The sequence below is a fragment of the Spermophilus citellus genome, assembly GCF_964194105.1.
Source record: "Spermophilus citellus genome assembly, chromosome: 2".
Taxonomy (NCBI): Eukaryota; Metazoa; Chordata; class Mammalia; order Rodentia; family Sciuridae; genus Spermophilus; species Spermophilus citellus.
This window is the reverse complement of record NC_138183.1, coordinates 129,596,369-129,657,316: the sequence shown is the minus strand read 5'-3', so window position 1 is coordinate 129,657,316 and position 60,948 is coordinate 129,596,369. Positions and strand designations below refer to the sequence as shown.

At 42.6% G+C, this 60,948-nt stretch overlaps 1 protein-coding gene across 1 annotated transcript; it reads left to right on the top strand.

Annotated features, from left to right (window-relative positions):
* Positions 1-3,229: 3,229 nt before the first annotated feature.
* Positions 3,230-15,177, top strand: KCNJ5 (potassium inwardly rectifying channel subfamily J member 5; the record flags this gene model as incomplete). The annotated part of the gene is made up of 2 exons (XM_081279709.1): positions 3,230-4,166; positions 14,855-15,177. 2 exons carry the CDS (start codon positions 3,230-3,232, stop codon positions 15,175-15,177), a joined length of 1,260 nt encoding a protein of 419 aa, XP_081135835.1.
* Positions 15,178-60,948: the final 45,771 nt, after the last annotated feature.

The following is a 60,948-nucleotide window of genomic DNA, read 5'->3' as shown; positions in this document are numbered from 1 at the left end:
GCAGTGCATGACTAAATGTACATTTATACTTATATTTATGTCTGTATCATATATTCTTGCCACAGATCCCTGCAATGGCTCCCAGGGTTGGAGGGCAAAGAGTATGATTCAAGATTTTGAGCAAAGAAATTGAGACAAAGAAAGTTAGGATTATTTTTCTATGGACCACAGAACAAGTTTGTTGGACATTGAGCTAGAATGTAGATCTCACCCTGGGTCAAATCAGGAATAACTTATGATTCCAGTGCATACGGAGAAGGTATACTGATCTTAAATCAGAAGTAAGCCTCCTTTTTCTGTCTGTCAGACATGAAAAGTTTTCAGACGTAGGCTGAGGTGTCCTAGAAAACATCTTTCTGTTTCTAGTACAGCATGCAAGAACAAATGAGAATATGTTTAAAAATAAAGAAGGAAACAGTGCAGAAAATCAGCAAAAAGCTGTTCTCCCCCAAGAGCTGAAGGCAGGAGAATATGCTTTCCCAAGTGTCCTGGCCCATGATTCACTCTTGTGGCATTGTGCCTGCCCCACCCAACAGCAGCGGCTGGGGCAGTCCACAACAACACTCCTATCAGAACTCTGTCTGGATTTCAGGAGCTAGAGTTTCCAGGAGCACACGGAGTTAACAGTGTATCTCATCATCTCTGGGCATCTCCCATCAGGTTTTCAGTACAAGACCTGTACCTACAGCTAGAGCAAAATCCTGCTTGGAATTCTGCAAAGAAGCTCCAAGCATTTCCCTCTGTGTTTCATTTATCTTTCTAACTGCCATGTGAGGGAGCAGGTGGCTCTGTGCAGAATGGCCGATGGATGTCTGAGATAAATAGCCCTTTGAATGACTCTCCAATAGGGTATTTTTTGAGGTTACCTTGAAATTGCTGCAATCACCCAAAGGAAGAGGTCTGTCAGGGTCATCTGACCTCCCAGGGTGTGTGAAATTGCCTTGGTTGGTCAATAAGTTGGCTCAGTGGCTTATAGAACATACATACACAAGGTTTTTCAGGGCACAGTTCTGTCCAGCCAGACCCCTGGAATAGCCTCAAAAGTGGTGGAGTTCCCACACGGGACTGCCCCCAAACCATCCCAAGATGGGGCTGGTTGGGATTTCAAAGAAATAAGCACTGATCAGGGTGATCAGTCCAATGCATCTCTTAGGGGAATTTATAGAGGAATGAATAGCAAGAAAAGGAATATTCTATCTAAGGATGTCCTCAGCACAGGTCAGGGTGCGAAATCTAATGGGCTTTTAAGGAATTTGGCTCAAGGCTAAGGGTAGTTTCTGCATGTTTAGCAATATGTTAGAATTCTTGGTGTTTCAAGCAACAACCTTAACAGTTCATCAAGAGTGCCTGGGAATGTTCAAGGCTTGGGTTTAGCCTGCAAGAGAAAAAAAAAAAATATGACTTGTCAGATCACAGAGGGGTCAAGGCACACTGTAGTTCTCAATCAGGACAAAGAAAGAAATTAGGGGGAACTGGCAAGTCCTACTCCTGGGAAGGAGTATACCTATGAAACCCAGGAAAACTTGGTTACAATGATGAAGAAGTGTTAAATTATAGTACGGCCTACGGTGACTTTCCAAGGATCAGTGCTTGTAGAACTTTCTGGAGGGAGAGTTCATCAGTTGAGGTCTAAGCCATAGAACACTGAGGGCTGTGGTTAAGTCCTTGGGCTAGAGCCAGATAAACCTAGATCCAAAACCTGACTTGGCCACATGCTACTCAAGCTTCATTTTCTTCTTCTAAAAACTGAACAGATAATAACTATTTATCTAATAGCTTTATGGTAGGATTACATGAGCTAACGGATATAAATTTCTTAGGGCAATGCCTGGCTCATGATGCTCAGAAATTTAAGCTCTTCTTATTAATTGCAGAGATATTCACAGTCTTGCCTAATTTCATCAGAGTCTTAAAGCATTTTAAATGGGTTTGAGCAGAATATCAGAAAAATAGTCAGTTGTATATTGCAGGTGTCTGATGTCTCTTTGAAGTACGGCACATCCTCCAACAAACAGTCCTTTTGAAGACCTTGGCGTGTGAATATTCTGTCTCAACTTTGTAGGGAATAAATGGATCACATTTTTAAAGAGTGTATCTCCACAGCAATTTTTAAAAATTTGTTCTTTTTAGATATCTCCACAGCAATTCATCATTTTAGTAAGTGCTCAGACAGTCACAGACTCCATAGTGGGAGGAGTGACCACTTGGCAAACAGACACACACTGCCTTTTCCTCTCTGTCTGTGGCTAAAATCTCCTAGATGAAAGGAAGGGAGACAATGAGGTCTAAAGGAAAGAACACAGACTTTGGGCTAGGTAAATAGCATACCAAATATTGGCTTTACCACTTTCTTATTTGGTGACTTGAGTGTCACCCACCCTTAATGGGACTTTGCATTCTTATTTTTCTTATTTAGTCATCAATTTTATTCACTACCTTCCTTTGTGTAGATGGTACATACCAGGCTATTCTCTAGGTGCTTGCAAAATGTAAGGGAACAAAGTGAACTCAAAATTATGCCCCTTTGGAGCTTTCATGCTAATGGAGGGAGAGAGGCTCTTAGAAATCAACATGATGACAAGGTTGGGGCATGGAGTTCAGCAGTAGAGCACTTGTGTAGCATGTGTGAGACCCTGGATTCAATCCCCAGGAAAGAAAGAAAGAGAGAGAGAGAGAGAGAGAGAGAGAGAGAGAGAAAGAAAGAAAGGGAAAGAAGGAAGGAAGGAAGGAAGGAAGGAAGGGAGGGAGGGAAGGAAGGAAGAGAGAGGGAGAAATCACTGTGATATATAAGCACACAGTATATAATGTGCATTACAACCTCTAACTCCAGCAAGTTCTTGTGGTAATGAGTGACAATCCATATATCTTGAAAGGAATATAGGAGGCATTTAAATATATTGTTGCAATCATTGTTTGTAAAATTGCTCCCAGATTTACTTAAATCCTTTAAATACTTTGCTTACAGTGGACACTAGGCACTGTTTGTTTATTCATTCCACAAACTCTTGAGCATCTAGTGTATGCTAGAATCTGTAATAAGCCCCAGAGAGGCAAAGGAATCCTATAAGAATAAGTGGTCCCTGCCCTTGAGAATTTTACAGTTTCAGCTACTGTTCCTTAGGGAGAGGCCCAGAGAGCCCCCAGGTGAGAGTCCCTCCAGTCTTGTGTCTGGGAATCAGCGTAGTCCACTTCACTTATGATGTCTTTGTTAACTCCACATAACCCAGTTATGGCTGGTGACTCTAGGAATGCTATGAACCAGGACATGGAGATTGGAGTCACCCCCTGGGACCCCAAGAAGATTCCCAAACAGGCCCGTGATTATATCCCCATTGCCACAGACCGCACCCGTCTGCTGGCAGAAGGCAAGAAGCCCCGGCAGCGCTATATGGAGAAGAGCGGCAAGTGCAATGTGCACCACGGCAACGTCCAGGAAACCTACCGGTACCTGAGCGACCTCTTTACCACCCTGGTGGACCTCAAATGGCGCTTCAATCTGCTCGTCTTCACCATGGTCTACACCATCACATGGCTGTTCTTTGGTTTCATCTGGTGGCTCATTGCTTATATCCGGGGTGATCTGGACCATGTAGGTGACCAGGAGTGGATCCCTTGTGTTGAAAACCTCAGCGGTTTTGTGTCTGCTTTCCTGTTCTCCATTGAGACTGAAACGACCATCGGGTACGGCTTCCGAGTCATCACCGAGAAGTGTCCAGAGGGGATCATACTCCTCCTGGTGCAGGCCATCCTGGGCTCCATCGTCAATGCCTTCATGGTGGGCTGCATGTTTGTCAAGATCAGCCAGCCAAAGAAGAGAGCCGAGACCCTCATGTTTTCCAACAACGCAGTCATCTCCATGAGGGATGAGAAGCTGTGCCTCATGTTCCGAGTGGGGGACCTCCGCAACTCCCACATTGTCGAGGCCTCCATCCGCGCCAAGCTCATCAAGTCCCGCCAGACCAAAGAGGGGGAGTTCATCCCCCTGAACCAGACTGACATCAACGTGGGCTTCGACACTGGCGATGACCGTCTCTTCCTGGTGTCTCCACTCATCATCTCACATGAGATCAATGAGAAGAGCCCTTTCTGGGAGATGTCTCGGGCTCAGCTGGATCAGGAAGAGTTTGAAGTCGTGGTCATTCTAGAAGGGATGGTGGAAGCAACAGGTAAGACATTTCTTCCTCCTTGGCCACATAATCCTCTTACCTCCCCTGGAGCTTAGACCACTGTGACTCCAGAAGATGAAAGTGTGTATGTGAGAATCCTGAGCTTGCACAATCAGTGTGTCCAGCTCCTAATGACCTGAGGGGCATTGTTACTCAAGATGGAATACTAACAATAGCTGGTGTTGATCAATCCCTCCCAACTTCCAGGCACAATTCTAGACTCTGAACAAATATTATATTATTCGGTGCCCTCCCATACTCCTGTTAGGTAGTTTTCATTAAGGTACAGGTATAGAAACAGAGGCACAGACACAGCAAGCACTACCAAATCATAGAGCCAGGACACACCTCAAGCCAGAGAACCCCAGAACTGGCAGTTGTTTCCAACAAGCAAAAGTGATATTGACACCAAGGCAAGCTGGGTTTTCTAGAGTGCCTTTTCATGCCTTACCATGGGTACATACTGTTGTAAGGGCAAATGAGGCAAGGCATCGAAATTAGCAGGAAACAGTTTTATTTGGCTGCAGCCAGGTTCAGAGGGCACAGCTTTTGCTGTAATCAATCAATCCCTGAATCCTGAGTTCAGGTAGTTTCAGAATTTTATACCCAGCATGCAAGGGGAGGGGCTCAGAAGTTCACAGTCTGAAGAAGTTCACATAAAAACAGCTTTTTCTTTCACTGTTTTGGGCAAGTTAACCCTTCAAGGACAACACCTGAGAAGAGGAGAGCTTCTTTTCCCCCTTTTTTTCCCTCCCCCTGCCAATTGTTACCATGGAACCCAGTTGGTAACTTATCTAAAAAATATAGACATCTCTATGAAGCCCAGATCAAGGCCAGAGGCCTTGTTTGCACATTTCTACAAACTACTATACTGGATATGTTTGTGAAAAACTAGTAAGGGGGTGTCCAGCACCTGGAGTATTGGTATCTTTTCAGCCAGTGGCCAAGTAAAACAGGGCGACACGAAAATAGGAAGTTTATCTACATTGAACTCTTTTGCAGAGACTCTTTTGCTGACAGTCCTAAAATCAGCCATGGGAAAGATTTCTGGAGAAGCCCAGTTAAGATTTTTCTGTGGAGAAAGGGGGTGTCACTTCAATACTGTGAGTCACATCACCAGGAGAGGATAGTATGCAGCATCTCCTAAGCTGAAGCAGATTTACTTTTCTTTAGAGATACTTATGCCCCAGACCTGGGGGAGCCCCTCTCTGAATCAGTGCCTCTCAGCTTTCCTCCAGGAGGTTGGTTCTGTGGACCCCAAAGCATGCAGGGCTCCTTCCATGCAGAACATAGCACATCTATGCTGAGGCATCAACATTCACATAGGTCCAAGAAGATGCCCTCTATGGCCAGCGTGGCATCCCCTGCTTGGCTACCAACTCTCAGAGCTGACAGCGGAGAGCCTCCATATTCCTTAGCCATGCAGCTATGGTAGGTCTCTTAGAGGTGGCTCCAGAGAGCCCAGTGTCTAAGGGAGCCTGAGCTCTGGCTAAGAACCACAGACCCCAGTCCTCCCCACACTAGGGAACAGAATTCCCAGGGAGGGGAGCCCCCAGAAAAATCCTGCACCTTGCTTCTTATTTCCATTTCTTCCTTTTTTTTTCCACCAACCAGACTGAGCAGCAGCCCAGACCCTAATGATGACATAGAAAACTCTTTCATGATCAAAATGATCACATGGGATTTTTCCCCCACCCCAATTCTTATAAACAATAGTGTAGGGCTAGCTTCCACCCCATTTTACAGATGTGGTTGCTTAAGCTTAAAAGGATCATGCAGACAATAAATGTTCCTGCTTAGGCATTTCACTTATAAATCTAGAGCTTTTTCTATCACACCACACTGGTCTCCTAAAATGTTCAGGGCCTGTCACAAGGGAAGCTGAATGCTGGGTGGGGGACTCAAACAGGGCCTCCCTAAGCCTTCCATTTCCAGGCAGGAGGGTGCTAACAGGCCCTAGGTACTGGTGCCAAAGGGGGCTTCTTGGCTATCTGCTGGGGGGTCAGAACCTGGCCAGGCAGCATATGGTGACAGCCACAGAAGCCCCTGGAGCAGCGATGCAGAGAGCCTTTGGTGATAGGGTCAGGATCAGAACACAGGCTTGGTTTCTGGGGCAAGAGCTCCTCTCCAAAGTCACAAAAGAGGGATCAGGTGAGAGGCCTTGGGGAAGACAAGAAAACCATGCTTTACCAGTATCTGCCGCTGCCTTCACCACTGTATCAGGGAGGGCACAAGGACCACTGTCAGCAGAGCGGGTACAGGCCCTGCCCAGCTGCCTCCTCCCCTCACTTTGCCCTCAAAACCAGTGGCCCACATTGACTTGCCCTAACTCTTTGACCTTCTCCCATAATGTGGGCTACGCTTGCTCTATTGGGGCTGTAGGGGAGACCCAGGGAGCTCAGAGAAGGGGACCCCACACTCGTTTCTGTTCTGATCTGAAGACAACTCAGATGGTTTGCCACACTCATGGAGCATGGATTCAGCTCTGCCATAGCCCTTTTGTGAGAGTTTGGGAAAGTTGTTTGACTTGTCAACAAAATGAGGACAATTAATCTCACTGAATCCTTGGGAGGATTAAATGACTACATGGAGCACCACAGGTAAAGCACAGTGCCAGACACTGAGGGTCCTTTTAAATACATTGAAAGGTGACAGAACCACATAATCTAGGGGACACAGGCAGCATCTCTAACTTCAGGGCAGCCAATGCCACATCCCTAGAGGAGAGACAGTAGGAGGGCAGGAAAAGCCCAAGGGGCCTGTCCCATGAGCTACTGTGGAGGTCTTGTCACACTGTCATTCCCAAGGCCCTAGGAGCCTGCAATATCTAGCCTGGGACTAGGCTAGTCAGTGCCCAGTTGGGTATCTACACCTCTGCTGAAACCAAGTTGTGGGCAACAAGAGATGTGGACTGAATGGAGAGACCCGGCCCAGGCTGCCCCCACTGAGGGCAGAGAGTAGGCTAAAACCTAGCCATATATGGGGGCTCCCCAGGGGATCCAGGCAGAGTACATTTGGGTGGGATGAAGCCTTTGGCCCTGGGTCTGGTTTGCATGACACCCTCACAGTGAAGGCCCAAAGTGGGGAACTGGAGAAGGCTTCTCCTTCAGTGCCCAAAGAGCACAAGCTAGTGCCTTCCTGGGCCAGAAGATAGAAACGAAAGCTGCTTTCCTATGCCCCTAAGCACAGAGGCTTGTCATCCACAAACAAAGCTGCCCTCCTCCTCTGGAGAGAAAGCAACACCTAAAAGTAACAGAGGCTTGGCAAGGGCTGCATAGAAGGTGCAAAGAAGGGGCATTGGAGCATCCTCAGATCAAGAAGCCAAGCCCTGAGTGCATGTGTGTCTCTGCCCTTCCTGTATGTGTATGTGTGCTCATGCGTGTCTGTGTGTAGTGTGCTCGTGTGTGTGTGTGTGTGTGTGTGTGTATGTGTGTGTGTGCACATGCGGTTGTGCCTGTGTGCATGAGTGTGTAGGCTTCTATTCATATGTGTCTATGTGAAGTAATCTCCATATGTTCTAAATGTCTGTCACTTTCTCTGTGTTCCCTCATTCTGGATTCATCTTTTTTTTTAATTTAATTTTTTTTATTGGTTGTTCACAACATTACAAAGCTCTTGACATATCATATTTCATACATTAGATTCAAGTGGGTTATGAACTCCCAATTTTTACCCCAAATGCAGATTGCAGAATCACATCAATTACACATCCACAATTTTACATAATGCCCTATTAGTGACTGTTGTATTCTGCTACCTTTCCTATCCCCTACTATCCCCCCTCCCCTCCTCTCCCTTCCCCTCCCATCTTCTCTCTCTACCCCATCTACTGTAATTCATTTCTCTCCTTGTTTATTTTCCCATTCCCCTCACAACCTCTTATATGTAATTTTGTATAGCAATGAGGGTCTCCCTTCATTTCCATGCAATTTCCCTTTTCTCTCCCTTTCCCTCCCATCTCATGTCTCTGTTTAATGTTAATCTTTTCTTCCTGCTCTTCCTCCCTGCTCTGTTCTTAGTTGCTCTCATTATATCAAAGAAGACATTTGGTATTTGTTTTTTAGGGATTGGCTAGCTTCACTAAGCATAATCTGCTCTAGTGCCATCCATTTCCCTGCAAATTCCATGATTTTGTCATTTTTTAGTGCTGCGTAATACTCCATGGTGTATAAATGCCACATTTTTTTATCCATTCATCTATTGAAGGGCATCTGGGTTGGTTCCACAGTCTAGCTATTGTGAATTGTGCTGCTATGAACATCGATGTGGCAGTATCCCTGTAGCATGCTCTTTTAAGGTCTTCAGGGAATAGTCCGAGAAGGGCAATAGCAGGGTCAAATGGTGGTTCCATTCCCAGCTTTCCCAGGAATCTCCATACTGCTTTCCAAATTGGCCGCACCAGTTTGCAGTCCCACCAGCAGTGTACAAGAGTACCCTTTTCCCCACATCCTTGCCAGCACTTGTTGTTGTTTGACTTCATAATGGCTGCCAATCTTACTGGAGTGAGATGGTATCTTAGGGTGGTTTTGATTTGCATTTCTCTGACTGCTAGAGATGGTGAGCATTTTTTCATGTACTTGTTGATTGATTGTATGTCCTCCTCTGAGAAGTGTCTGTTCAGGTCCTTGGCCCATTTGTTTATTGGGTTATTTGTTATCTTATTGTCTAATTTTTTGAGTTCTTTGTATACTCTGGATATTAGGGCACTATCTGAAGTGTGAGGAGTAAAGATTTGTTCCCAGGATGTAGGCTCCCTATCTACCTCTCATTGTTTCTCTTGCTGAGAAAAAAACTTTTTAGTTTAAGTAAGTCCCATTTGTTGATTCTTGTTATTAACTCTTGAGCTATGGGTGTCCTATTAAGGAATTTGGAGCCCGACCCCACAATATGTAGATCAGAGCCAACTTTTTCTTCTATCAGACGCAGAGTCTCTGATTTGATATCAAGCTCCTTGATCCATTTTGAGTTAACTTTTGTGCATGGCGAGAGAAAGGGATTCAGTTTCATTTTGTTGCATATGGATTTCCAGTTTTCCCAACACCATTTGTTGATGATGCTATCCTTCCTCCATTGCATGCTTTTAGCCCCTTTATCAAATATAAGATAGTTGTAACTTTGTGGATTAGTCTCTGTGTCCTCTATTCTATACCATTGGTCCACCCGCCTGTTTTGGTACCAGTACCATGCTGTTTTTGTCACTATTGCTCTGTAATATAGTTTGAAATCTGGTATCGCTATACTGCCTGATTCACACTTCCTGCTTAGAATTGCTTTTGCTATTCTGGGTCTTTTATTTTTCCATATGAATTTCATGATTGCTTTATCTATTTCTACAAGAAATGCTGTTGGGATTTTGATTGGCATTGCATTAAACCTATAGAGAACTTTTGGTAATATCGCCATTTTGATGATGTTAGTTCTGCCTATCCATGAACAGGGTATATTTTTCCATCTTCTAAGATCTTCTTCTACTTCTCTCTTTAGGGTTCTGTAGTTTTCATTGTATAAATCTTTCACGTCTTTTGTTAGGTTGATTCCCAAATATTTTTTTTTTGAGGATATTGTGAATGGAGTGTTTTTCCTCATTTCCATTTCAGAAGTTTTGTCGCTGATATACAGAAATGCCTTTGATTTATGCATGTTGATTTTATATCCTGCCACTTTGCTGAATTCATTTATTAGTTCTAGTAGTTTTTTTGTAGACCCTTTTGGGTCTTCTAGGTATAGAATCATGTCTTCCGCAAATAGTGATAATTTAAGTTCTTCTTTTCCTATTTTTATGCCTTTAATTTCTTTCGTCTGTCTAATTGCTCTGGCCAGTGTTTCGAGAACTATATTGAATAGAAGTGGTGATAGAGGGCATCCCTGTCTTGTTCCAGATTTTAGAGGGAATGCCTTCAATTTTTCTCCATTCAGAATGATGCTAGCCTGAGGCTTAGCATAGATAGCTTTTACAATGTCGAGGTAAGTTCCTGTTATCCCTAGTTTTTCTAATGTCTTGAACATAAAGGGATGCTGTACTTTGTCGAATGCTTTTTTCTGCGTCTATCGAGATGATCATATGGTTCTTATCTTTGAGTCTATTGATGTGGTGAATAACATTTATTGATTTCCGTATATTGAACCATCCTTGCATCCCAGGGATGAATCCCACTTGATCATGGTGCACAATGTTTTTGATGTGCCTTTGTATCCGATTCGCCAGAATTTTATTGAGGATTTTTGCATCTAGGTTCATCAGAGATATTGGTCTGTAGTTTTCTTTCTTTGAGGTGTCTTTGTCTGGTTTCAGAATCAGGGTGATGTCGGCCTCATAGAATGAATTTGGAAGTTCTCCCTCTTTTTCTATTTCCTGAAATAACTTGAAAAGTATTGGTATTAATTCTTCTTTAAAGGTTTTGTAAAACTCCGCTGTATCCAGTCCTGGGCTTTTCTTGGTTGGTAGTCTTTTGATTGCTTCTTCTATTTCATCCATTGATATTGGTCTGTTCAAATTGTGTGTATCCTCCTGACTCAGTCTGGGCAAATCATATGACTTAAGAAATTTATTGATGTCTTCACTATCTTCTATTTTATTGGAATATAGGTTTTCAAAATAATTTCTAATTGTCTTCTGTATTTCTGTAGCATCTGTTGTGATATTGCCTTTTTCATCCCGTATGTTAGTAATTTGAGTTCTCTCTCTTCTTCTCTTCATTAGCGTGGCTAAGGGTCTGTCAATCTTATTTATTTTTTCGAAGAACCAACTTTTAGTTTTGTTAATTTTTTCAATAGTTTCTTTTGTTTCAATTTTGTTGATTTCCGCTCTGATTTTAATTATTTCTTGCCTTCTGCTACATTTGCTGTTGTTTTGCTCTTCCTTTTCTAGGGCTTTGAGATGAAGTGTGAGCTCATTTATTTGTTGGTTTTTCCTTTTATTGAGGAATGACCTCCAGGCGATGAATTTCCCTCTTAAAACTGCTTTCATTGTGTCCCATAGATTCTGATATGTTGTGTCTGTATTTTCATTTATCTCTAAGAATTTTTTGATTTCCTCCTTTATGTCTTCTGTAACCCATTGATCATTCAGTAACATATTGTTCATTTTCCATGTGATGTAGGATTTTTCCTTCCTTCTTTTATCATTAATTTCCAGTCTCATTCCATTATGATCAGATAAAATGCATGGTATTATCTCCACCCCTTTATATTTACTGAGGGTTGCCCTATGGCATAATATATGGTCTATTTTTGAGAAGGATCCATGTGCTGCTGAGAAAAAAGTATATCCACTTGATGATGGTTGATATATTCTATATATGTCAGTTAAGTCTAGGTTATTGATTGTGATATTGAGTTCTATAGTTTCTTTATTCAACTTTTGTTTGGAGGATCTGTCCAAGGGTGAGAGAGGTGTGCTGAAGTCACCCATAATTATTGTGTTGTGGTCTATTTGATTCTTGAACTTGAGGAGAATTTGTTTTATGAACGTCGCAGCACCATTATTTGGTGCATAAATATTGATAATTGTTATGTCTTGTTGGTGAATGGTTCCTTTTAACAGTATATAATGTCCTTCCTTATCCCTTTTGATTAACTTAGTCTTGAAGTCGATTTTATTCGATATGAGGATGGCCACCCCTGCTTGCTTACGAGGACCATGTGCGTGGTATATTTTTTCCCAACCTTTCACCTTCAGCCTGTGTATGTCTTTTCCAATCAGATGTGTCTCCTGGAGGCAGCATATTGTTGGATTTGTTTTTTTAATCCATGTTACCAGCCTATGTCGTTTTATTGGAGAGTTTAAGCCATTAACGTTTAGAGTTACTATTGATATATGGTTTGTACTTCCTGCCATGTTTGATTATTTATCTTTTTTTTTTCTAATTTAGTTTGTTTCTCCATGATTAGCTTTCCCCCCATCCTCTGTCTTTACCGAGGCACTTCCCACTGATGGTTTTGGTTATTGTTTTTCATTTCTTCCTAGTGTAGTGTTTTGCTCAAGACGCTTTGCAATGCTGGTTTTCTGGCTGCAAATTCTTTTAGTTTTTGTTTATCATGAAAGATTTTTATTTTGTTGTCGTACCTGAAGCTTAATTTTGCTGGATACAGAATTCTTGGTTGGCATCCATTGTCTTTCAGTGTTTGAAATACGTTGTTCCAGGATCTTCTTGCTTTCAGCGTCTTTGATAAAAAATCCGTTGTTAACCTTATTGGTTTACCCCTGAATGTAATCTGCCTCCTTTCTCTTGTAGCTTTTAATATTTTCTCTTTGTTTTGTATATTGGATATCTTCATAACAGTGTGTCTTGGCGTTGGTCTACTGTGATTTTGTGTGCTCGGTGTCCTGTATGCATCTACAATATGTATATTCATTTCCTTTTTTATTTCTGGAAAGATTTCTGTAATTATTTCATTCAGCAGGTTACTCATTCCCTTGGTTTGAATCTCTGTGCCTTCCTCTATCCCAATGACTCTTAAATTTGTTTTTTTTATGTTATCCCATATTTCTTGGATGTTTTTCTCGTGATTTTTTTAACCAGCCTTTCTGAGTTGGCTAGACTCTTTTCAAGATGATATATTTTGTCTTCATTATTTGACATTCTGGCTTCTACTTGCTCCACTCTGTTAGTGATATTCTCATTTGAGTTTTTAATTTGGTTTATAGTTTCTTTCATTTCTAGAATTATTGTTTGATTTTTTTAATAATCTCTATCTCCTGATAAAGATGCTTAACTTCTTCTTTTATCTGTTTATGTAATTCATTTTCAATGTATTCTTTCACTGTTTGAATTTGCTGTCTCGTATCTTCTTTAAGGTTCCATTCCATCTGTCTAAGGTGTTCCTTGAGTTCCTTATATGACCATTTTTCTGATGGCTCTAGGTCCTCCTGAATATTTAGGTTGTCCTGCATTGTTTGTACTCCTTTTCTTCCTTGATTTTTCATGCTACTCATGTTACTTCTTGTTCTGTTTGACTGCTGAGTTACTGTTTACTCCTATAAATTTATTTGATGCTTGGGAGAAAAGGTATTAGAAGGGAAGGGATGAAGTCACTAAAGAGAATGAGAGTAAGCAGATAGAATTCAAGGAAGGGGGAATAAGAGAATTGAAAAGAAATGAAAAGACAAATAATAATTTAAAAAATGAAAATTAAAATTTAAAAAAAATAAAATAATAAAAATATTTTAAAAATTTTAAAAAATTAAAAAAATATTTACAAAACAACAAAAAATGAAAATGAAAAAAAACCCAAATTAAAAAAAAATTAATAAATGGAGTCTTAGAGTTTTATTAACTTCTCTTCCAGTAGTTGGAGCTGTGCCCACTGGGCCAAGCTTCTCCTCTCAATAGGCGGGAACCAATCACTGTGCAGCAGCTCTTCCTCCCAGACTGGGCAGGGGAATCCTGGGTGCCTAGGGCCTTCTCTTATGTCTAGACACTTCCCCTCTTTTCCTCAAGCCAGGCCCCGCTCACTGGTGACGCTCACCACAATATTGGCTGCATGCCAGGTCTGCTGCTCCTGGGAGCTCTGTTTTCATGAACGCTTGGGCACACTCTCCCTGTTTGCCATTCCCTCGGACCCTAAGTTTGTAGAGCTTGGGGCTGAGAACCCCCAGCAAATTTGCTTGCCCTCCGGTAGCCATGCCCCCGGTAGCTGGTGCAAGGGACCTCAGTTGTCAGCACTGGTGGGAGCGGTAGCCAGGAGTTCCGTGCCGCGAGTCCCACACCACTCCTGATTCCCTTGGTCTGGCTATCGCGCTCACGGGAGAGCTGGGAGGGGGGAGGGGCCCTTAAGGTTTCCCCGCTGTGTGGAGAGGAAAGACTAGGGTATTACACACCTGTTGCCGTTTGTTTCAATGAATTTATCTCCTCCGCCGCATTTTGGTGACGTCAGTTCTCTGTCATGGTGGTATCCCATGCAAATGGTGACAGTTCGTTCCCTTTGCTGGGTGACCAATGCAACGGGTGGGTCCTGACTGTCTCTCCCAAGCCCCGTTTCAATCCTGTGGCCACTGCCTATGAAGGCTCGGTTGGCATTTACTTCCGTAGGATCAGAAGGGCCAACCAGTTGTTTTGGCGGGATCGTTAGTGCTGAGTCATAGCTGTTTGGCTGCGAGAAGCAGGCGAACGAGAGCTTGAATGCAGCCGATCCTGGCTCGGTGTGTGTTCTGAGAGGCCCGGACTGTTCGCCCCAGATCCACGTCAGCTCTGCATTGCCTAGTGATCCTGAGCAAACAGCATTTAGACAGTTTACAACTCCCTATGCCCGCGCAGCTGAAGAGGTCAGAGATTTGATCTCTCCGCGCCCGCCGCCATGTTGGATCTCTGGATTTATCTTTATTCAATCCTTTTTTTTTTTCTGCCTCTTTTCTTGTCTCAATCTTCTAGACCTGAATGCTGTTATCAGAAGCCATGTTGTTGCCTCCAATTATACAAAAAAAATTATTCAGTCTTGTGTCTGGGAATGTGCTCCAGAGTTTTGCATGTTTATTTCTAATGTTTTGTCCCCACCATATCTTGATTTCCTCCAGGACAAGGACTATGTCTTATTGAGATTGACACCTTTATATGTTTAGCATAAAGCAGATGTATAAGACATGCTTGATGGATGATTGGATGGACAGAGATGAATGAATTGGATGGATTGATGGATCGATGGCTTAATAAGTCATTGCATCTTAATATGTATGCCTTCTCTTTTCCCAGGCATGACTTGCCAAGCACGAAGCTCTTACATGGATACAGAGGTGCTTTGGGGCCATCGATTCACACCAGTCCTCACTCTGGAAAAGGGCTTCTATGAGGTGGACTACAACACCTTCCATGACACCTATGAGACCAACACACCTAGCTGCTGTGCCAAAGAACTGGCAGAAATGAAACGGGAAGGCCGGCTCCACCAGTACCTCCCTAGCCCTCCCCTAGTGGGGGGCCATGCTGAGACAGGGGAGGATGTGGAGGCTGAGCAGGAAGAAGAGGACAAGCCTGTTGGGCTGAGTGTGTCCCAGGAGACCAGGGGCTCAGTGTGAAGGCTGTACTCTCCCCACAGTCTCCCCTCACCAGCTTCCATGAGCACAGGTGTTTCAGAGCTCTGGAGGGCAGATCGAGAGGACTGGCTGAGTGTGCTGTAGGGAAGCTTAGCTGTCAAGGCTCTGTGGGAGGGAACAGTGTTTCCAGCTCTTACATCTCCCCACTCAAGGCCTCCCTGAGTGAGTGGCCTCCTGCCTAGGCCCCATGAACAGTGATGCTTCTTCTCTCATTGCTTCTGTCAATACCAAGTGCCAAGCCAAAATGGCTTTCCCCACAGTGAAAGTTACAGAATGGCATCTGTCCTCTCTCTACCTGCAGGTCTCAGGGCACTTCCCTCCTTGGATCTCACAGCCCCTTCCAGGGGCTGATATCAAGAGAGGGTTGTCAACCCTGAGGTTTGTTGTAGTTTCAGGAAGGAGAGATTCTGCCTGATGAAAGCTCAGACCTGCAGTCTAGAGATAAGTTCACAGATCTCTGGTGGGCTAAGGCCTACGAGGCCAACAACCATTTATTAAGAGCTACAGAGTTCAAGGCCCTGGTTCATCTCTGTTATTATCTGCCAAGTACATGAGGTTTTCTCCGCTGTGCTCTGCGTGCTCACTGCAGCCTACTGGATAATGAGCTGGTTAGAGTGGCTCTGAGCTGCAGCACCTCTGAGTGCAAGCGCAGTTGGCATCACAACTGCCTGGCCTGTTCCCAGTCACACTGTGCCCTAAACCTTCCACCCAAGGAAGAACCCAGCCTCTGGGGTTTCTATAGGACTATAGGGCCCAAGAATTGCAAAGTGATTCTAACCTTCACTCTAGTTTTCTTTCACCATCTCAGAGCGCCTGAGAGAAAGCTTCAGCGCCCCCACCCAAAGGGATTCAGAGAGGAAAAGAAAAAAGAGAGATAGGAAAACATTGAAAATTTTAAATAAGCATCTGCCCCATTATTGCCCAAACACTGACCTCAGGGTTCAGCACACTTTGGCTATTAAAGTGAATAATGGGTTGTGAAGCCAAAGTGACCATAGAAGCAGCTTTACTGTCAAGTCCAGGCTGAACCAAAGTCTCAAGCTGGTGCTGAAAACCTCACTGCTACAGGCTGGGCTCTCATAGGGTGGTTGGGCGGTTATGATGCCTGGGGAGCTAGGAATGAATGGGCTGCTTCTTCCCACCCTAGGAACCGGAGGTGAGGGAGGAGAGAATTGGGGAAGTGGATGAATGTTAAGAAAAAAGAAGTAGAAAATAACCTTAAAATCAACAAGTTCAGAGACTTTTCTCTTCCAGTCTGGAGAACAGAGAGTACAAATTGTCAGGCCAGCCAAACAAAGGTTAAGAAAAACAGAATTATGATTAATTGGAAAGGGAGTTCACAGGTTCCCAGACAGAATTCTGCAGGATTCTCCCATGACCTTCATAGCTCTCACTGTTCTCTGAGAGTGGAAGCCTTTTCCTGTTCCAGAACTGAAGCACCTTCCCTGGGAACCACAGTGAGGCAGAAATAAGATAGAACAAGGGGACATCTTGCAGATCTCAGGCCCACGTTCCCCCACACTGGTGTCCTACGTCTGAGGCTGGTGAGAAGAGGAAAAAGGTGGACTGGGACAGGAACCACATCTTGTGGGCTACCCAACTCAGCTCAGCACTGGGGCTGGATCTGGAGCAGTGGACCGGCATAGCAGTGGGCAAGCAGGGCTCTTCCCACCGGGGACAGGAGGCTGGGTTGTGGTTGTTGGCATCCTTCTGTGGTAAAATAGATCTTGCAGGGACTGGGGAAAGGGCTGGGATCCCCCCTCAGGGGAAAGGGAAGTGAAGCCACCAAAAGAACCCCAGTGAGGGAGCTGCATACAATCAGGAGTCCAAGGCAGGGAGCCAGTTGCCAAGACTGGGTGTCTGGGCTGGGGGCAGCTGCAGCTGGAACTCTCTGGTGAGGGCTGGCACTTACCCCTGGCTAGCCAGATCCCAGGCTTTCAGAGCAGGACTACTTGCACAACCCCTTGCCAGATATGAAGTTTGTCTTAGTCAGAAACACTCAGCACCCCCAGATTACACCCCACAGTGAGGCTGGCAGGCAAGGAAGCCACAGGGAAGCTGGTCACATGGCTAGACAGTGTCCTGGTCCTGCCTCCATTTACAATTCTGAAACATCCCCCAACTGGCTATTAAAGCCTCTCTCTGGGGTTCTTTAATTCTGCCAGTGACTTCAATGAACCAGAGCCAAGTCATACCTCTCAGCCAATGTAGAAGCTCAAGAGTCTGTTGAAGACAAAGTGTCCAGTATGTTCCTATTCTAAAGCTCCCTGATAGATCAGAGCTGATGTGCAATGGGATTCGTAAAATACTAATTCCAGTGTTCACATTCTGATTTCCATCATGGCCACCTACATGCAAGAAAAATGAACTTCATATCCCAAGGAAATCCCCTTCTTGGTGACCAGATGATCTAACTAAAGTTTGAAAAGTTCTTCAAAACATTTTCTGGAAATTCTTAAATAAATATGGACTTATTCAACACAAAATCCAATGATGGCCAGTGTTTCATTTGGTTACTTCCAAATCACTGCTTCTGCATACGATGCACTTATAGGTCATGGTCCTTTTTGCTTGGCTATGAGCCCATGTCATTACTGATGGGCCACAGAGAGCTGAGCCAGGCTTTGAGATGTGGTCACTGGTAATTCCCGCAGGCCTCAGTATCTACAAAATCCCCAAATGATAGCTTACTTGACAGATCCTGAAAATTTAGGAAGCTGACTTCCTGCCTTAACTTCTATGTCCTTCCTTTCTGAAAAGATCCTTTGGTTCTCCTCTCTCTTCCAATCTTACACCTTCTAGGTGTCGACCCTTTGCGCATAGATTCTGTTTCTGGGCCAGAGCAGAAAAGACATTGCCCATCCTCTCTCATTCAGATGTTTCCCCTGTTGGCCATCTGAACAACCAGGGAGCCCGCTTCCACCATTTCCTTCTGTTGCTTTAAGATCCTGGCTCAAGCAGTTAACTCTGATTGAGGAGAAGGAGAAGAGCCCCTATATGCCTGGGGAGCACCTTCTCTGTTTCTTATCCAACAACTGGGTACCTTCATTTACTCTTCTTATACCGTGGCCTACCTTGTCTCTTATGTGAGGTAAGAACCACAGAAACTTTTATTGCTCATATTGATTAAAAAGAAAAAGTTGCCCATTGTCTTCTAAAACTATTCTCTGGAAACTTCTTTGCCTGTGTACTGGTGACTGAGCACCCAGTGCCCAGCAGTGGTACTTTTTCTGGATGCTTGATTCTCAAAGCACTATGGAGGTCTCAATGGCCCCTTGTTACCAGGGGATTCAGAGAGGTTCCCTAAGCTTGCTTAAGACCACAGATGAGAGGCAAGCATCTCCCAAATAAATGTGGAAGGACATTATCCTGCATAAATACCCCATGTCTATGCCACTCACTGGGCTCCAGCCACAGCAGTAAGGAGAGCCTCATCTCTCCCAATGGCATCAAACAGATTTGTGCCATGCTGTAGAGCTCTGGCTTCCATCCGTCACCTCAGTTCTCCTGTGGCAAGATAATTAGGAAACACCTTTTTCTGATTCCCAGAGAACAAATGAGCTGTGAAAAGAGATTAGATGAGGAAGAATTGCTTTCAGGGAGAAACTACTTATACTGCTTGGCTTGGTTTTTACTAATGACATCTCCTTAAACTGCTGTCGAGTTTTTTCCCCCTTGTATAGGATATGCCAATCTTCTTGTGGAAAAAAACACACCATTACACGTCTAAAAATTTAGTGCTAAATATTTAGTGCCCATAAAGAGAACTTGACCTTATAGAGCTCTTTCTCATTTAAAATCAGTGGTCACTGGTTTCCCATTCAAATGCATTGCCAGTTTGAGCAAACTGATTCTTGTTTTGTTAATCTAAAAATGGAGTGTCAACATCTGGATCGGCATTGAGATGGATATATGGGCAAAGGTAGAAAGGACAGACCCAGATTGAGACTCCTGCCTCAGGTGTCATTCTCTGTTGGAAAACACAGTTCAAGATGGCAACAAATGCAGACAATGCAAACAGTATGGGTTCATGCATTGGGCTCATTCATTCTGCCCTAAAATAACTTTAATCTCTTCTTTATGTTAAATGTTCATGATCCACACTTTGTATGTAACAAATAACTTCAAAATATCTACTTTATAATGGTGTATATTCATGGCAAAAGTTGGAAAATGGTTAATATTGTCAAACCCTGGGGAGGGGCCAGAGGAAGATGTGATAGTTAATGTTGGCAAAGGATTTCAGGACACCTCGGATGAAGACTGAAATTTTCTGTTGAAAATGCCATTGGCAGAGGTTTGACGGTGGAGTTTTCTTCTGCTCCAGTCACCCACTGACAATATTAAGAGTTCAGATGGACAAATTGGCTATCTAGAAGTTCCTTACTTAGACTAGCCTGGAAAGATATAGCAGCCCTTCAGGCTTTGATTTAGCATGAGAAGAAATATTGCTATTGGCCAGAGGTCGGAGGGTCCAATGTGGTCCTGTCTTCCACATCTCTCCAAGATCTACCCATCATTGTAACCATCCAGAAGCAATCAGCACATGTGACCAAGCTAACAGCAGGTGCACAGTCCCTCAGTCAGCAGCAGGGGGGAAAAACACCAGGTGACTCTGAGGGTGCTACTGCCTTCCTGGAGGTGACAGAAAGCACAAGACACAGACAGGCAGGAAGGTCGGGGAGTGGCCGACCATCTCCCCATGGGTCTATCTGTGCCTTGCCTGGGATTGCACTGAAAATGCTTTTCAGGGTCAGAAACTCAGAATGGAGATATATAATATTGGGAGTGGGGGACTGGAAGGAAATCCCTAAATGGACATATTCACCAGTCAAGCATGAATCGCAGTTTGGAAAAGAGAACTAGACACACATATATGATGAAAAGCAAAAATCAGAACATCATCCTCAGAAAACGCATCCAGACCCAGAAGATCTGCTCCAGTTGAGCCAGTCAGAAGGCCAGCACTGATGTACTCACCACAGATGTCTCTGTAGACAGTATTAGAATTCAGCAATAAGGCTCCTTGACTTGTGAGTAATAAATAAATGCCTATAGAGAACCCCCCTCCCCCTAAGGGACTATTTACTTTTACTTTGAAGCTGCTATTCAAATAACCTTGGCTCCTGTGGCAGAGGCAAACTGCCTAAATCCCAGGGGAGAAATGACTGAGAATCTAGGTGCCTTAGCATGCGCTTTGAACTTCATCCTTCTATCAAGTGGTAACAGCTAAGTAGAGAGAGCCAGGACTGAGTGGGATGAGGTTGCTTATAGTAAGAAAATAGTTGACATTTATATGCATTTAGGATCCCTCTGTGTGCACTCCCTGGAAGCCACCATTATAATCCAAATGGCCTCTTAAAATAAACAAACTCATGGAAAGACTGCAGCCAGCCCTGTGTGACTTGAGCCTTAGAGGCAATAATGTTTCCTCACTGTGTAATTACCTGGAGAAGGGAGCAACCAAGGCCGTTCAGGAATTCACTCACCATCTGTTCCCCTCACAGAGGGGAGCCCGTTGGCTCTTATCCATGCGTACAGCTGGGAAAGAAGGGCAAGTAGTTGTACCCTGACTGCACCCTGATGGGTGAGAACTGGCTCCTGCAGCTCCCTGGGTTATTCTCATTCAAGAGCTGCACTGGCAGAAGCTTTCTACTCCTTCCCCTGGGCTACAATACTCCACACCAACTTGCCCCATCCTCAGGGGTCCTTGTATCCTTTTTGTATAGAAGGATGGAATTCTGGGGGAGCTGTTTCTGTTTACCTGTCTCCCAGAATCTCACACCACAGAAGAACCTGGGTATTAATCCAATAGCTATTCATCCTACCATTTCCTTTGGGCCCAGTGAAGCTCTGCCCGGCATTCCATTGTGGTAAAGGTTGAAAACCATACATTAGAAAACAGGACCAGCTGGGGTTGTAGCTCAGTGGTGGAGCTTGTGCTTAGAATGTGCAAGGCTCTGGGTCCAATCCTCAGCTCCAAAAAGAGAAGCAGGGGCAAGGGATGGGAAGGGAAGGGAAGATAGGCAGTTCCATATAATGTCCCAAACATCTCTGACTTCTCATTGCTTCATTTTTCATACACGTATCACCATTTAACAAATATTTATTGAGTACCGACAGGAATAGACACCATAGATTCAGTAGTGTCCAAGACTTAGTCCATTAGAGTTGCTATAGCAAAATACCTCAGCCTGGGTAAACTATAAACAACAGGAATGTATTGCTCTATCCTCTGGAGGCTGAGAAGTCCAAGATCAAGGCACCAACAGATGCAGTGACAAGCAAGGGCCAGTTCCTCACAGATGCTAGCTTCTTCATGACTTTGTATAGCAAAAGAAAAGAAAAAAAGCCTCCCTCAGGTATCTATTATCAGAACAATAATTTCATTCATGAGGGTTCCACCCTCACTACCTAATCACCTCTCAGAGTTCCCCGCCTCCTAACACTATCACATTAGGGGTTTGATTTCAACATATGAATTTTGGGTGGGGGGATATTTAGACCCTAGCATAGATGATATAAACTCTTGCCTCCATGGAATTTACTGTTTGATGGGGAGCAGGGAGAGATAGAAACAGAAAAACAAGTGAAAGAATTACAGTTTATAGTAAAGGCTATGAAAGACACAGACAGGGGACTGAGCTCAAGAAGAGCAGGAAACATGGCAGGGGCTGGCCCTCTCAAGAGCCTGACAGGACTTGAAATATGAGGAGGAGTGTCCTCACTGGGCAAAATGGCCAGGGAGAGTGATTCTAGGCAGAGGGAGCAGCATGTATTTAGAAGTCTGAGGTGGAAGAATCAGGGTGTATCTGTAAACCGAAAAGTGTCCAGGGATGCTGCTGCAGTCCTGGGGAGAGAGGAAAGAAGGAAGAGAGGACTCAGCCCATGGCTGGGAGCCTCAGAGTAGGGTTTGGATTTCATCCCAAGTACAGTGGATAGCAATAGAAAGATTGTTTTTCAGAGAATGACCAAAATGCAATTTCACTCTGAGATGGTGTGGGCCCAGAGGCATAGCCCTTCCTTTATCCTAGGGGTCCGAGGTCATAGGTCACATGGGGGTACTTTCTATGTTGCTCAGTTTAGTTGTACTCAACCTTGTCATTTAAGATCTCAATGCCACCGACAATTCTAAATATTTTTTAAATATTTATAAGTGGTCAACTCAGGGGTATTTCCGAGCTACTCTGCATAAATTCATCCTAAGTTTTTTTCACACACCCCTTATGCATAGATGCTGATCAGATGGTTCAAGGATCCCTTCAAGTGCCACCAACCATGGGCCATGTCCACTTATATCACTTCCCTCCTGCACCTGCAGAGCAGACTCCCTGAATCCTACTTAAGAACATAGAGAAAGCCTTCTAGCTACATGGCCTTGACCTTGATAGCTACTTTCACATCCATTTAGAATAAGCAGCATCTGCAAGAGAAAAAAAAAATCTTTCCAAGGACCTTGAAACATTCACTTTCAAAGGGAAATCTCATTCTGCAATGGACTGCTTGCTACTCTGTGTGACATGCGTGCAACATCTGGAAAGCTGGATGGCTCTGTGTGATGATCAATGAAATCCAACTCACCCCCTGTCTCCCACCTCCACCTCATGATCACTAGTTCCAATGACAGTCACAGATCCCTGTTGGCTGCTTTCTGCCCTCCTGCTCCATCTACCTTTCATGCATAATGTTCTATTCCCTGCTAGATTTCCCCTCGAAGGGCCCCCCAGCACACCAGCCTGTGGCCAGGTTTAACTTGCTCTCCGCACATGAAAAGAAGATGGTTTCTTTTGAAAAAGCCAAAACCAGCAAACAAAGAAGGATGGGAAAACTGGTGGATGGTCCCTTACAAGTGGAATCTCCAAAGCCTTTCCAGGCCATCCATCCAGGCTAGACTTAACTTGAATTCACTGGCTTAATGGGCACTGTGTTCTTCCTGTGTTCAGAGTATCTTGCCAGGATCCAGAAAAATATAATAAAATAAAATTAAAAAATGCCATCCCTACTCTTTCAGAGCCTGTAACCAAGCTCCACAGAGGGTTCCACCCAGATTGCTCTGATTTATTTCATTGACTGATTGTTTTGTTTGTTTGTTTGAAACATCAATGTTTTATATATAAGGACAAACACTTATTTTATTGGTCATTAGAGGAAGGAATCAGGTAAAAATTAATGAAAACCTTCCTGAATAATTATTGAAAAAAATAAGACTCAGCATACAGGTTTAGTCTCCAAAATTGATGATTCTCCCTGCAATCAATATTAAGATTGACACATTTAAAATGTGTCATCAAAAGACAAGGCTGATTTCAGGCAAAACTTCCACCTGCCCTATAGCAGCGACTTTCATAGTAGAATATACCATGGCCTACATTGTAACCTCTGAGGAGCTGCTTTTGACTGGTAACAATTAGTCCTCTGTGTTCTCAGTCGGCCTCGTTCACACTATACACAGAGATCCCCATATAAGGAAAACCATTCTGAGTCTTCTGAGATTGTTTACTGAGCACCTCTGCTGACACACAGGTGGAGATTGTATCTAGGGTTCCCTCTTTCTTTTGTTACAACTCTGAACACAGTTCCCAGGATTTTTGCATGCTCCAAGTGAAAAAAAGAAAAGAAAGAAAGAAATGGTGGTCATTAGCCATTGATCCACAGACCTGGAGAGAGAGGGGACTGTGCTGAGCCTGCTGCCTGCAGGGCTCCCTCTGCCCTCTCTTAGCTACTGGCTACAAGTGGCCACCATGGTACAGCATTTCCCAACTGATACACAGAGGGGTTTTCTGCATAAATAGGGAGTCCAGTCCTTACATTTTCACACCAATACTGAGCAACCTTGTTGCAGCACCCAGGCTCAGCGAGGTGAGGACATAAAGTCCAGCCATGGTGGCTGGGATGGGAGCAGAAGAGACCTAATAATCCATCGAGGAGACCTGAGAAGATTGACACAAAGTGAATTCACAATGTTGGCTTAGCCTTTCACCAGCCCTATGAATGGAAGTACACATATTACAATGAAAGTATATAGTAGGGATCTTATGTGGGCTGGGAATATGGTGTTTGAGATGAGATCTAAAGGATAAGGGATGATGGGGTGAAGGCAGCCCTTCAAGTGCCTGAATAACTTGGAGAAAGGCTCCCACTTCCTGAGAAAAAGGATGCACTGGAGAGGGTGTGGCTGGAATACAGGTGGGGGCATGGCTGGACTGCAGGGAAGGACCAAAGGGAAAGGGTTGGGGAGACAGCTGGAGAACTAGTCTGGGCCACCAGGAGTTGTCATGGCCATGAAGGTTTTGATAGTCACCTAAAACCAGTGGAACACTACTGAAAGATTTTCATTGTTTTACAACAATTACTCTGATTGATAATGTAGAATGAATTGGAAGGATCAAGAAATGGTAATTTGGACCAAAAAGTCAGTGGAGTTAAAGAGATGTCAATGGATTTGAAAAAAATGTTAGAGAAGTAATGAATAGACAGGGAGATGGGGTGTTAGGAAGAATGCTCAGACATCCTGGCTTGCAGAATACAATGGATACTGGTCATTCACTGAACTTACAATAGAATCTAATTTGGGGTGGGGAGAGTAACATGAGTTAAGCTTCAAATTAAACTCCTGAATTTTCATGTTTGCATTTGAAGAGACTCAAAATTAAGTATTCAAATGTACACATCTAGACCTCCAAGGATGAGAATGGGGAGAGCCAAGTTTGAGAGTCATTGATATGTAAGTTGGATTTGAAGTTGAATTGAAATGAGATTGTCCTAGAAGAAAGTAGAGAATGGGTAGAGGTTAAGCTAGGATGGACCCTCAAGGAGCTCTCTCATTCAGTGGTTCAACTGGAGAGGAGGATGAGTCTGTAGGGGAACCAGAAGAGGATGTCTATAGTACCATCACCTTCTAGCATTTTCCAGGATGATATGCTAGAAAGAACACCTCCCCACCTCACCTCCCAAGGTACCAACCAACACAACCACTGCTTCTAGGACCCTTCTGATTCCTAGGCTGGCCACACAAGACAGTCTGTCTTAGTCCTCCAATCCCCACCCCACTCTGAATACAGCTGAGGTTTCTTTCTTCCTACATGTCACATCATCTAGGCTGTTCTGACTTTTTCTCCTAATGAGTTCTTTTTATATGGTAGCTTTGCAATTTCTCTTGATTTCCACTGCCCATTTAAAAGCTTATTTTCATTTCTGAAGCATCCTTTTTAAACTCCTTGTCACCTCATTGGTTTCTATTGTAATGTCTGACATGTAGCTAGCTTAAAAGAGTAAATTTCCATATTCTCCTTACAGATTTGCATTTCCATTTCAACTGCAGAAAAGACAGTTGAATCCTAGGAAATAGCTGGTGGGCACCAAGGTGTATCAAATGAAACTACTGGCTCCATTTGCAATATGAGATCTAGGGCAGGAAAATTTAAGAAGCTAGCCCTGGGAAGAGAACTTAATTATTAATAGTTAATGTAAAATTTGATTCCTATATCACTGCCCCATTCCCCATAATTTATATTTACTATGCCTAGAAGGGCTTATTCTGGAAGATAAGCCAAAAGCTGCTTTGGTTGGAGTTTCAATGAAATGTCTCCAATTGTTCCACTTCATTCATTTTATTTGCTAAAAGATGACCTTTGTATCTCATAAGTCAGTGCTCTTCACTTCTACGGAGCCGGTGACTCATCACCCTGCCCTCCTCATGAAAGCTAGGACAGTTGTGCTTAAGGTTTCAGTAGCAAAAAATTCTGCTGGCTTCACAGACGGGTACAACAGATGGTAGCATTTTCACTCCCATGTTTACGAAATTGACACCAAGATACACACCATCTTCCAAGAGTCACAGCGATCTTTATAATTCTCTACCTTACTTGTCCTTGCTGACCTTTAAGTTGATTACAAGCACCCTTGCCTTACTCACTAATTTCCAATCAGTTATAAATAGAAAACCATGTGCCCAACACAAACGTCCCACACCAAGGTAACACATCACCCTTATCTTCAAACACCACACAGGTGCATAGCAGGAAGCATTTCATCTGCACTTTGAGTGTCCACTCCATCTTGAAAGGAGAAAAACCTTTCAGTCTGACAGGCCCAGAATCATCCTCAGTCTCTTTCTGTGCTGAAGAATAATGCAAACTACTTCTGAAATGTCCAAGAATTAACCGAGAGCTCAAGGGAAAGGTTTCATTCAATGGTCTCTCTGTGACAAGTGTGAACTTCTCTCCCCTTTAACTTGGGGACCATGTGCAGTTTCTCTCTCCACCCTGCTCTCCCGCAGGTTTGCTCTCCCCAATAACTAGCCACAAATAAAGATGTCCCTGCCCACTCCCCCTCATTTTTGGTCTCTCTTGTCCCTCTTTCACTTCTCCACGCCAGCATTTCCCATTGTGACTGATTTTCTAAGAACTTCTTGGGTCAGGCAAGTCAGGTGTCTACTGCCTGACAGCCTTGTGCTTTCAGCCGCTCCTCCAAGCCAAACACTCCCGTAACTGGGAAAGCCCGCTTCCCTCTTCCTTCTTAGTATGCCTCTTCTTTTTACTCCTTCCTCCTTCCCAGCATGCCCCGGTCTTTTGTTCATTCACTCATTCTGCCCTCGTTTACTGAACATGTACCATGTACTTGGTCTACTCAGGTCCTCACTCAGGGTTTTAAGGTGGGCCCTTTTGCTACAGAAACCAGTCACATTTCACACTCAGTGTGCAGGGTGCTGTGGCTGAGGGCCCATCGTGGCTAACAAGCTCAGCTCCCCTATTACTCCTAGACACAGGACAGAGGAGAATCTAGAAGCATTCTTTCTAGAAAAATAAGTAGGCCCCCTTCCCCTTTAGTTTGTGAGGTTGAATCAAGTTCCAATTTCACTGGGACTGAGACCAATAAGGGCCTTTAGAAATGGATTCACTTTCTACTTCTGTAGGCACTCAGCCCATAAGTTGGACAGCGACTTTACAGTGATGAATACACTCTTCAAATACGAGGGAACACATGGAAATTAGCCACAATAGAAGGATATAATAAATTATTCTAAAGCAAAACAGCCCCCAGAAAATTGTTTGCCATGGTCATGGAGCAAAACAATGACCTCAGCCTTCAGACTGTTGCAAGCCTGGCAGACATGCACACTGAGCAGAGCAGTATTATATCTTAATTGTTGAACAGGCTCTGCAGAGGGCCAGCAGACATGCACATCTGAACCCTTTCCCCAGGAAAGTGGGAAGCAAGAGAGTGAATTTGACATGTTTGGATTTGGTTGTCTAAATAACCACTTCCCACCCCATCATCTCCTTCTCCTCCCCCTGCCGCCTCATGGTGAACAAGAATGTCAGTGGCCACCAAGACGGAGGCTGTTGGCTGAAGACCCTGTGCTGCTTCCCACTCCCCAACTCCCCCACCTCTCTGCTTCTTAGAATTTCTTTCTCTTTCATAGTGAGTTGATTTTATTTCCCCATCCTCCTTGCTTTCTTCCTTCATTTATGTTTGATTGGATGTTTGCATTCTGCTGTAGGTTGAATGTTAGCTTCCCCCCAAAATACATAAATTGAAACCCTAAACTTGAGAATGATGGTGGGGACTTCAAAGGGTAAATAGTTATAGGTGAGGTCAGGAAGTAAGGTTCTGAGTGTGGGATTAATGTCTGCATTAAAAGAGGAAGAGATGAAATTTAAAAGATCCATCTCTCCACTCTGTGGGGACACAAGGAAAAGACAGCCATCTGCAAATTAGGAAACTGGCCAGTGCCAGACACAGGGTCCATTGATGTCTCTTAGTCTTGGACTTACCAGCCTCCAGAACTGAGAGAAATAAATGTTTGTTTTTTTAACTACCTAGATATACTAATTTATAGTATTCTGTTATAGCATCTCAAGCTGACTTAGACACCTTCAAAAGACAGTCTCAAGGACAGTCCTGGGAGGAGATGGTCGAAGCTCTCTCATGGCATTAAGAGGAATACTAACTTCCTTCAACTAAAATTGCCAGATTTAATAAATAAAAATTAAGAATTCCTAGTGAACTTAAATTTTATATAAATAATGAATAATTTTATGACATGAGTATATCCCACATAATATTTGGAATATACTACATTAAAACATTTTCTATTATTTATCTTTTTTTAAAACTATTTTTTTAGTTGTACTTGGACACAATATCTTTATTTATTTTTATGTGGTGCTGAGGATGGAACCCAGTGCCTCACACATGGGAGGCGGGCACTCTATCACTGGGTTACAGCCCCAGTCCTATTGTTTATCTGAAATTTGAATTGAACTAGCAGTTTTGTATTTTGATTTGCTAAATCTGGGACCCATGCCCACTTCATTCAGCCCATGTGATACCTTGGAGGGAGTAATGATGATAGTTTAGGTTATTTGGCCATCCCTGTGTTGGGGGAAATTATACGAAAAGTCAATCAATACATTAACATGTTAATAACTAAAAAGATTCTGTTGTATGCACTGGACTAGTAATCAAGAAACATGAGCTCAGAGAGGTCTGAACATCTCAAGCACTCGGTTCCTTTGTCTGTAAAATGGAGGCATTTAGCTGGATGATCCTTTAGTATCCCTTTGGTGCTGACATTCTGAGTCTCCTCACATAGCTATAATCATATTTCGGAATGTGTGAGAGTCACCTGGAGAATGTTCTGAATGCAGATGACCAGATCCAGTCTTCAAGAATCCCAGTAAGTCTGGTGTGGGCCTAGGAGCATGCATTTTAAAAGTATATCCTATGTCTTTTTGATGTTGATAATCTGAAGACTATAGTGTGAGAAATGCAGGTATACTGTTATCCTTCTTGGCAGGGTATGTGCATGTAGGTGGGTGGGGACTGCTTCATTTTTAAAATATCCAGGATGAAAATGCAGCCTAACCTTAGTAGTCAGAAGCCATCATGAGACCAGTTATGCTCAGAACTTCACCTTGTTTGCTCAGTTGCCTCCATCTGGGGACCATTGCAGAGGTGCCCTGTCTTACCACATAGAGGGGGCAACTTAGCCAACAGCTGAACAGGATGTCACCTCAGAAGTAAAACTCAGTTCTATCCTAAAAAAGAGTGTGCAGGAGCAACACAGTATCCTGGCTCTGGGAGCCCAATGCTGTCTTCAAACTAGGGGAAATGACATGGGGTTGCAACAGGGCTCTTGGAACTGATTATGGCCATTGCTATAAGCCAGAGGATTTGGAAAGACCACCTTGAGCTCACAGAGCTCTGCATTTCCCCCTTTGCTGGTGGCCTCAGTTTGCCCACTGTAGATGTTTGGATCTGGAATGTCCCCCCACAAAAGCTCATTTGTTGAAAGCATGATCCCCGGATGTTGGGTTTTTAAACAACGATTGAATCATGGGAATCGGACCTCATCAGTGGACTAATCCATTTAGTAGATTAATCTATTGATACCTAAATGGATTACAGTGAGGTGGGACCTAGCTGGAGGAAGTAGGTCACTGAGGCATGCCCTGCAAGGGCTTTTCTTCTCCCCAGTCCATTCCCCGCCCCCTCTTTCTCCCTCCTTCCCAGTTAACATGAACTGAACAGTTTTCCTTCACCACACTCTTCCACTGGATGCTTCTGCCTTAGAACCATCTTGCCATGGACTGAATTCTCTAAAATTGTGAGGCAAAACAAATTCCTCCTCTAAGCTGTTCTTGTCAGATATTTTGGTCACAGTGATGAAAACCTGAATAATACAACTATGAAATTTGTCATTTCTTGTGGTTCTCATCCCCATCAGGAGTCAGTCTGGACTCTTGTGGCTTTTGGCCTTGTCCCAGGTACAGCCAAAACTTCAAGTACATCCTACCTCTACTATTATATTAGCAAGAGTCCAGCCCTGCAGTGTTTGCTCAACGTATCTAACAGCAACACTACTTCAATGCCATATAGGTCAGTGATTAAGGAAGTGTGTCGTGGAGCAGATAACTTGGAATCAATCCCTGGATCAACAACTTGCTTGATGACCTACTGCCACTTACTTAAACACCTCTGCAATGTTCTCCTACCATGGCAGAACCAGTCCCAAGGGATGAAGTTAAGTTTCCAGCAGGAGGTGATTTGAAAGCAAGTCCACAGGTTTTACAGGAGTGCCTGGACAATGCCTGGATATAATAGGTTCCTCTAGGATCGGTCTAGGGCTGGAGCCCCAACTGGGATCACCGAGAGATTTCTGAGCTGCCTGCAGTCTGAGGATCTTCCTGCCTGGCCTAACTTCCTCCTCCCTCTCCTTGTATCAATGTCAGATTGCATAATAACTGAAGCCCCTTGTATCAATGTCAGATTGCATAATAACTGAAGCCTCCCTCTACCCATTTCTGCTTAATTCCCCCTCTTTGTCCACAGGCAGTACCCCCTAAACATCTCCAGCGTGTCTAACTATGTCTTGACCTAGTCTTCCTGGAGGACCCACCTGATGAGTCATCCTAAGTCTTAGGGTTCCATCCTTCCACATCAGGGCTCAAACTTTAACATGGGGGAATTCACAGGGGCTGTGCATTCAATCTCTGGTAACTTCACCCTTATGATCAAATCCTGACTACATTTTTAGCTCAGGCTGTTCCATTGAAGTAGGAGATGAGATGCTCTTTTAATACTGCCACGGAGACCTGTTGTACTGATTCTTACCCTGAGTTGAGAGTTGGTAAACTTGAATCCATCATTCTTCATTGTCAATATTCCTAGTGTGGTGAACAAAACCAGCCAACTCCACAGTCATTGTCATCCCCCTCCTCCAGGCCTTTTACATGCTAGAGTTGTTGCATGAGCTGCTATAGTCCTCTACATTTGTATCTCATCTCAAGCCGGCACACACCTCCTGTCAGTACTTCTTACTACCCTGTATGCCACTTACGAAGTGGTGTTTCCACCTACTATAGAGTGAATTTTTTTTTTTTTTTTTGATATCAGGGATTGAACCCAGGGGCACTTAACTACTTAACTGCCTCCCTTTTTTATTTAGAGTCAGGATCTCATTAAGTTGCCAGGGGCCTTGCTAAATTTCTGAGGCTGGTTGTGAACTTGGGATCCTCTTGCCTCAACCTTCTGAGCTTCTGGGATTACAGGCATGTGCCATCACACCCAGTCATAGTTTGGATCTTGAATGTTCCCCTAAGGCCCCTCTGTGTTTAAGGCTTGGTCCCAGCCTGTGGCAATACTGGGAAGTGTTGAACCTTTGGGAGGAGGGACCTAGTGGGAGGAAATTATGTCACTTGGATTATGTCCTTGAAAGGTATTGGAACTCTCGTTCCCCCCACCCACTCCCACCCATCTCTCTTCTTCCTGGTTGCTTGGTGAGTAGCTTTGATCCACCAAGTATTCCCTGCCATAATGTTCTGCCTCACTATAGGCCCCAAAACAACAGGGCTAACTGGCCATGGACTGAAACCTCTAAAACTGTGAGCCAACATAAACCTTTCCTCCTTTTAAGTTGATTATCTCAGATATTTTGTCACAGTGATAGAAAACTAGCTCACTGTTTACCCAGCACAATTCCATTTAAGAACTTTATCCTCAACTGCCATTTCCTACGTCTACTTCAGGTACCAACTTTTAGTTTGGGTTCCCCCAAAGTCAGAGGCTGAGAATAGGCCTTGGGTACACATTGATCATTTCTTCAGGTGGTGATCCCAGAACACACAGGGAGGAAATGTAGAAAGGAATAGACAAGGGAAGGGAGGAAAGTCCATACAGGCTGTGTTGTAGAATGTGAACAACTGAAGTCTGTCCCACTGGGAATCCTTCCAAGTGTGATGCAGAATATGGCTCAGAATTACTCAATTAAATGAAGGTGGGATAGTTATCACCAATTCTTTTCCCACATTGGTTTTCCTACCCTTTTTGCCCTGGGGACTGTAAGTTCCCAGCATTTCAAGGTGAGGCAACCCTGCATTCTATCTGAGCAAGCTCTTACTGCATTGAAGAAAAAGCCTTTAGGCAGACAAGCAGAGAGATGCAAGGGCTAGAGGCAGAAACTTGTTATCAAGAAGAGAACCTGTCCACTGCAATTATGCCCAGACCATGAGCAGCATCTGCCATATGGGACATCAAACTTACACTTCTCAAGTTGGCTACTTATACCTCCAGGTGTGCAATGTGGGCATAATGGTATGTCAGAACCTGGCACTGGCTGGGAGGCAATTCTGGGAGCACCTGTTATCCTTGTAGAGTTTTATGGGGACACATTTTTATATTTTAGCGAGTTAGAATTATAGACTAGAATGTAAACATCCCATGAATTTTTAAAATGAAATATGAAACTTCAGAAAATCCTCATCCTTGACACCAGCTGCTGTGTATGACCTCCCTAGGGACCCCTTCATCCAAGTGGAAAAGACTGACAAGAGGAACAGTGACTAATTTGAAGTCTCCCAAGATTTTGAAGTGAGAAATTGCAATGACCAGATGTGTGGTTTCAAGGGAGACACTGGCAGGAGAGAAGGGCTGGGACATTTGGGGAGTCACAGAGGGCCCAGAATGTGCAGGACATATTCTAGAACACAGAAGTGACAGCAGATGGATGGCAGTTCTCATTCTGGGGGCTGGGGGAGGCACCAAAAGGTCATTCTGCAATTAGTGTTGATTTAGCATTTTGAGGTCCACTCTGAACAAAGCCCAATGAGGGAATTTAGAACAGGAGAACAGACTGGGCACTTCCCAACTGATTCTTCAAGGAAATGGCATTGGGCTTGAGTTCTGAAGAATAAACAGGAATGAATTAAGCAAAGGTCTGGAAGAAAAAGGCCCTGGACCTAGAGGTCAGCTTGGGCAGGAAGATGATAAGAGCTTGGGATGTTGGCTAGAGTGCCAGGTATGTAATCCTGAGCCTCTGGAATTACAGGCATGTGCACATGCTAAATTTCCTCTAAGTTATTTTTGTTGGGTTTTTTGGTCACAGCAATGCAAAGTTGATACACATTGTCTTGCAGAAGATTGACTCTCAAAGTGAACATGAGAACTAGGGTAGTGGGGGTCTGAAGGGAAATGGAGTGGGCAAAGAAGATTCTAGAGTTTCTGGATGCTATTATTTTAAGATGTGAGAGACTTAAGCATATTTCACTGCTGAAAGGAAATACATTCATGGGCCCCTTAATGACATTTTTGTCAACAGAAAATCATATATATATGTCAACAGAAAATACATATATACACACCCCCCCACACACATATATACACATATACATATGTGTACATATGGGTTAATAATTTGTGTATATATGGGTTAATAGTATTTGTGTTAAAAATATGGGTTAAAATATTTGTGTATATATGGGTTAATTTTATATATAGATACATATATGTATGTATATATATACATAAAATTATATTGACTAGTGACATCATAGCCATCTTAATTTGTGTTAGTGCTCTCTACAATATTTACAAAGTGACAAAATAGCATAAACTACACATCTTTTAGAATGTGTCCTTGTTGTTAAGTGATGCGTGACTGAATCTTCTAGAGAGGAGAAAGTAGAAGCAGCACAACAGTAAACGATTATCAGAAGTGAGGGCCCAAAGGAAGAGAAAGGGGTGAGATGGAGAGCTCATTGGCAGTACCACAGTGGAGAACCCCTCTCCGTGTTGCACTTTACTGTCCCTGATTTTCTTCATTGCCTGTTCTTCTCCCTTATCTCTGCTTTCTTAAATTCCAGTTTATCCTCCATTTCCCAGAAAAAGTCACCATCCCCTTAGGCATCTTACTCAACCCATCCCCCATTTTCCCCTTGTCCCACTGCATGTCTTTTTTTGTTCACACCAAATAATGGCCTGTATCCTCTGGATGAAATGAAGGCTTTGTCCACCAACTGGCCTGGCCTGGCATCCGGGTAGTACTTCCGCGTTTTTTGTTTGTTTGTTTGTTTTTGTGACTCCCTCAACACCTAGCTCTGACCTAACAAGAAAGACAAATAGACTTTGCCTGAAATATTTTCTCCTCATTGGAGCCAGACTAAGGAGGAAAACCTCTCAGTTCCCAAATCACTTCAGGGCTTGGGCCCTTGATCGAATAAGACAGAGGTCCTGTTAATGAGATCCAGATCTCTCATCCTTGGTGACAAGGATAGAAGGGTTGAACCTTGGTCAATGACAAGAAAAGACACAAAGTAAAAATGTAGGATGGTGGGTCTGAGAGAACCTGGGGTGTTGATGACATCCTTGATTCCTGTCCCATCAAATATGAGAAGCTAAAATAGGCGTTAATCTCAGAAGCATTAGAAGGTGCTAAGAGCAGATGAGGTGCAAACACGGCAGAGCAGGCATTTCCACTATGAGCAAACATTCATCAGTTGCTTAGTGAAAACAGCAGTGAAGAAGTTTGGCAGGTGGGAGGAATAACCAGCACCAGGCAGCTTGGAGCCCTCCTGAGAGGCTATGCCCAGGCAAGACTGACTGAGAGCATTTCACACTTTCAAATGACCTGCTTATGACATCTATCTACTGGATGATTAGGATGAGGAGTTAATGTAAGAGATTTAATTTTTGAAAAGTGTTTATAACAATGTTTGAAACATAGTAGGAGTAAGTGATAAATATAGTAATAAAACAAGAGCAAGAACAATAATTATTACTACCCTACAAAAGCATGAAAGGCAGATAAATCTGGATTGGAACAGTGCATCAGGTAGTTTCCCAGAGTTGTCTACTAATAAGTCATTGAAACTCTGATTTTTCATTTCTTCATCTAAAAACTGAAGACCTCCTACATATGGTGCAGGGTTGTTGTATGGATAATGAAGATGGCATTGTAGAGTTTAGCCCCCAAGACTTCACAATGGGGAAAGCTTGAACTTCCCCAACTAAGGCTGGTCTTCAGCAGTGCAACATCTGGATCAACCCAGCTCAACCATGGAACCCAGATATGTGGTCAAACACACACTCTGGATTTTTCTGTGAAAATGTTTTTCAGGTGAGATTAAAATGTTAATCAACAGACTTTGAGTAAAGCATATTGTTCTCCATAATGTAGGTGGGTTTCATCCACTCCACAGAAGGTCTGAAAGAGTCTGACCTGGCCTGCGCAAAAGGGAATTCTGCAACAGGCAGTCCTCATATTTGAACAGCGACATCAACTCCAGCCTGATGCCCACTCGCTACCTCAACCCCCCTCCATGGGTTTCAGACTTGCCTGCTTTCACAATCATGTGAGCTATTTTCTCAAATAAATCTGTCTGGATTTGCACTTCCTTTTGATTCTGTTTATCTGGAGAATTCTGATCAATACAGACACAAAATTCTCTCTCATTGCCAGAATGATGCAAAATGAGGCAATCTACCTACCCAAGCTGGCCTAATAGCTAAGGAAACAAGATGATCACCCGTCTAAAGTCATTTGCTATATGAGTTTCCATTCTGATCATGGCCAAGCCCACACTAATATTCAGGATGGTACAGAAGTAAAAAATTGAAAAGCCTAGAGAGACTCACTCCTGGGCCTTACCTAGGAATGAGAGAATATATTCTTTTCAAAACATATGGAATCCTTGTTGTTTATTAAACATTATGCTGAAAATATTCACAATAATAATGATGAATTTCAGTGAATCTAAAACACAATCTATTATAGGAAACAGCATTGTTTTGCATATCAAGATGACAGAAAAAGAACTTTAAACTTCAGGAATGTCAAAATGGGAAAAAAGATATCTCAAAATGAACAAAGTATGATAATGATAATAATAAGATATCTAAGACTTACACTGTGCAGCTGCTATTCTTAGCACTTCACGTATATTGATTCATTTAATACTCACACTGACTCTGTGAGACAGAATCTATTATTCTCCCACTTTCAGTATGAGGACATGGAGAAAGGCCAGGCGCCCTGAACAGGTACACACAGTTTCCAAGTGGCAGGATTTGAACCCTGTCTCTGTAGTCTTGCTTTATGATCTTGAGAAACCAATAGGAACTAAAATTCAGAGACTGCTCATTCCAAGTCTGTCCATTGTCCAGCATCCTCTTGTATTGCCCATGGTCCCCTCTAAAAAGTTCAGTTAGATCAGCTTAGTTGTAAGTGAGCACTCTTAACTATGCCATTTGTGCGCTCTCTCTCTCTCTCTCTCTCTCTCTCTCTCTCTCTCTCTCCTGATAAATTCAAATAAAACTTATCTGCAGCAGTTTGTGACTCTGTCATGATGTCACTTTTTCAGGTGGCAAATCCAGAGAAAGACTAGAACTCAAAAAGCCATATGTTGTTACCTGGATTTATCAAGAGGACATTAAATTGCTTACTTTTATCAAGGCCCAATCCTCACTCAAGAATTCATGTAATAAGCAATCATCATACACCTACCAGACACAAGACAGTACTATTTAAATAACAAAAATTCAGAGGACTATCAGAATCATCTGCAGCCTAATCTAACCTGGGGACACAAAATTAAAGAACTGAAACTTCAGAGGAGATGGTTCCTGCTATGAGGAAGCGCACAGCAGGGTAATTTCTTAGATGCTTTATTTTATTTATTTATTTAATTTTTTTTTTGGTGGTTTTTCCCCTAGGTACTCATGGCATCCTAGGGCATTTCACCTCAGCAAAGTGGTGATGCTGCCACTCTGGTTCCCATGGAAACCAATCTGGGACAGGAGAAACCAGAGGCTCCTCAAGGTCGTCAGTACCAAGGGCAGCAGAGACAAAGACAGATTCCTCTGCTCCCTTTTATCACAGCACGGGGCTTCATCGCTCAGCAGTCCTGGGCCCCAGCAGACCTTTCAGGCTCTGCAGAGAGAAGCAGTCGCCTCTCAGTGCGGCCTCTGGGTTCCTTGCCTCTGCGCCCCTCCCTGTGTCCGGTTCAGGAGATGAGCGCTGCTGCAGGGTTTGGAATGAATGACCGGCCCCCATGTCCTACTCCCACCCCCACCCCCACCCCCGAGTTACCAAGCTTCCAAGTGCGTCATCTTCATTATCAGCTTCAGGAAATGACTTCCAGGAGTCAGGGACTGCTGTCCGGGGACCTTCTGAACAGAAGCAGCTGGATGCATAACAGCTGGCTCCCGGACTTGCAGGCCAACCCTGAGCCTGAACTGGGTATCCTAGTCCGCAGGCTCTTCTCCTCAGCTTTCCCATAGGTCCCTGGTCTCCATGCAACTTCTCTATTATGCTCTGCTCTGGTACCCTCCCTCCCTCCCTCCCTCCCTCCCTCCCTCCCTCCCTCCCTCCCTCCCTTCCTTCCTTCCTTCCTTCCTTCCTTCCTTCCTTCCTTCCTTCCTAAAACCAGACTGTTTCTCAAGAAGAGATCCTCTGCCTTCCCAAATCCCAGGATTTGGGGGAACAGGGTTAGTATTTTCCTTTGAGCTGTTTATCAGGGCTGAACATTCTCATATGGGTATAGTCCCCAGAGCTAGGCAACAGTCCCCAGTTAACCTCCATGAGCAGGATCCTATCACCACATTATGGTGAGTCTGGAAATCCAGGTACAGAACTCAAAAACTGTCAACCCTGTATGAGGACAAAGTGTCTCCTGGTAACAAGTAATAAACAAGTTCACTCTTTCTCATCTTGGTATTAACTAGGATCCAAATTGTGCAGGGCTTCCTCCAGCCTGGCAGAGGCATTTGGGGACCTGACTCACTGGAAGTATCAGACAGGGCTCTGGATTTCTCCCAGGGTAAGGCCCCTTCATCTGTTGCTCCAGCAGATCTTTGGCTCCACCCTGAGGGACACCCTGTCTGCAGAAAATAGGGAAATTGTCTTCTTCTCATTTATTATTTGGACCATTGCTTAAGAGATTTAAAAGCAAAAACAAAAACACAGAATCTAAACAGAAGTAGTGGTGGCAGCACTGACTTAATAAGGATAATTTTTATTAATAGGGTCGGTCTGGGAATTCCTATTTAATTTGACCTGAATCACTGAGGGAGAGGCCTGTCCACACAGCATGAAATACTAGGGCTGGGCTATAATCACACATTTTAGGAGATGCTTCTAAAAGCTCAAACTAAAAGCCAATTTGTACTTAATTTTGGGAAAGGCAGTGAGTTGGTGGAGTTTGGTTCAGGAGGACTGTCATTTAGCCATAGTGTTAGTTCAGAGGCAACAATCGTCTGTTCACATGTGGGCACATTGTGGGCTGTGCTGATTCTCTTAGGCTGCTTCCAGCTACATTAATGATTTAACACTTATTCATTCATCAGGGCCTGGGCTAGGCCGACAGCTGCCTCTACAGAGGCCTGTTCCACTTCACCTTCTGACAGTGGGAAGAGATTTAGAGGAGGTGGGTTGGAGGCTAGCAGAAGCCAGGTCAAGGTCACTGAGCCAGGTCTTTGCCAACATTTGGTACCTGCCCATCATTTAACCTACATAACAAATCACAAAGGAGGTGCCATTACTGTCTCCATTTTACAGGGAAAAATGAGAAATGTGAATCTTAGGTGATGGGAGGTACCCAAAGCCACAGCTGGGTAGTTCAGGGACACAATTGTGATCAATCTGCTAAAGCCCCTACTTGCAAGAGGGACTTAACCCAAAACATCTCTGAGAATCCTGGAGAAAGACCACCCCATTGTTAGTCATAGTCTGAGCTGGAAACACCCTCAAATGGGGATATAATAGTTTAATAAAAGGGATATTTGCAAAGGTGTGGGCTGGATTTAGGAGAAGCCATAGGGATGGTGCAGTCTCTGAATCCAAGAGCAAACCTGAGGGAAGAACTACTCAAACCTGGCCTGCAGAGACCTGGATAAAGAAGCCCCACCCTCATGATCTGGCTTCTCTGCAGAGGGCCACAGCTCATCCAGGATACTGGTGGGGGACAGACTGCATCACTTCACTCTCCTCCCCACTTCTACCTTCTGCAGCTTCTTCCACTGATGCTGGACAAAGACCAGTGGCTTGAGCAGCAGGGCAGTCCCCAACACTCTCCCTGACTCTCCAGAGACCCTCTGGTGCAGGATCTGGCCCTAGCACCCAGCACAGTTTGGGGTAGAGGAGAGGGGATGGTGGGTGTTTCTCCTTTCAGGAACTCCTTGGATACCAACAGTGACAGGAGCCCCTAGAGATATTTAGATGAAGCCATTAGGAAACAAGAAGCAAGCCCTGCTCCAAACCATTGAACTCCCTTCCCTTAAAGATTCCTAATATGTCCTTGTTCCTGACAAAAGGAATTGAAGTCCAGCCTCCTCTGTGCCCTGACCCCTGTCCCAACTTTCCATTACTAAGCTCTCAGATTGAGAGAGACAAGCCCCATCTCAGATGAAAGCTCCACATCTCTCCCAGGCCAGATGAATCCGAGCAAGGCATGACCTTGCCCTGCTCTATCCCCTCTCTCCCACTTCCTCTACTTAGAGGTCCTCTAGCATTCAGTGCTGTGCTAGCTCCCTGCCTCCTCTTTGCCTACCTGGCTATTGCAGCTCTTAGTCAAGGAAAGCTGATCCTCTAATGTGACTCCCATGGCTCTGTGTCTCCAGGCTCCTTTGTACCCTCCCCACGGTGTCGACTGCTCAGTCATGCCCTGTCCCTGTTTTCTGGGAAGGAGCTTTGTTCCAAGCCAATGCCCCCATCTCTTCCCAAGCAAGGGTGGTGAGAGTTCACTGGGGCTGCAGGCTCACATCTAACAACTTCTGACTCAGTTTCCATGTCCTCCAGAGGTTCCCATGGCAGTGCCCCCATGTCACCCACAGGGTGGTAGGAGGGAGCTATTCTCTACACAAAGACATGGAGAGAACAGTGAACAAAAGCAGTAGAGAACACCCATCACAGTCTGGAAGCTCAAGCCAGTAAGAAAGTACACCTCATTCTTAAAAAGAATGTAGAGATTGTCATTTCCGACCATCCTCATTTCTAGTCAGGCCAGTGTATCAATTCAGCCGACTTGGTGAACACTAGTCTGTGCCTGTGACTATGTGGAGTGCTTACATATTTCATTTCTTTTTTTTTTTTTTTAATTCATTCAGAAAATATTTTTTATTATTTTAATTAGGTATATATGACAGCAGAATGCATTTTGATTCATTGTACACAATTGTAAAACAACTTTACATTTCTATGGTTGTGCACGATGTAGCGTTGCACCATATGTGCAGTCATACATGTACCTGGGGTAATGATGTCTATCTCATTCCACCATCTTTCCTACCCCCATGCCCCCTCCCCACCCCTTCCTTCCCTTTGCCCCATCAAAGTTCCTCCATTTTTCCCATGTCCTCCCCATTATAGATCAGCATCCATTTATCAGAACATTCAGCCTTTGGTTTGGGGGGATTGGCTTGCTTCACTTAGCATGATATTCTCCAACTCCATCCATTTACTTGCAAATTTTATAATTTTATTCTCTTTTATTGCTGAATAATATTCCATTGTGTATATATACCACAGTTTCTTTATCCATTCATCTATTGAAGGGCATCTAGGTTGTTCCACAATTTAGCCATTGTGAATTGGGCTACTATAAACATTGAGGTGGCTGCATTACTATAGTATGCTGATTTTTTTTTAATTTTTTATTGGTTGTTCACAACATTACAAAGCTCTTGACATATCATATTTCATACATTAGATTGAAGTGGGTTATGAACCCCCAATTTTACCCCAAATGCAGATTGCAGAATCACATCGGTTACACATCCACAATTTTACATAATGCCCTATTAGTAATTGTTGTATTCTGCTACCTTTCCTATCCCCTACTATCCCCCCTCCCCTCCTCTCCCAACTTCTCTCTCTACCCCATCTACTGTAGTTCATTTCTCTCCTTGTTTATTTTCCCATTCCCCTCACAACCTCTTATATGTAATTTTGTATAGCAATGAGGGTCTCCCTCCATTTCCATGCAATTTCCCTTTTCTCTCCCTTTCCCTCCCATCTCATGTCTCTGTTTAAAGTTAATCTTTTCTTCCTGCTCTCCCTCCCTACTCTGTTCATAGTTGCTCTCATTATATCAAAGAAGACATTTGGTATTTGTTTTTTAGGGATTGGCTAGCTTCACTAAGCATAATCTGTTCTAGTGCCATCCATTTCCCTGAAAATTCTATGATTTTGTCATTTTTTATTGCTGCATAGTACTCCATTGTGTATAGATGCCACATTTTTTTTATCCATTCATCTATTGAAGGGCATCTGGGTTGGTTCCACAGTCTAGCTATTGTGAATTGTGCTGCTATGAACATCGATGTGGCAGTATCCCTGTAGCATGCTTTTTTAAGGTCTTCAGGGAATAGTCCGAGAAGGGCAATAGCTGGGTCAAATGGTGGTTCCATTCCCAGCTTTCCCAGGAATCTCCAAACTGCTTTCCAAATTGGCCACACCAATTTGCAGTCCCACCAGCAATGTACAAGTGTACCCTTTTCTCCACATCCTCGCCAGCACTTGTTGTTGTTTGACTTCATAGTGGCTGCCAATCTTACTGGAGTGAGATGGTATCTTAGTGTGGTTTTGATTTGCATTTCTCTGACTGCTAGAGATGGAGAGCATTTTTTCATGTACTTGTTGATTGATTGTATATCCTCCTCTGAGAAGTGTCTGTTCAGGTCCTTGGCCCATTTGTTGATTGGGTTATTTGTTATCTTATTGTCTAATTTTTTGAGTTCTTTGTATACTCTGGATATTAGGGCTCTATCTGAGGTGTGAGGAGTAAAAATTTGTTCCCAGGATGTAGGCTCCCTATTTACCTCTCTTATTGTTTCTTTTGCTGAGAAAAAACTTTTAAGTTTAATTAAGTCCCATTTGTTGATTCTAGTTGTTAACTCTTGTGCTATGGGTGTCCTATTAAGGAATTTGGAGCCCGACCCCACAATCTGTAGGTCGGAGCCAACTTTTTCTTCTATCAGACGCAGAGTTTCTGATTTGATATCAAGCTCCTTGATCCATTTTGAGTTAACTTTTGTGCATGGCGAGAGAAAGGGATTCAGTTTCATTTTGTTGCATATGGATTTCCAGTTTTCCCAACACCATTTGTTAAAGATGCTATCCTTCCTCCATTGCATGCTTATAGCCCCTTTATCAAATATAAGATAGTTGTAGCTTTGTGGATTAGTCTCTGTGTCCTCTATTTTATACCATTGGTCCACCCGTCTGTTTTGGTACCAGTACCATGCTGTTTTTGTCACTATTGCTCTGTAATATAGTTTGAAATCTGGTATTGCTATACCGCCTGATTCACACTTTCTGCTTAGAATTGCTTTTGCTATTCTGGGTCTTTTATTTTTCCATATGAATTTCATGATTGCTTTATCTATTTCTACAAGAAATGCCGTTGGGATTTTGATTGGCATTGCATTAAATCTATAGAGAACTTTTGGTAATATCGCCATTTTGATGATGTTAGTTCTGCCTATCCATGAACAGGGTATATTTTTCCATCTTCTAAGATCTTCTTCTACTTCTCTCTTTAGGGTTCTGTAGTTTTCATTGTATAAATCTTTCACCTCTTTTGTTAGGTTGATTCCCAAGTATTTTATTTTTTTTGAGGATATTGTGAATGGAGTGTTTTTCCTCATTTCCATTTCAGAAGTTTTGTCGCTGATATACAGAAATGCCTTTGATTTATGCGTGTTGATTTTATATCCTGCCACTTTGCTGAATTCATTTATTAGTTCTAGTAGTTTCTTTGTAGACCCTTTTGGGTCTTCTAGGTATAGAATCATGTCATCTGCAAATAGTGATAATTTAAGTTCTTCTTTTCCAATTTTTATGCCTTTAATTTCTTTCATCTGTCTAATTGCTCTGGCCAGTGTTTCGAGAACTATATTGAATAGAAGTGGAGATAAAGGGCATCCCTGTCTTGTTCCGGATTTTAGAGGGAATGCCTTCAACTTTTGTCCATTCAGAATGATGCTAGCCTGAGGCTTAGCATAGATAGCTTTTACAATGACAAGGTAAGTTCCTGTTATCCCTAGTTTTTCTGATGTTTTGAACATAAAGGGATGCTGTACTTTGTCAAATGCTTTCTCTGCATCTATCGAGATGATCATATGGTTCTTATCTTTAAGTCTACTGATGTGGTGAATAACATTTATTGATTTCCGTATGTTGAACCATCCTTGCATCCCAGGGATGAATCCTACTTGATCATGGTGCACTATTTTTTTGATGTGTTTTTGTATTCGATTCGCCAGAATTTTATTGAGGATTTTTGCATCTAGGTTCATTAGAGATATTGGTCTGTAGTTTTCTTTCTTTGAGGTGTCTTTGTCTGGTTTCGGAATCAGGGTGATGTTGGCCTCATAGAATAAATTTGGAAGTTTTCCCTCTTTTTCTATTTCCTGAAATAACTTGAAAAGTATTGGTATTAATTCTTCTTTAAAGGTTTTGTAAAACTCCGCTGTATACCCATCCAGTCCTGGACTTTTCTTGGTTGGTAGTCTTTTGATGGTTTCTTCAATTTCATCCATTGAAATTGGTCTGTTCAGATTGTGTGTATCCTCCTGACTCAGTCTGGGCAAATCATATGACTTAAGAAATTTATCGATGTCTTCACTATCCTCTATTTTATTGGAATATAGGTTTTCAAAATAATTTCTGATTGTCTTCTGTATTTCTGTAGCATCTGTTGTGATATTGCCTTTTTCATCCCGTATGTTAGTAATTTGAGTTCTCTCTCTTCTTCTCTTCGTTAGCGTGGCTAAAGGTCTGTCGATCTTATTTATTTTTTCGAAGAACCAACTTTTAGTTTTGTTAATTTTTTCAATAGTTTCTTTTGTTTCAATTTCATTGATTTCTGCTCTGATTTTAATTATTTCTTGCCTTCTGCTACATTTGCTGTTGTTTTGCTCTTCCTTTTCTAGGGCTTTGAGTTGGAGTGTGAGCTCATTTATTTGTTGGTTTCTTCTTTTTTTGAGGAATGACCACCAGGCGATGAATTTTCCTCTTAAAACTGCTTTCATTGTGTCCCATAGATTCCGATATGTTGTGTCTGTATTTTCGTTTATCTCTAAGAATTTTTTGATTTCCTCCTTTATGTCTTCAGTAACCCATTGATCATTCAGTAATATATTGTTCATTTTCCATGTGATGTAGGATTTTTCCTTCCTTCTTTTATCATTGATTTCCAGTTTCATTCCATTATGATCAGATAAAATGCATGGTATTATCTCCACCCCTTTATATTTACTGAGGGTTGCCCTATGGCATAATATATGGTCTATTTTTGAGAAGGATCCATGTGCTGCTGAGAAAAAAGTATAGCCATTTGATGATGGTTGATATATTCTATATAAGTCAGTTAAGTCTAGGTTATTGATTGTGGTATTGAGATCTATAGTTTCTTTATTCAACTTTTGTTTGGAGGATCTGTCCAATGGTGAGAGTGGTGTGTTGAAGTCTCCCATAATTATTGTGTTGTGGTCTATTTGATTCTTGAATTTGAGAAGAATTTTTTTTATGAATGTCGCAGCACCATTATTTGGTGCGTAAATATTGATAATTGTTATGTCTTGTTGGTGAATGGTTCCTTTTAACAGTATATAATGACCTTCTTTATCCCTTTTGATTAACTTAGTCTTGAAGTCGATTTTATTCGATATGAGGATGGCCACCCCTGCTTGCTTGCGAGGACCGTGTGCGTGGTATATTTTTTCCCATCCTTTCACCTTTAGCCTGTGTATGTCTTTTCCAATCAGATGTGTCTCCTGGAGGCAGCATATTGTTGGGTTTGTTTTTTTAATCCATGATACCAGCCTATGTCACTTTATTGGAGAGTTTAAGCCATTAACATTCAGAGTTACTATTGATATATGGTTTGAACTTCCATCCATGATTGATTGTTTATCCTTTTTTTTAAAAAAAAAAATTTAGTTTGTTTCACCATGGTTGTCTTTCCCCTCGCCCTCTGTCTTTACTGAGGCACTTCCCACTGATGGTTTTGGTTATTGTTTTTCATTTCTTCTTCATGTAGTGTTTTGCTCAAAATGCTTTGCAATGCTGGTTTTCTGGCTGCAAATTCTTTTAACTTTTGTTTATCATGAAAGATTTTTATTTCGTTGTCATACCTGAAGCTTAATTTTGCTGGATACAGGATTCTTGGTTGGCATCCATTGTCTTTCAGTGTTTGAAATACATTGTTCCATGACCTTCTTGCTTTCAGTGTCTGTGCTGAAAAATCCGTTGTTAACCGTATTGGTTTACCCCTAAATGTAATCTGTCTCCTTTCCCTTGTAGCTTTTAATATTTTCTCTTTGTTCTGTATATTGGATATCTTCATAACAATGTGTCTTGGCGTTGGTCTACTGTGATTTTGTGTGCTCGGTGTCCTGTATGCATCTACAATTTGTACATCTGTTTCCTTTTTTATTTCTGGGAAGTTTTCTGTAATTATTTCATCCAGCAGGTTACTCATTCCCTTGGTTTGAATCTCTGTACCTTCTTCTATCCCGATGACTCGTAAGTTTGGTTTCTTCATGTTATCCCATAACTCTTGGATGTTTGTCTCGTGATTTTTTACCAGCCTTTCTGAGTTGGCTAGACTCTTTTCAAGATGGTATATTTTGTCTTCATTATCTGACGTTCTGGTTTCTACTTGCTCCACTCTGTTAGTGATACTCTCAATTGAGTTTTTAATTTGGTTTATCGTTTCCTTCATTTCTAGAATTATTGTTTGATTATTTTTTATAATCTCTATCTCCTGATAGAGATGCTTAACTTCTTCTTTTATCTGTTTATGAAATTCATTCTGAATGTGTTCTTTCGCTGCTTGAATTTGCTGTCTTGTATCCTCCTTAAGGTTCCATTCCATCTGTCTAAGGTGTTCCTTGAGTTCTTTATATGACCATTTTTCTGATGACTCCACGTCCTCCTGAATATTTAGGCTGTCCTGCATTGTTTGTAGTCCTTTTCTTCCTTGTTTTTTGAAGCTGCTCATGTTACTTCTTGTTCTGTTTGACTGCTGGGTTACTGTTTACTCCTATAAATTAATTTGATGTTTGGGAGGAAAGGTATTTGAAGGGAAGGGGTGAAGTCACTAAAGAGAATGAGAGTAGGCAGGTAGAATTCAAGGAAAGGGGGGATAAGAGAAATGAAAAGACTAAAGAAGAAAAAAAATAGGAACTAAAAAAGAAAAAAATTTAAAAAAAAATAATAATTAAAAAAAATAATTTAAAAAAATTTAAATTAAAATTAGTAGCAAAAAAATTTTTTAAAAAATATTTTGTAAAAAAAAATTAATTAAACAACAAGAAAGAAAAAAATGAAACTGAAAGAAAAACCCAAATCAAAAAAAAAAAAAAAAAAAAAAAAAAGGAGAAAAGAAAAAAAAAAAAACCCTAATAAATGCCATCTTAGAGTTTGATTAACTTGTCTTCCAGTAGGTGGCACTTTGTCCACCAGGCCAAGTTTCTCCTGTCGATACGCGGGAACCAATCACTGTGCAGCAGCTCCTCCCAGACTGGGCGAGTCTCCAATCCTGAGTGTCTAGGGCCTCCTCTTGTGTCTAGTCACTTCCCACTTTTTCTCTAGCCAGGCCCCTCTCACCACAATACTGGCTACAAGCCAGGTCTGCTGCTCCCGGGAGCCCTGTTTTCATGAACGACTGGGCACACTCTTCCAGTTTGCCATTCCCTCAGACCCTAAGTTTGTAGAGCTTGGGGCTGAGAATCCTCAGCGGATTTTACTTGCCCTCCTGTATCCACTTCCCCGTAGCTGGTGCAAGAGACCTCAGCAGTCAGCCCTGGTGGGAGCGGTAGATCCGCGCCGCGGGTACCCGCACCACCTCTGATTCTCTCGGGCTGGCTGTAGCACTCGTGGGAGAGCTGGGGGGGGGCCCTTGCGGGAGAGCTGGGAGTGGCCCTTAAGGTTTTCCCGATGTGTGGAGAGGGAAGGCTGTGGGGTCACACACCTGTAGCTGTCGGTTTCAATGAAGTTATCTCCTCCACAGCAGTCTGATGACGTTGTTTCCCTTTGCTGGGCTACCAATGCAACTGGTGGGTCCTTACTGTCTCTCCCAAGCCCCGTTTCAAACCTGTGGCCACTACTTATGAAGGCTCGGTAGGCATTTACCTTCGTATGATGAGAAGGGCTGACCAGTTGTTTCAGCCGGATGGATTAATGCCGAGTCATAGCTGTTTGTCTGCGGGAAGCAGGTGACCGGGAGTTTGAATTCAGCGGATCAGGGCTCAGTGCGTGTTCTCGGTTCACTTGGATTTTAAATTGTCTCTCATCTTATCAGCTGTTTCATTTAATTCGGCAGCTCATTCGCGCGGTGAAGAGTCTGCTCTATGATGCTCTGTGGGAGGCGGTGGCAGCAGCGGCGGCGGCAGCGGCCTTCGGGACCCCCGGAGAGGGGGTGCGGGTTGGGGGAGGGGAGGCGGCGCCTCGGGCCGAGGGGGCCGGGTACCGGACACGCGGGAGAGCGGGCGGGGTGGGGGAAAGAAATTGAAATCTAGATTTAGAGACTGAGCTTGGGAGGAGAGACAGCTGGGGAGAAGCAAGGCGGAGAGGCGGAGAGGAGAAGGAGATGGGGCCGATAGAGCCGTGCACCTGGGGCTGCAGCCTTACTGTTCGCGCTGAAGTCGTGATGGATTCCCTCCACCTTGGCTCATGACTTGATGTTTTCAATCACAGGCCTAGGCTCCGTCCCAGGCATCGGCTCCGCGGGGCTCCGGCAGTGCGGGCCTGGCAGCGGCGAAACCACACTCAGCCGCCCAGGGACCTTGGGGGTGCTCGAGCGGCGGGCGCCGCGGACTGCTCGAGCGGCGGGCGCCGCGGACTGCTCGAGCGGCGGGCGCCGCGGACTCGGCAGGTCCAGGTCCCACGTTGGCGACGCACCCTCCTCCTCCTCGCGCGAGGCGGGACGCGGCTTTGGCGCGGCCCGGTCCGAGGCGCCGGTGGCGGCGGTCGGGGTGCGGGGCCGTTCCGCTCCCTCCAGCTCCGGCTCCGGCGGGCCCATATTTCATTTCTTGTAGTCCTCTTACAATCGCATGGAGTTTTCCCACCTCAACAAGGAGTTACCAAACTCAGGAGCTTGCCCAATGTAGCACATTAGGAGAATGTGGGAAAGGGGATTAAATGCCCAGATTGTACCCAAAGGCCATATTCTTTCTCTCCACTTACTTCTGGGAAGGAGCTTGGCAGACCCAGCAGGACACATGCCATAGACTTCCTGATGCTCAGCAGCAGTGCAAATCCACCCTCTGAAGAGCTCTCCCAGGTCATCTGCACCAGAAGCCCACCACTTGGTCCCTGCAGAGGTCAGGATAGCTGTCCTCCCTAGTGTGGTCAGGATAGAAGGTAGAAGGTAAGAGGGTAAGAGTTTGAGCTGGTGCCTCCACCTCTGTCTTCCAGCCACTGAAAACAATTCAGTTCAGTTCACATATGTGCATCTATTTCTCTGCCTGCATTTTTGTGGGCATCAAGCCAGGAGCAGTGTAGCAAAGTGCACCTGTTGGTAGAGAGCACCATGTCAGGAGTGACCCAAAGACCACTTCCTCAGAATCCTGACTGAATGTAGATTTGTTTTCCAGCCCTGAACTGTCTGGTTCTGTAAAAACTCCAGCTACATTTTTTTTTAGCATTTTTAATTTATTCTAATTAGTTACACGTGACAGTAGAATGCATTTATGCACTTTGATATATCAAACATAAATGGAGTATAATTTCACACTTTTCTGATTATATATGTTGTAGAATCACATCAGTCATGCAGTCACATATGTACATAAGGTAATAATATCAGCTTCATTCTACTGTCTTTCCTACCCCTATACCCCCTCTCCTCCCTTCACTCCTCTCTACCCAACCTAAAATAACTCTATTCTTCCCTAGCCTCACCCCCCCCCCCCGCCGCAACCACTGTGAATAAGCATCCACATATCAGAGAAAACATTCAGCCTTTGGTTTTTGGGGATTGGCTTATTTCACTTAGCATGATACTCTCCAACTCCATCCATTTACCAGCAAGTGCCATAACCGTATTCTTCTTTAAAGCTGAGTAATATCCCATCATACATATATGCCGTATTTTCTTTATCCACTCATTTGTTGAAGGGTACCTAGGTTGGTTCCATAGTTTAGCTATTGTGAGTTGAGCTGCTATAAACATGGATGTGAGTGCATCTTGATAGTAGGCTGATTTTAACTCCTTTGGGTATAAACTGAGGAGTGAGATAGCTGGTTCAAATGGTGGTTCCATTCCAAGTTTTCTGAGGAATCTCCATACTGCTTTCCATAATGGTTGCACCAATTTGCATTCCCACCAGCAAAGTACAAATGTACCTTTTTCCCGCATCCTCTCCAACATTTACTGTTGCTTATATTCTTGATAATTCCCATTCTGACTGGAGTGAGATGAAATCTTAATTTTGATTTGTATTTCTCTAGTTGCTAGAGATGTTCAACATGTTTTTATATATTTGTTGATCAATTGTATTACTTCTTCTGTAAAGTGTCTGTTTAGTTCCTTAGCCCATTTATTGATTGGGTTATTTGGGTTTTTTTGGTGTTAAGTATTTTTAATTCTTTATATATCCTGGAGATTAATGCTTTATCCAAGATGCATATGGTAAAGATTATCTTCTAATTTGTAGGCTCTCTCTTCACATTACTGATTGTTTCTTTTGCTGAAAAGAAGTTTAATAAATCAATAAATCTATCTCATTTATTGATTCTTGATTTTATAGCTTGAGCTTTAAGATTCTTGTTAGGAAGTCAGATACAAGGCTGATATGGTGAAGATTTGTGCCTACTTTTTCTTCTATGGGGCATAGGGTCTCTGTTCTAGTGCCTAAGTCTTTGATCCACTTTGAGGTGAGTTTTGTGCAGGGTGACAGATAGAGGTTCAATTTCACTTTGTTACATGTGACTTTCTAATTTTCCCAGCATCATTTGTTGAATAGGCTATCTTTTCTCCAGTGAATGTTTTTGGTACCTTTGTCTAGTGCAAGATAACTGTATTTATGTGGGATTGTCTCTGTGTCTTCTATTCTGTACTATTGGTCTTCATGTTTGTTTCAGTGCCAATATAATGCTGTTTTGTTTCTATAGCTCTGCAGTGTAATTTAAGGTCTGGTATTGTGATGTCTCCTACTTCATTTTTCTTGCTAGGGATTGCTGTGGCTATTCTGAGTCTTGTATTTTTCCAAATGAATTTTATGATTGCTATTTCTAGTCTCTGAACAATGTCATTGGGATTTTAATACAAATTGCATTAAATCTGTGTAATGCTTTTGGCAGTATGGCCATTTTGACAATATTAATTCTGCCTATCCAGGAGCATGGGAGGTCTTTCCATCCTCTAAGGCTTTCTTTCAATTTCTTTCTGTAGTGATCCGTAGTTTTCATTGTAGAGGTCTTTCACCTATTTTGTTAGGTTGATTACCAAGTATTTTATTTTATTTTTTTAGGCTATTGTGAATGGGGTAGCTTTGCTAATTTCTCTTTCAGTAGATTCATCACTGATGTATAGAAATGAATTTGATTTATGGGTATTAAGTTTATATCCTGCTACTTTGCTGAATTCATTTGTTAGTCCTAGAAGTTTTCTGGTGAAATTTTTTTGGATCTTCTAAATATAGAATCCTGTCACTGGCAAATAGTAATAGTTTGAGTTCTTCTTTACCTATTTGTATCCATTTTATTTCTTTCTTCTAATTGCTCTGACTAGAATTTCAAGGATGTTGTTGAATCAAAGCGGTGAAAGAGGGCATTCTTGTCTTGTTCCAGTTTTTAGAGAGAATGCTTTCAATTTTTCTCTATTTAGAATTATGTTGGCCTTGAGTTTAGCATATATAGCTTTTATGATGTTGAGGTATGTTCCTACTATCCCTAGTTTTTCTAGTGTTTTGAACATGAAGGGGTGCTATATTTTCTCAAATGTCTTTTCTGCATCTATTGAGATGATTATATGATTCTTGTTTTTAAGTCTACTGATGTGATGAATTATGTTTATTGATTTCTGTATGTTGAACCAACATATCCCTGGGATGAACCCTACTTGATTGTGGTGCACTTCTTTTTAATATGTTTTCTATGCAATTTGTCAGAATTTTATTGAGAATTTTTGTGTCTATGTTCATCAGAGACATTGGTCTGAAGTATTTTTTCCTTGATGTGTCTTTATCTGGTTTTGGCACAGGGTGATAGATAGTAGCCTCACAGAATGGAGGATTGGAAGGGTTCCCTCCTTTTCTATTCCATGGAATACTTTGAGAAGTATTGGTGTTAATTCTTCTCTGAAGGTTTTATAGAACTCAGCTGAGAATCCATCTGGTCCTGGGCTTTTCTTGATTAGTTTGCTTTTGATGGCATTTTCTGTTTCATTACTTGAAATTGATCTGTTTAAATTGTGTATGTCCTCCTGATTCAGCTTGAGGTAGAAATATATAGAAATTTGTCTATGTCTTCAATATTTTCTCTTTTATTGGAGTATAAGTTTTCAGGATAGTTTCTAATTATCTTCTATATTTCAGCTTTGTCTGTTGTGGTATTTCCTCTTTCATCACATAATTTGATAATTTGAATTTTCTTTTTCTCTTTATTAGCGTGGCTAGGTTTTATTTATTTTATTTATTTTTTTCAAAGAACCAACTTTTTGTTTTTTCAATTTTTTTCTTTTGTTTCAATTTCATTGACTTCAGCTTTGAATTTAATTATTTCCTGTCTTCTACTGTTTGGGGGGTTGATTTGTTCTTCTTTTCCTAGGGCTTTGAGATGTAATGTTAGATCATTTATTTGTTGACTTTTTATTCCTGTAATGAATGAGCTCAATGCAATGAATTTCCTCTTATTACTGCCTTCATAGTGTTCCAGAGATTTTCATATATTGTATCGGTATTCTTATTTACCTCTAAGTATTTTTTTTTATTTCATCCTTGATTTCTTCTACTATCCATTTATCCTTCAATAGTGTATTATTTAGTCCCCGTATGTTAGAATAGCTTCTATTTTTTTATTTTATCATTGATTTCTGATTTCATTCCATTTTGATCTGATAGAATTCAGGATATTATCTCCATTTTTTTGTATTTAATAAGAGTTGCTTTGTGTCATAAGATATGGTCTGTTTTAGAGAAGGATTCATGTGCTATTGAGAAGAAAGTGTGTTTGCTTGTTGATGGATGAAATATATATCTGTTAAATCTAAATTATTCATTGTATTATTTAGTTCTATACTTTCCTTATTTAGTTTTGTTTGGAAGATATGTCCTGTAGTGAGAGAGATGTATTAAATTCACCAAGTATTATTGTGTTGTGGTCTATTTGATTCTTGAAATTGAGAAGGGTTTGTTTGATGTATGTAGATGCTCCATTGTTTGGGGCATAAATATTTACAATTGTTATGTCCTGCTGATGTATAATTCCCTTAAACCGTATGAAATGTCCTTTGTCCCTCCTGATTAACTTTTCCTTGAAATCCACTTTATCTGAATGAGGATGGAAACCCCTGTGTGTTTACTTGATTCATATGAGTGATATGTTTTTTTCCCATCCTTTCGCCTTCAGTCTGTATCCACTGTCTTTGCCTCTGAGGCGAGTAGCTTGGAGACAGCATATTATTGAGTCTTATTTTTTAATCCAACCTGCCAGTCTATGTCTTTTGATTGATGAGTTTAGGCTGTTAACATTCAAGGTTATTATTGAGATATGATTTGTATTCCTGGCTATTTTGGTCTATGTCTGGTTTTTAATTTGCTTTGTTTCTCCTCTGATTGACTATTCTTTGAGGGTGGCTCCTCCCTTTGCTGGTTTTCACTTTTTTTTCTCATTTCATCCTCATGGAATATTTTGTTAAGAATATTCTGTAGTTTAGGTTTCTAGTGAATTCTTTTAAATTTGTTTATCATGGAAGGTTTTTATTTCATCTTCAAATCTGAAACTTAATTTTGCTGGATATAAAATTCCTGGTTGGCAACTATTTTCTTTCAGAGCTTGAAATATATTATTCCAAGACCTCCTAGCTTTGAGGGTCTGGGTTGAGAAATCACTTGAGATCTGAATTTGTTTCCCTCTATATGTGACTTGACTTTTTTTCTCTCACAGACTTTAAGATTTTATCCTATTCTGCATTTTATTCATTATTATTCTAATGTGCCTTGGTGTGGGTCTGCTGTAATTTTGTACATTTGGGTTCCTGTAAGCTTCTTATATTTGGTTTTTCATTTCATTTTTTAGTTTTGGGAAATTTTTTGAATTTATGTCATTAAAAAGATTGGCATTCTTTTGGTTTGTATCTCGGCTCCTTCATCTAGCCCAATAACTCTTAAATTTGGTCTTTTCGTATTATTCCATAATTCTTAGAAGTTGTGTTCATGGTTTCTTACCATTTTCTCTGCATGGTCAACTTTATTTTCAAGATTATATATTTTGTCTTTATTGCCAGAGGTTCTGTCTTCCAAGTGATCTAGTCTGTTGGTGATGCTTTCCATTGAATTTATAATTTGGTTTATTGATTCCTCCATTTCAAGTATTTTTGCTTGTTTTTTTTTTAAATTGAAGTGATCTTTCACTTCCTGTATTTTCTCTTTGAGTTCACTCTTTATAGCATTATTTACTTCACAAATCAGTTTAACTATGTACATTCTAAACTCCTCAGACATTTCTTCTACGATGTCAGTGGATTCTGTTACTGGATCATCTTGGTTTGTTTGGGACAGTTTGTTCCCTTGTTTCTTCATGTTGTATGTTTTCCCATACAGAAGTAGGGATCTGAGACAGTACAGATTCTGCCCTGTAGACTAATATTGTCCCTGAAGGTTTCCAGTACCTTGCCTTGAAGGGAGACACCAATATCAATAGCATCCAGTGTAAACAATATATAGCCTTAAACCTAATAGCTCCTAAAGCATCTACTGCTTTCTCACAATAAACAGAAATGATGAGTTCAATCACTGTCTACAATATAAACAGAAAATTTGCTAAAAGGGTGTTCAATTTCAAATGGTGGACACAGAGAAAACAGAAGTAGTGTGGGAAGTGATGTTCATGAAGGAGGAAGAGAGAAGCTAGAAGTAAAAAATCCACAGGAAGAGTGGCAGAGGAACTGACAGAGATTAGCTGTTGGCTGGAGAAAAGGTAGAAAGAGAATCCAGGAAAACAGATGAGTAAGAGGAAAAATACATACAAAGAAAAAATTGAAATATAAGAGTACAACAACAAGGGGCTGGGGATGTGGCTCAAGCGGTAGCACACTCGCCTGGCGTGCGTGCAGCCAGGGTTCGATCCTCAGCACCACATACAAACAAAGATGTTGTGTCCGCCGAAAACTAAAATAAATAAATAAATAAATATTAAAAATTCTCTCTCTCTCTCTCTTTTTTTTTAAAAAGAGTACAACAACAAAACTGCAAAACACCATTCATATATCACTATCTTCAACAAACTGATGTATGAAAAAATACCTTGCTCCAAATATGGTAGAGATGTTAGAGAAGAAAAAAATTAAATAAATCTTGATGGAAAATTAAACAAGTGTCGCCATTGGCATTCAAAAGTTTCTCAGCCCTGTCTCTGACGTCTCACAGGATTGCCAGGCCCAGACCAGCCCTTTCAGACCCAGTCACTATCCCACAGATCTGGGCTTCAGATACCCCAGATTCAGCCATGTTGCAGTCCCAATATCTCAATGCCACTCCAATTTGCAAAGAGACCACCAGGGATACACTCACACGAAGAAGCAATCCTGAGAAGCAGCAGCAAGATGGCGATCACCAGCACTCCCAGCAGGAAGACCCCAGGCATTGCCAAACCTACAGGCACCCTGACAATGGATCTCCAGGTCCTGGCCAGCATCCCCAGACAGAGGCAGCTATTCCCTGAGATGGTGTTGGTGGCAAACCTGCTGGCACCCTGGCCCCCCAGGCTCTGGAAGCGGTGGCAGCGGTAGTGGTAAGGGTTGGTGGCAGTGGGCAATGGGTCAGCAGCAGCTGCAGTGGCTCAGCAGCATTGGCAGTGGGTGGTGGGTCAGTGGCAGCAGTGGCAATGGTGGCAGTGGCAGCGGGTACCAGTGGCACCCAGAGAAAAGCCCTCCAGGTGACTTCTGGCTGCATGATGCCTCAGTGCAATGAAGAGGCAGCGACTGCTCTGAAGAGTTGGGATGCTCCCACCTACAGTTGGCTGCTGTGGGTGATGGTTCTGACTCATACTCCAGCTTCAAAATCATAGCCTTCTTAGCAACTTGAGGAGACCCAGTCTCTATGAGGAGACCAGTTTCTAAGGGTTCTCCAAGACAGAATAGAAAATATTTCACGGAAGACTCCCTAACCATCATAAAATACAAATACTAGGGATGTAGTTCAGTGGGAAAGCATCCCTGGGTTCCCTAGTAAACAAACAAACAAAAACAGTTTTCATATAAAAACAAGCTTTATATTTCCTGTTTGAAAAATAAAGCAACTACATATAGAAGGGGTCCTGTTTGAGTCCATTGCACACATGATTTGAGGCAGGGGGCTATTCAAGGCCCAATTCCCAGGGATGCTTCCATTTATCATGCAAATTTATTATATTTTCCTAGTTGTTCCAGATCTGCACATAGTATCCTTAATACAATGCCCTGGGCAACTACCCCCAAAAGTATGGAAGTCCAATATGAGATAAGACCCATGGTCTGTTATCATAAGAAAACTGAAAGCCTCCTAGAATGGAACTCACTCTTTAGAGGGCATAAATTTTGCTTAAGACACCTTAGTCTGCTGGTACTGAATGGAGAAACTTGGAATTCTGCTAGCTCCACCTGCTTTTCCCTGCTTGCTACAACTGGCCCAGGGCAAACCAGACAGCCTCTCCATCATGTAGGGGTGCTTCAGGCACGTGCTCTGTAGAGGTCAGAATTCCAGGCTGGGAGAAGGGTATCCCCTGGCAAGTTTATTTCTCCCCTAGCCACTCTTTCTCAGCCCTAGGATATTCTTTAGAGTTCTGTTTGATTGCCTTTCTGTAGCTAATCCCCTATAAGTAATGATACTGTATATTGAACTATTCCTGTATACATCACTGTGTGGTTTCTGACTCTGGGGAAACACCTCCTAAATTCCTGGATAGGTTTTTCTTCAAAATTAGAACTGGAAGGAGTTCTAATTTTGAAGAAATTAGATAGACTGGAATGTGGCAGGACCCTCTAGAGGTTGTGTCAATTCCAGGAGCCCTGCCCTGTGTCACACACAGGATAACCCTCTCCATCTGTTTCCCACTGAACTGTGGGCATCTTGGCCTCCCTAGCACCTGTTGCAATCCTGGCACACAGTAAACTCCGAGAACAAGTCAGTGATGAATGAATGAACAAGTAAACCTTTCACCTAACCACAGGTCACTAGGGCAAGAACCAGGGGACTCCTTAGAAATGGTCATCAAACCCCATGGGATATGGTACATCCAGTAGGCCCAGTGCCTCCAACTACCACAACTGAGTCCTTCCTTTTACCCTACACCCATATAAAACTAAGTGCTTCCCACAATACAGGCTTCCCTAAAGGCTCCAAGTTGAAGTTCATGTCCATGATGTCCTGATCACAAAGGTATATTAGAATAAGCTTTGCATGCGGATGAGACTGGTCTAAGTTTGAATCTCAGCGTGTTCATCTCCTAACTATGTGTCCTGGACCAACAGCACCAGCATTGCCTGGGATCTGGTTTGAAATGCACACTCTTGGTCCATTCCAGATCTACCAAGTCAGAACTCTGTAATCTGATGCACTGAAAGATTTGAGAAAGACTGATACAGGGCAATTTAATTTGACTTCTCTTGGCTGCATCTGCAAGTGGTAATAACTGTACCTGTCTCAATGTTGTGGCAATAACTTAATTAGGTACATATAAAACACCTGGCACAAAAAAAAAGAATCAACAAAGGTTGTAGTATATGTAAGGCTCCAGGGCTTGTCCATTCTCTTCTCCTCCCCTCTCATCTCCTTTCTGGAAGTTACACGACCCCTGGAAATGGTCAGATCAGATGCTATCTAAATCACTGAGGGCAGTGAGGAAGGTAACCAAGAACATGAAAGACTCAGGAACTCTTCCCTTGGGCCCTTTGCAGGAATGGCTGAGTCCCTGCCTATTAGAGACAAGCTGGCAGTGGTGCAGGCTGACTTGGACATACCAGTCTTCTATTTACTACCCCAGTGCTATTGGGGAGGCAGTGGGTAGGTGAGCAGGGACAAAGTTAAATGCACTGCAGAAAGGCTGAACCCAGCCTGTCCCACATGTTCTGTGTGTGCAAATTGTTTTTATACATGTAATGCAATTCCAGAGTCTCTACAGAAAATTAATTTTAGCCCTCTTCATCCCTCTTCTCAGTGTAGTGTATGTCTCTCTTAATGGAAAAGTGACATTATAAAAACACAAGATTCTTTTTTTTTCTTTTTGGTGGTGCTGGGGATTGAACCCAGGGCCTTGTGCATGTGAGGCAAACACTCTACCAACTGAGCTATATCCCCAGCCCTCTAAGATTCTTAAAGTTACACAAAGACTACTTTTTAATCAGCTTTTGCATTGCTGTGACCAAAATACGTGAATACAACAACTTTAAAGGAGGAAAATTTTATTTTGGTTCATAGTTTCAGAGTTTAGTCCATGGTATGCTAACTCCATAGCTCTGGGCCCAAGGTAAGGCAGAACATCATGGCAGAAGGGCATGGCAGAAGAGAGCATCTCAGAACATGACAAGAAGGAGCCAGAAAGAGAGGGCTCCACTCACCATAGACAAAATTTAACCCCAAAGTCACACCCCCAATAATCTACCTCCTCCAGTCACACCCTACCTGCCTACAGTTAATGCCAAATTAATTCATATCATTGGATAATCCAACTCTGAACATTCTGAAATTGTCTCACACATGAGCTTTTGGGGGACACTTCATATCTAAATCATAATAACCACCAAGGCAGGTGTGCCTTGAGCATGGCAGTTTCTGGTCAGCATCTTATACTTGGCTTTAATGTGTTTATTTTGTACGTTGGTTATTACAGCTTTCCCTGTTATACCTCAAACACTCCAACTTTCCCCAGAAGCTGCCACTAGCCAGTTGTTTCATCTCTTCCTAAATGCCAGGCCTGACCAAGAGACATAATGGAGATTTCCCCGTAACATAAGACTGGGGCACCACATAAAAATAAATGAATAAAATAAAAGTATTATGTCCATCTGCAACTAAAATATATATCTATTTTCACGTGTGTGTGTGTGTGTGTGTGTGTGTGTGTGTGTATGACTGGGGAAGACTCATGAGGCTAAGACCAAGAAAAAGACAGCATGAGGTTAGGCACAGTCAGTTCTCCCAGGGCAGGGATGTCCCTTGTTTCGTCAACCAGAATTTTGGATCCATTTGAATGCAGGTCATGCTTATCCAGTGAACTTCAGCTCCTACCTGGAAGAAAGATGTTTTAGGGAGATGTTTTTGGTCAGGGTTTTGTTTGTTTTCTACTGTGACCAAAAGACCTGATAAAAACAATTAAGAAGAAAAAGTTTATTGGGAGACTCATGGTTTTAGAGGTCTTAGTCCATAGGCAGCTGACTCCATTCTTTGGAGCCCAAGGTGAGGCAGAATATCATGGCAGAATAGTGTGGCAGAAGAAAATAGCTCAGGACATTACATCAGGAAACACATACACACACACACACACAGACACTCCCCTCACCAGGGACAAAATATATACATCAAAGGCATGCCCCCCAATGACCCACCTTCTCCAACCACACCCTCCCTACCTGCCTGCAGTTATCACCCAGTTAATCCCTATCAGGAGATTAATACACTGATTAGGTTAAGACTCTCATAACCCAGTCATTTCACCTCTAAAATTTCATGCATTTTCTCACATATGAGCTTTTGTGAGACACTGAATATCTAACCCATAACAGGAGACATATCCTATCTTGAATGAAGAATCACTAAAGACAGTAGTGAGTAGGTAGAATATTCATTTTTAAACCTACTATGTTTCTGCTCTTCAGATATACATTCTGCCATGCAACCAGCGCTGGCTTCATGAAAGAAGGTTCGATTCATGAGTAATTGCTCTTTAAATTAAAGAGACTTGTCATTACCTTTAAAACCAGCTCTGGGATGGCTTCTCCTAGCTCCCGCCTCCAGCCACCTAATGCGGTAGTGAGGTTTACAGAAGAGACTAGAGAGAGAGAGAGAGAGAGAGAGAGAGAGAGAGAGAGAGAGAGAGAGAAACACGCCAGGGAGTGGGCTTTTATTGGGGAACAAAAAATTCCAGGGAAAATCCCATCCAATGAAGGTTAAGGGGGGCAGCATCCCAAGGTCAGGGGTGACAATTGGGTCTTCGGGGCAGTGCCCAGACACGCCTCTGCACGGGCAAGCCCTCGGACCTGGGAAAGGGTGGGGAATAGCTCTGACACAGCTGTGTCTAAGCGTCTCTCACCCAGCCAGGGAGGTAACTCAAATCACGTGCGAGGATGGCCTCCCACAATACATTCCCTTTCATACATCCAAATTCTCAAGTCATTTTGGAGCTCTTATTGCCAGTATTGAGTAATTTCTCAGTGACTATGTTTATATTTCAGAGAATGAAGACCTAATGTGATGAATACTCACTGATCAGTTATCATGTGACTTCTAATGACACTGTAGAGGACACATCACCCTAAAAAACAAACTCATTTATTGTTTTAAAATTCACTTATATTCTTTGAAAGATGTAATCCATATTTCCTGGTCTCATTCCTAAATCAAAAGTTATAATTTTTCAAAAAACACTTTTTGTCCAAACATGTCTTCTTCCTTGCTTTCCAGAGTCTAGAATGGTGTGGGGTGTGGGGCTCTGTCCATGGGTGGTTCTAATGCCATCATGCCTCCAGCAACCAAGGAGCAACAAGTGTTAGGGAGAGAAACTCTGCTTTCTCTCATGGCTTCCAGCCTTCTCCCAACATTCCCTTCCAAGTCCCTTCTTCAAGGTGAAGAAGAAGTCAGCCACATTTTATTAGAGAGCAGCTGCTGTGGCTTAGAAAATGTAACTCTCTTAAAAGTTGGGTTCTGGATAGTAAGCACTCTCTCATAAGGTCCTTTCCTTAGACAGACTCACCATCCTTCTTTATTCTTATATGTCCTTGTCCCTAGGAATAAGTCATTGGGCTAGTCAGCTTTCCACCACTATGGCAAAACACCTGAGAAAATCTTATTTTGGCTCCTAATTTCTGAGGTTTTAGCCCATAGTTACTTGGCTTCACTGTTTTGGGGCTTGTAGTAAGGCAGAACAATGTCACAGGGAATGTGTGATGGAGCAGAGCTGCTCACCCCATGTAGCCAGAAAAAGAGGGAGGGTAGAGACAGTACCAGGGACAGGACATAACCTTCAAGGACACATACCCAGTGACCTATTTTCTCCAACTAGTCCCTACCTCCTAAAGTTTCTACTACCTCCCAATAGCACCACCAGCTGGGGACTAAGTCTTCAACAAGCAAACCTCTGGGAACATTCTAGATCCAAACTATAACAGCCAGCTGGGCTCACCAGCTGAACAAATGAATTCAGAGTAAGCTTTGTAGACTTAGTCTATCCCACCTTTTGACCCAGGTGTGATATCTTGCTTGCTGCTCTATATATTTTGCTAAGCCATGTTCAGCATTTCAGTTTTATGAGAAACATGAATTCAAGGGTATTGGGCATGGTCTGAGCTTATTAATAGAATGATACTTCAAAAAAATTTTTACCTATTATAGCTTGAGAATAGGTCCTCAAAATGAAGATGAATGAGCAGCCATTGAAATCTAGGCATTCCTGGGCTCCTGGCTGAATGCCATCTAGTCTTTGACCTTGAATACTGGACTTTACAACATGAAGGGGAGAACAGACATAGATAATGTTAGAGAAGTGGATACATGCCAGAAAATGGTGAACATTCATGCTGGCCTATGGGAAATGAGTTTACCCTCAATGCTGTGCTT